Source organism: Diospyros lotus, chromosome 14 (assembly GCF_014633365.1).
Source record: "Diospyros lotus cultivar Yz01 chromosome 14, ASM1463336v1, whole genome shotgun sequence".
Classification (NCBI taxonomy): domain Eukaryota; kingdom Viridiplantae; phylum Streptophyta; class Magnoliopsida; order Ericales; family Ebenaceae; genus Diospyros; species Diospyros lotus.
This window is the reverse complement of record NC_068351.1, coordinates 18,367,341-18,438,259: the sequence shown is the minus strand read 5'-3', so window position 1 is coordinate 18,438,259 and position 70,919 is coordinate 18,367,341. Positions and strand designations below refer to the sequence as shown.

Sequence of the window (70,919 nt, the reverse complement as noted above, 5' to 3'; positions counted from 1 at the left end):
AGCCATTGGGATCAAGGGCTTTCCCACTCTGCTTCTGTTCGTCAATTGCACTTCTCAGCCTTACACTGGTGGATTTACCTCGTAAGCTCTTTCCCCCTGTCGAAGATCTGTGTTTTAGACAATTTAATTTCCATTATATATATATATTTTAAGGATGATACTTGGAAGTGGGGGAGCAATTTAGATTCGTGAGACTCAAACTCGAGACCTTGGACGATCGCCTACTACTAGGCTACAAGTCCAGTAGTACACTATTTCGATTGTAAATACTACTTGCACTATGTTTTTTTATGGGATTAATCTTCAGTTACGGAGAACATAACACACTAGTAATTATCTAAAAGGTGAACCCAATGCACAAATCTCCCGCATTGCGGGATATAGAGAAGGTCAATTATAGGGGCTGTTTCCCGACTTCCTGTGATCTCCAGGTCACAATGGAGGAGCAACCTTACTGTTGTGCCAAGTATACATAGATAATAATACACCACTTATTATCTGTCTATGCATAAGTATGCATGTGTATATTTGTTTCTGACCTAAAGTATTGAACTTGAATTCTTTATTCATTTTTTTTGGCTTTGACTGTCAATTAGGGAAGAAATTGTGATCTGGGCTAAGAAGAAGACGGGTGAACCTGTAATTAGAATTGGTTCGTTAGAGGATGCAGAAAAGTTTTTTAAGAAGCATTCTATGTTTGTTGTTGGGCTATTTCACAAATTTGAGGTACGTGAATTTGTTGCAGGAAAGTTGTGCTTAAAGTGAAGATGTTGTCAGCTTTAATGGTTGAATCTAAAAAAATTATGACTTGGCGGATGCCTGTAATGTTATGGAGCAAAATTTGATCATGTGCTGTTGGAAGCATCTGCAAATACTTTTGAGCTGTACTTCGTAGGTTTTTTTTTTTTTTTTTCTTGGTAATTTTATTTAATTGTCTTACTTAATAATAATTGGTTCTATGGTTTATAAACATCCCAAAATGAAAAGAGAACAGGGAGGAATATCTGTATGATTGCACAATTAAATGATAACTTCTAATCAACAAAACGAACACCAACCTGATAGCAGCCTTCTCAATATCCTGTATCACTGTCTGCTTCTTTGAGCAATTTGGCTAGGGGAGGTGGTATACATTAAGGTTGCACTTTTTCTATTCATTGTCCACTTTGTTGACTAGTTTGTATACTTGCTAGCCTGTAAGTGTTTGATGTTAGGAATCTTCTTTCTAACAAACGTGTAGATTTATGACATCACTTAAATTCAAACATAAGAACTTTTACTATCAGTTTATCTTGTGAGGGATCCTACAATCTTCCAAAGTATGAAGTCATTTAACTGTGAGCAACGGCATCTTAGGTGTAGGTGTGTCAATGTCAACTAGTGCAGTTAATATTTTTCCTTCTGTCACAAACTGCTGGCTTTTATACTTGGCTTTTTATATCTTTCTTTCTGGGTTGAGCAATTTGATAAAATTTACCAGATGTAAAATTTGATGCTTAGCTGCATCATTGTATCTATTTCATGTGTTGAACATGCGTTGTAAGTAGTCTTAATAAAGTTTGGAGGAGATGAAAATATTTTTTTTTCAATATTTTCTGTTTTTACATAAAAATGAAAGTTCATGTTTGACCAACCTAGACAAGTCCCTCCAAGAGAGTCCTTACTCTTGGACCGAGTGTTTTTAACTTCTTATGGTGCATCACCTAGGCAGTTATGATGTCTGTCTGAGAGTGAATTTTCCTATTATGAGTTGATTTTCGGTTCAGAACATCATCTTGTTCAGAGATAGTGCTCTCAAACAAAGACAATACTCAGGGAAATCCAACTCAAATTAACTGTAGGCTTTATTACTTTAGTTTCTGACAAGTCAAGATTAGCTTCAGATTTTCCTTTTTCCATTTATCTCTACTAAGGTCATATATGTTTTGAATCATAGGCCATCTTGTGTTGCTTCATCAAGTCCATTTTCCTGGCCTTTGTTTTATGTAGGTAATGTGAGAAGTAGATAGAAGATATTTGTAATGTCATAGGAAATTTTGTCTCTGCAGTGTACTGAAGTAACCAGTAAAAGGCTGTGTGGAAGTAAAATAAGCAACTTTTTGCCTTGTGAATTGAAAAAAAAAAACTGTATTTGTGAGGCAAATAGTTTGTTGCTTTGCCTCGGCGCATGCAGTTTTTGCAGTTAACTTTTAATCTAACTCACCACCAAATTTGATGTACAAGCACCATACAAGTTAGGCACATGTTGCTTGGGTTCACACTTGAAACTTCTCCCAAGATGGAGATCTGAGGTTCTTTTCATTTAGTGATAAGTAGGTTAATTCTAATATTTCAACCACAGCCAAAAGTTAATCATCCACGTCATTTTTTTTTCTCTTTCAGAAAAAGTTTTTATACATATTGTTAAATTGGGAGAAGAGATAAAGGCTAAATTTTGGGATGATTTAGAGATCTTGTTGCAAGTAATACATGAGGAGAGAAGATCATTAGGAGGGGACTTGAATGGTCATGTTGGCAGAGAAGTGAATGGATATTAACATGTGCATGAAGCTCATGGATTTTGAGAAAAAAAAAATATGGGAAAAGCTATTTTGGATTTTGCCATGGAATATGACCTCATCATAGCTAATACTATTTTTGAGAAACTAGATGAATATTTAATTGCATATGCCTTCTTACCAAGAGAATGCCTAACCACTAAATATAGACTCACCTCCCTCAACTCCTATATCAAACAATGGAAAAAGAAGGATGATAGGAAGAAAATTCCAGGAATCAAATAGGGATCCAAGAGGCAAAAATTAAGTTCTACTTAAGAAAAAGTGTTTGGCGAATGAGATTGCATTGTGAAAGGTGAGGTAAATCTAGAATAAGATGTTTAACAAAAGTCTACAATTCAAAACACAAGAAATACTATTCTAGAAGAGTCAAAAACAAAAGCGCTTAACCAAAGGAGTCATAGTGGTGGAGTGCAAAGGTATAAGAAAAAATAAGACAAAAGGAACTTGCTACAAGACTTTACATACATGTCCTAATGGGAATTTTAAAGGTGTATATTTTGGAAAAAATTCCATCAGGAGAACAAGGTCAAAAGTTCATAAAAAAAAAACTATATAAATGACTTCACAAGGAAGCCAAAAAAGATATATATATATATATATAAGTTGTCTAGAGTAAGAGGAAAAAATAATAATAAGGGATTTGAGTCAAGTTAATTGTATAAAAAATGAAGCTAAAAGATATTGATAAATAAGGGAGCAATCTAGGAAGATGGAAGAAGAATTTCTTGAAACTATTCAATGAATGTGGAGAAACACATATTACTTCAGGTTTAGGAAACCATAGTAATTCCAAAAAAGATAGGAATTTATATTTTATCAATTTATTTGTTTGAAAATAGTTAAGCAACCCATGAAAATTGTTGAATTGTTAACAACCAGATCCAAAAAGCTTAACCTATTAGATAGAGAGTTAATTTTATCTTTTATATTATTATTTTGCTCTCAGCATGCCCCCTTCATGTGTGGCCAAGCTTTACTGCATAACTGGTCCAATCACATGATCGGGATATTTTTCTATTTTGATTTTAAAAATAAGATTTAGATAGATTAGATTTTATCTTGTTCTATTTTGATTTATCATAGTTTAGATAATAGAATTTTTTTTATTTATGGATTAGATAGAGTTATATTTGATTTTAGAGATTGTAATCATATTTTGATTAGTTGTTATGTTGTTCTCTTCTTCTTCTTAATCTCTCTCTCTCTCCTTTTCCATCTTCTTTCTTCTTATTCTCCGCTTCTTCTTAATCTCTTATCTTCCAATTGTCCTGCAGCATCACCACATGTAATAATTTAAATATTGGATTGGCAGTGAGGTTTAAACTTAGAACCTTTATTTGCTCTTATACCATGTTGAATTGTTAGCTACCATTCAATCTAAAAGCTTAAACTATTAGATAGAGGATTAATTTTATATTTTATATATTATTTTACTCTCAACAAAAAGTTGAGAAACATAGTAAAGCAATTGGATTGGATAATATCCCAATAGAAACATGAAAATAGATGGGACAAGTCGTCATTTTATAGTTAACAAAACTCTTTAATGCAATCCTTAAGTTGAATGGGTGAACAGAGAAAGAACACTCTAGTGACTATTTACAATAACAAAGAAGATTCTCAAAATTGTGAAAATTGTATAGGGATTAGGCTAATGAGTCACACTATGAAACTTTAGTAATTGAGCAAAGGTTTAAGAAATGAAGCCAAGGTGTCTAAAAATTAATTTGGTTTCATGTCTAGTAGATCAGCATTGGAAGCTATATATTTGCTTAGGTGCTTGATGGAAAGCTCCAAAAATAAACAAAAGATTTAACTATGATGTTTATAGATTTGAAAAGCCTACAACAAAGTCCTTAAAAAAATTCTTATAGAGAGTTTAGAGAAGAAGGGAGTTCATGTTGCTTATATACAAGTTTTTGAAGATACATACTATGAAGTAAAACATGTGTTAAGACTTGTGAAGGAGATATCGAAGTTGTTTCAATTATATTGGCCTACATCAAGAATTTACACTGAGCCCTTATTGTTGGATCCCGAAAGTTAATCAAAGAAGAAAAGCTATGCTGGTCAAAGTGTGTCTGTTTTAGAAGTTTCCAAATCTAATACTTGCCTAATTCAAACTTAGGAAACTTTCCTAAAGGTGTACATATGAATCTTTCCTTTCTTGTGTGATATAGGTTTCCTATGTTGTATTCTTTCTCCTCTATAAGAGGACTTATCGTATACATATGAAAACATGAATGAATTATTCAGTTTCCTACATGGTAACAGAGCCTATGATACCTTCCTCTTATCCCTAAACCCTAGTGTGCCTTCATTGCACATCCTGGTTCTTTCTTCTCCTATTCTTTTTGACCAAGCCTTCATTGCTACCTTGTTGTTCACCCGATTGCAAAGGTGAGCATGTCTGAGATTTTAGAAGTTACCCCATACATGACAATTGGAGAATCAACACCAGTTGATCAGCCAATCGGAGCTGGAGCCAGAGAGCTGCCTAGTAAGGACCTTCTACTTGCAATAGGCCCAACTAGTAAGGACCTTCCTCAAAAGCCATGGAAAGATCAGTCATTTGACTGCCCTGCCTCCAATCCTACCTTCCCAGCATGGGACATTGAAGACTCCCTAATTATGTCATGACTATGGAATGCCATGGAACCTGAGGTGTGTAAAAATTATATGTTTTTGGTTTCAGTAAAAGAGATTTGGGAAATTGTGAAACAAACCTACTCTAAGGTCCAAGATGTCTCAGTCATCTTTGAAGTTAAAACAAAGATTAGTAGCACTAAACAAGGGGGCCTGACTGTAACTGAATATTATAACAAGATTCATGGTTTGTGACTAGAGCTAGACCATTACCAAATCATCAAAATGGTGTGCAATGAGGATGCTGCCACCCTCAGCCGAATACTTGAAAGAGATAGGATTGTGGAGTTCTTAGCTGTTCTCAACATAGAATTTAACCAAGTTAGAGTGCAAATTCTTGGTAGAAAGAAACTACCTTCCCTTAATGAGGTTTTTGCTATTGTTAGAAGTGAAGAGAATCGAAGGGTAGCCATGCTTAGTGAACCTAACTTAGAAGGTTCAGCCACAGTCTCAAATAAAGGAGAAGGATCGAGGCTCAAAATAGGGAAAACAGAAGTACAAGCTAAAACCTCCAATAGAGAAGGGTTATGGTGCACTTACTGTAAGAAGCCTAAGCACACTCGAGATACGTGCTTTAAGCTTCATGGGAAGGAGGCTGTTTTAAGTAGAATGGGAGGCTTCAAAAGCCCGACATCAAAGAACTAGGCTTATCTATCCAACAAGGGACAAGAAGAGGGAGGAGTTGTTGATAAGACAGGATCCATCTCGGGTTCTGATCTTAATCAGTTGAATTCTGAAGAAATCAACAAACTCAAGTCCTTCCTAAAGACAATTCAAGATGGGGCCGGCCTGCTCTTTTGCTCATCAAGGTACTTGTTTACATTCTGCTTCCTTTTCTACCTCAAAAATTGATAAGAATGGCATTTGGATCCTAGATTTAGGAGCCACTGACCATATGACCCCTAATCTACATGTTTTTGATACTTATAAACTTCTTGAAACCTCTAAACAGATCACAATAGCTAATGGGACCTCAATTCCCATCACAGGATAGGGCAAGGTCACCCTTAGCCCAAATCTTCATATCAAACAGGTACTTCATGTACCAAATTTGTCAACCAATCTTGTGTTTGTTCACCAACTAACCAAAGATTTGAATTGTCGTGATATTTTATTCTCTCATATGTGTGAATTTCAGGTCATGAAGACAAGGAAGATGATTGGTGTTGCTAGAGAACAGAATGGGTTGTACTACTTGATGAGGGAGGGTGATTATCCTAAAGGGGATAAGCTAGGAGTTGCTTGCTCATCTTAGGCTACCTCAAATCATAAGGATGTTTATCTACATCACTACCTACTTGGTCATCCTTAAAGAATATGTTTCCTTCATTATTTAGGACTTTAGATCCAAGTATGTTTCAATGTGATGTGTGTGTAATATCCAAACATCATCGTGTGTCCTAGCCAATCAATAATAAAAAGTCTTCTAAACCTTTTGCCTTAGTTAACTCTGATGTATGGGGACCCTCTAAAATCCCTAAATGTTCTAGGGCTCGATGGTTCATCTCTTTTATTGACGATTGTACTTGAATGACTTGAATTTTCTTGTTAAAAGATAAAGCTACTATTGGAACTATCCTACCATTTTTTTGTAAAATGATTTCAACCCAATTTGGTTCCCCTATACAGAAATTGAGAACTAATAATGCAAGAGATTATTTCAACCATCACTTGCATCAGTTTTTCCAACAAGGGAGGATTGTCTATGAATCTTCATGTATAGACACTCCACAACAAAATGGAGTAATTGAACGGAAGATGAGACATCTCCTAAACGTTGCTAGATCCCTTCTCCATCATCATCATGTTCCTAAGAATTTCTGGGGGGAAGTTGTCCTTACAGCAACTTACTTAATTAACCGAATACCATCCAAACTATTACAACATCAGAGTCCATTTCAGTGTTTATCTATTTACTTTCCTGACCTTAGTTTGCATACTCGTCTTCCTCTAAAGTATTTGGCTATCTCCTTTGTTCACATTCCCAAGCATCACCGAGACAAGCTTGATCCTAGAGTTATTAGGTGTGTCTTCCTAGGTTACTCTCCCACTTAAAAAGGGTACAAATGTTATCACCCCTCTACTAGGAAATTTTATGTGTCAAAAGATGTCACATTTGTTAAATCTACTCCTTTCTTTGGTTCATCTCAGGTTGGTCACCAGGGGAAGACTTTGGTTTATGGTGACCAAAGTAGTAGTGATGTCTTTCCTAACCTAGGGTTGGCACCAACATACTCTAGTATTGATCTACAACCCTCGTCTAACCCATTTCCTCAACCTTCTATCTACTCTTCTAGCAGCCATGATCAAGATATTGAGCAAGCTACTCCTCAAAAACTGTCATCTCTGGTAAGGTATAAAGGATCTCCTTATGTATTCAAACGAAGGTAGCCTATTCTGGAGCCTCAACATGCTCCAACATTAGACCCTAGTCAAGGTATAGACTTCATACAGCCTTCAAATTCAATTCAATCTAACCCTATTCTTGATGATTTAGACCTATCTATTGCTATTAGAAAGGGGGTTAGAAGCTGTGCTCAACACCCCTTGGCCAATTTCCTGTCCTACCATTGTCTTTCCCAAAACCATAAGAGCTTCCTAGCATCTATGGATTCCATTGTGATTCCTAAATCAATTGATGAGGCTCTAAAGGATCAAAACTAGAGACAAGCTATGTCGGAGGAGATGAGAGCACTAAAGAAGAATCAAACATGGGAGTTGGTATCCAGGCCAAAAAGAGTCACACTAGTATGCTGCAGGTGGATTTTTAATGTAAAATACAAGGTTGATGGAACCTTGGAAACATATAAAGCCAGGTTCGTGGCCAAGGGCTACCCTCAATCCTATAGCATAGATTATCTTGAGACGTTTGCCCCCGAGGCAAAGATGACAACTGTGAGAATTCTCCTTTCACTAGCAATTTATTTTGGATGGAAGCTACAACAGTTAGATGTAAAGAATGCTTTCCTACATGGAGATTTGGAGGAGGAAGTCTTCATGGAATTGCCTCCCAAATTTAAAGAAAGGGATGCAAGGAAAGTTTGCAGGTTCAAGAAGGCCCTCTATAGACTTAAGCAGTTCCCAGGAGACTGGTTTGGCCGATTCTCTAAGGCCATGAAATCTATGGGATACAGTCAAAGAAAGGGTGATCACACCCTCTTCATAAAGCACTCAAGGGAAGAGAAGGTCGCTGCACTATTGGTGCATGTGGATGATATAATTGTCACCGAGAATGATGAAGAAGAGTAGAATATTCTCAAGGAAAATTTAGCCAGAGAATTTGAGATTAAAAACCTTGGTATCCTCATGTATTTTTTGGTAATTGAAGTTGCTTCTTACTCTAAGACTAGAATTTTTTTCTCTCAATGGAAATATGTATTGGATTTATTGGCTGAAACAAGTGGCAAAGGATCTAATATTCCAGTTGAACCTAACAACAAATTATGGGAAAATCTTGGTAGTCAACTAGTAGATAAGGGGAGATACCAGCGGTTGGTTGGGTGGTTGATATACCTCTCCCATACTAGGCCAGACATTGCCTCTGCTATCAGCCTAGTAAGTCAGTTCATGCATAGCCCAATCGAGGAACATATGCAAGCAATAAGGAAGATTTTAAGCTATATAAAAGCTACTCCAGCCAAGGGGATCTTGTTCAAAATAGGGGCTAAGTTGGACATTAAAGGATTTATAAATGCTGACTATGCAGGGTCCCTCACTAATAGAAGATCAATAAGCGGGTATTGTGTGTTCCTAGGTGAAAATCTTGTCCTAGAGGAATAAGAAACAAAGCATTGTGGTAAGATCAAGTGTAGAGGCAAAGTTTAAAGCAATGGCTCTTGGCCTATACGAGTTATTATGGCTAAGGATCATCCTAAAAGATTTGAGGATCAAGATTCAAGGTCCAATTGGTCTGTTTTGTGACAACCAATTAATTATTAGTATTGCTCACAATCTTATCCAGTATGACAGGACAAGACATATAGAAATAGACCTGCATTTCAGAAAGGAGAAGTTGGATGCAGGTCTAATTCATATCCCTTATGTTTCATCTAAAGAACAAGTGGCTGATGTGTTAACTAAAGGGCTGACAGTCTAGAGGTTTGAAGATCTAATATGCAAGTTGAAAATAATAGACATTCATTCTCCAACTTGAGGGGGAGTGTTGGATCCTAAAAGTTTATCAAAGAAGAAAAGTTGTGTTGGTCAAAGTGTGTCTATTTTAGAAGTTTCCAAATCTGATACTTGCCTAATTCAGACTTAGGAAACTTTCCTAAAGGTGTACATATGAATCTCTCCTTTCTTGTGTGATATAGGTTTTCTATGTTGTATTCTTTCTCCTCTATAAGAGGACTTACCGTGTACATATGAAAACATGAATGAATTATTCAGTTTCCTACACTTATGATGCGGTGAAACAAATAGAAAAAAATTGGTTTAGAATTGAAACAATTCAAAGCAGTTAGGAAAACAAACCAAAGTTGAAGTTGATACAATCTCTAACTCTTTAGAAAGTACTAGATTTTAATAACACACAAGTAGTGATCTTGATTGATTAAAAAAGTAGTTGAAACTACAACAATACAACCTTATATAGGCTGCTGGAGATAGGAAAAATACAGTTTGTCATAGGGGTGTAACACAAGAAAATAAAGCTATTATAGCCGGGCAGCCATCTTTGACAAAAGGGTAGGCAGCTGTAAATTGATACAGCTGGGCAGCCTTTTTAGACAAAATGTTTAGGCAGCTGTAAATGTAAAAAAAATCTACAAAACACGCCTAGAAACACAATTGAAATACAACTAGTTATATAGCTGTAGTAGCAACTTGTAGGAAAGCTGGAAATGTGACTAAGAGGGATGAAAATGTGAGCTAGATTACTGCTGTCCTACATCAGTCCCCTCCACTTGGAAAGAACTTGTCCCTGAGTTAAATTATTCCTTTGACTCCTCATGGTAGAAAATGTAGATGTCAGCCACATTAAAAGTCTTTGATATGCCCATAGAATTGGGGATGTCAATTGCATAAGCATTATCGTTAATCTTCTAAAGAACTTTGTATGGGCCGATTTTCTTTGGTGTCAACTTGCCATGACTTCCAATCGGTAATCGTCCCTTGCACAAATAGACAATCACATCATCACCTACTTTAAAAATCTTCTCCTGTCGGTGAGCATCAACATGTTCCTTATACTTAGCATTAGAAATCTCAATTTGCTCACGTACTCTCTTTTGCACTATATGAATGTGATTTGCTAAGTGTTCAGCTGCAATTGAGTCTCCTGGTGAGTCTCTTGGAATTTTAGGCAGGGGAAGCAGGTCTAAGGTATGGCGTGGAGCCCAACCACAAATGACCTCGAATGGGGATTTGCCTGTAGTACGGCTCTGCATGTTGTCGTATGCAAACTCTGCCTGTGATAAGAAGAAATCCCATTGTTTGGGATGATCACTGCATAGGCATATGATTATATTGCTTGAGGATCGATTCACCACTTCAATTTGTCCATCAATCTGTGGATGACAGGTAGCACTGTATTGCACATCCGTATTGAATCAATGCCATAAAGTCTTCCAAAAGTGATTGAGAAACTTCTTGTCCCGATCTGAGGTAATGGACTTTGGTATTTCATGCAAACGAACAACTTCTCTAAAGAAGAGGTTGGCTACATTGGTGGCATCAGTAGTCTTGCAACATGGAATGAAATGAGCCATTTTGCTAAATCAATCAACTACTATAAATACCAAATCTAGTTATCTGTGTACGGGGTAACCCCAATACAAAATCCATAGATATGTCTTCCCATGGGCCGTTTGGTACTGGTAAAGGTGTATACAACCCACTGTTTTGTTGTTGTCCATTCGATACCTGACAAACATAGCATCGTTGTACAATTCTCCTGACATCTTTTTTTAGTTGTGGCGAATAGTGACGAGATTCAACCAGAGTAATGATCTTATCTTGTCCAAAGTGTCCAATTAGTCCACCACTGTGCAGTTCTCTGATTACCTTTTCCCTCAAGGAACAACACGGTATGCAGAGGCGTGTCCCAAGGAATAGATATCCATCATGCATAAGAAATTCACTAGGCTGGCCATTTTGGCATTGATTCCACTATTCTACAAAATTAGGGTCATTGGCATACAGATCTTTGAAAGTATCAAATCCTACAACTTCTGTATGCAACGTACAAACAAGAGATACTCATCGATTGAGTGCATCTGCTACTTTATTTTGCTCCCCGGACTTGTGCTTCATGGTGAGTGTAAACTGTTGGAGAAAAGTAACCCACCTTGAATGCATCCGATTATGGCTTTGTGGGTTGTTGATGAACTTAAGAGCTTGATGATCAGAATACAACACAAACTCTCGCTGTACCAAATAATGCTTCCAATACTTGAGTGCTTGCACAATAGCATAGAATTCAAGCTCGTAGGTAGACCAGTTTCTCCTAGCTTCACTTAGTTTCTCACTATAGAATGCTATTGGACGACCTTCCTATGAAATAACAACACCGATGCCCACAACAGAAGCGTTTGTGTGCACTTCAAAATGGCTCTTATTGGGAATAAGATGTATGAGACGTGATTAAAATGGTTTGATCATGTAAGAAAAATGATTGATAGTTGCTCTTTTAAGGGGATTAGATGGAATGGAAGAAGTTGGGAGCAAAATAGTTAGAGGAAGACCAGGGGAGAACTTGGTAGGAAAATCTTGTGCATGTGTTGGGTTATAATGGGTTTACCAATGATAAGAATTATAGATAGAAATGATTGGCTAGCTAGAATCCATGTAACTGACTCTGCCTTGTAGGAATAGAGCTTAGCGTGTTGTTTCCAAATTTCTATAACTATTATGATGTATTTCTTTTGTAACTTGATCCTATTTGTAGTAGAGACAAGCTAGCCTCTATATGCCTTCTAATTCTTTTTTTTCATAAACTTTTGGAATTATTACATATCTGCCATCATTTTGAAGAAAAGAGCATCCCTTTGATGGGCACAGGTGTCTCCTTCAAGCTTCATACTATCTTCCCTTATGTTTTAGTCGGTTACGTCTTCTCAATGGTTTAGACCATGGACTTTATCATCATATTTTTAAATACCAATTGCAAGCAAGATATCTGTTTTCCTTATAGGGTGGTCTTTGGTATACAATTTTTTATTTTTTTGTGCGTAAATCTATGGTATACATATTTCAGGGGTCTGAGCATGAAGAATTTGTAAAAGCTGCGACTTCTGATAATGAAATTCAATTTGTTGAAACTAGCAGCAAGGACATTGCCAATGTTCTCTTCCCAAATATCAAACCTTCTAATCTTTTCCTTGGTCTTGTTAAAAGTGAGCCAGAAAGATACACAGCTTTTGGTAAGTTCTTGTTTTCTAGCATGACCTCCTCATAAACATGACTATTACTATTTTCATATTTTCTCAATTCCTTCAAATGATCTGATATTTCCTCCAGTATCATGAAAGACTCATTCAATAAATTATTTTTTATTTTTCTTGTTAAGAGTGATGATAAACAAATGTTGCGCCTACAATTAAGAAGTTTATAATTTATGTTGTGCTTTGGGGTGATTATTGCTCCTGGAGAAATGTTTTAGAGTTGATTGACATATTGGCTCACTTGCTTTTGCAGAAGGCACCTTGAAAATGGAAAAAATTTTGCAGTTTTTGGACTATAACAAGTTTCCATTGGTGACTACAGTAACTGAACTGAATTCAGCCAGAGTCTATTCCAGTCCAATCAACCTCCAGGTTACTGTTATGTTTTCCTTTATTCTTTAATTTATTGGAGGTATTTTCTTTCTGATAATCAACGATCTGAGGTACACCTGATATTTCTTATGATTTCTTTGAACTCTTTACCAATTATAGTTCAAATTTTTTAGTCAAGAAAACTACAAAATATAGGGTATCAACTAAGATGGGACTTTAACGTGTATATTTATGTGCAATATGCCTTCATCCTTTTGAGGGGCCACATCGTAAGGTCACAAAATTATTGACTGTTGCATGGTGCTGATGAGATGTTTTGCACATCCTATGGCCCAAGGCACTGAAAATTTTTCTTATCTTTCACCTTCATATTTATAGAAACAATTACTGGTTATAAATTAGTTCACTGATGATAGAGAGAAGTGGAAAAAGTAGAAGTGAGGATTGTGAATTTTACCTTCAAGTCGTGGAGAATTTTCTATGGCACAAATCTCAACTATCAGACTTATAGAGAATCCCTTGTCTGGATTCTGTTTGATGTGGGACCATTCCTCTGTTTATCATTAGAACTTAAATAGAAGTGCTGAGCATAAGCTTTACCCTCAAATTGCAAAGAAACTTTCTTTGGCATAAATTCCAACTATCGGTCCTTTTCTAGAGAATCTTTTCTCTGCATTATGTTTGATGGAGGACCATTCTTCTGTTTGTCATTAGTACTTATATCAAAGTGCTGACTATGAGCTTCACCCTCAAATTGTGAAGGAATTTTTGGCATATATCCCAACTATCAGTTCTTGTCTAGAGAATCCTTTCTCTGTCTTCTGTTTGATGTAGGACTATTCCTCTTTTATCATTAGCATTTGTGTAGAAGTGTCGAGCATTGGGCTTCCCCTCAAATTGTGAAGAAATGTTCTTTGGCATAAAATTCCAACTATCAGTCCTTGTCTAGAGAATCCTTTCTCTGCATTCTGTTTGATGTAGGGCCATTCATATGTAGAAATGCCAAGCATGAGGTTTACCCTCATTCTGTGAAGGGATTTTCTTTGGCATAAATCAAACTATTCGGTTCTTGTTTGAGAGCGTTTCTCTGTATTCTCTGTGATGTAGTTCCGTTCTCTGTTTATCATTAGCACTTGCATGAATGCTTTACCATTGTTCATCTTGGTGATTCCTTCAAAACTAAAACAGTTATAATCTGGGAAATAAGTGGTTTTTTTTTTTTTATTGCAAGAAAATCAATGAAGTGTTAGTTTAATGCTGATTGTGTGTTATTTACAGTTGGAAATCAGTTTGAGACATATCCTTATTGACCAACCTTCAACATTTACCAGGTTTATGTCTTTGCAGAGGCTGATGACTTCAAGAATCTTCTTGAACCCCTTCAAAATATTGCAAGAAATTTCAAATCAGAGGTTGAGTTACTAAATATTGGTGCTAATGGAATATCTGCTACAGCCATCAGTATATTGATTTGCAAAGTTGTGTTGCTTGCAGATATTGTTTCTGTATGTAGACATCAGAGAGGACAACATTGCAAAACCGTTCCTGACTTTACTTGGGCTAGAAGAATCACAAGATACGGTTGTAAGTTACTGATTTTGTTTTGGAAAAAAAAAAAAAAAAACAACTGTTTTGAAGCTATGAATTTTAGCTGAATTCATTTATTTCAGATATGATGCAATTATGTTTCCTCTGCATTCCTGCCAGGTTGCTGCTTTTGATAACAAAATCAGCCTAAAGTATCTGTTAGAGTCAGACCCAATGCCAAGAAAAATAGAAGTAACAATTTGTTTCAATAATGTGCTTTTAAGATATTATCTATTGATGCAACTGAACCTTTGTCTTTTGCTCCAATCACTTGTGCTTGAAGGAATTCTGCTTGGGGCTTCGGCATGGTACTGTGGCACCATACTACAAATCACAACCCATACCGGATAATGTGAGTATGTTACTGATTAGGGATTATATCACTCTTATTCAAATAGATGAAGTCCTAGTTAGTTACTTTGTAATTTCTATTTTCTGTCTGAAAGCTTGTCACGTATAAATTCTTGGATGTGGATCTCCATAGCATGGTCAACCAATACAATTTCATACATGATCTAATCTCAAAACATTTGTTTTTCATTTTTTTTTCAGTTAAATAAAATGAGGAAGGTGGGGCAATCAGCATAGCGACCCCCTTTGAGCATAACTGTGAGGGCCCTTCCTTGCTTGGATGGGCATGAATGTTAGGGTCTTCATTATTACTATTTTTGGGGGCGTAAAATAGCTTCATTGTAATTTCACTTGTGTTTAGTCAATTTTCAATGGTGAACGTCTCAAGTTTAATCATGAGCTCCTTTATTTCTAATTTTGGCGATTGCTCATTGCTTGCTGGCTGGATGATATATATATATATATATTTATTTATTTCATCTTGTAATTGCTTCAAGTCGTAATTCAAGGGTCGGTTAAGAATTGAAAGCATAGACCTTTAGATGATTTAGAATCATTCTTCCTATATCCTAGGTGGACTTGATTCTGCTCATCTTGGCAATCTTTTATTCTTATACAGTAACTGTTCTCTGCAATTCCATGATTTGGCAGTATTTGTGGTCTTTATTGCAGCTTTGACCCTATATTCTATATTCTAACAAAATTAATTATGCTCGGAAGTTGTTTTCTATCCATATGTAAGCTCTAAGACACTTTTTGGGTTGTGAATATTGCAGAAAGACGCCAGTGTTCAGACCATTGTGGGAAAGACATTTGATGACTCGGTCCTGAACAGCCCAAAGAACATTCTTCTGGAGGTTTATATTACTTTGTAATTAACATTGTTGCTCCTAACTTCTGAGTTGATCTTTTTTGAAAAAACAATAAGATAATAGGAAAGGAATTCTCAGTGAGTCATGCAGCATTACCATCAAATTGTTGCTGTGTTATCGTGTAACATGTCTTCTGTGAGATGAATGAGACAAGTGAATGTCATCTACTTCAAATAGCTTTTGAATTCATTTTTGATGATTCAATCCAAGTTGAGGCCTTATAGCAACAACTTGTTATAAGATGTGCATCAAAAAATTCCCCGAATCTTTTGAGTAATATTAGCTTCACTGCCCCCCCCCCCCCCCGCTGTGGCAATTCATTGTTTCTTATAATCATTGTCATGTTTAAGGTACACACACCTTGGTGCATCAACTGCGAATCCACAAGCAAGCAGGTAGAGAAGTTGGCAAAGCATTTCAAAGGATTGGATAATTTGATATTCGCGAAATTTGACGCTTCAGCAAATGAACACCCAAAGCTGCAGGTTAGTGTTTTCTAGTACCTTCCAGAAAATTATGTTATGCATAATTGGATACTGATGAGGATCAATAAATTGTCACACATATGCTGATAGAAATTTGCGACAAATTAATTTCAGAACATTCAAGGTTGTATCACCATTCATAACTAAGTCATTCCTAGTTTAATATAGGAAACCAGAATGGCTATAGGTTGAGGTGGCGTACATAGTTTGGAAAACTTTGATATGGCATTAGCCAAGGAAAGAAAAATGTGGCTGCATGCGATGTCATCAATATCAATTCCATGAAGAACACATCTCTGCAAAATTTCCTATTTTTAATAAATTTAGCTTTCATCATCACTTATTCCAATTTAGCTCCTCCACAAATTCTCCTGTTCTGATTCACCACAAGCCCATCTTGCCTTACAAAAGGAACTTGGGACCATAGCTTTTTTGACAGACATCTAACAGAAGCCGGGCCTCCCATCTTTCGTAATTTTCCGAATCAACTGATACATCAAGATGGAAATTAGGCAGCTAAATATTGTTTCTTTTCTAGCGGAGCAGCCAAGTTTTTTCTTTAATAAAAGAAATTAAAAAAAATACACTAATTGTAATATTCTTGAGAATCATATCAAGAGGATAGGTTTCTTTCTGTGCCTCTTTAATGAATACTTTCCTTCTTAAGAATATATGACTGTATTCATGTGCAACATCATTCTATATAAAAATTTTGTTCTGTTTGAAAATTCGTTATGTGAGATGGCATTGGATTGTCTGTTGAATTAAAATATATAGATATAAATGTGTGTGTATATATATATGTATATATATATACGTAGAGAGAGAGAGAGAGAGAGAGAGAGAGAGAGAGAGAGCCAGAGCTGATGATGATGATGCTTTGACTTACGGACGGTGGGGATTGGTATGTTGTTGCTTTCAGGTAGCTGACTACCCAACACTATTGTTCTACCCAGCTGCTGACAAATCCAATCCGGTAAGCACTGTCATTTTGTTGGGATGGTTTTTGGAATTTGTCTTACCTGCTTGCTCATCACATTGGCTATGCAGATCAACCTTCCTACAAAATCTGGCTTAAAGGATTTGGCTGCTCTCATCAACCAAAATCTGAAAAATCAGGACCATTTAAGCAAAGATGAGCTGTAGCAGTAAGCCAAGCTGCCTGAAGATATATTACAACAGTGGACACTGGAAATAGAAAGGAAAAGTTTAGCTAGCTGGAAGAGGAAATTCTAATTAACATGTCTATGAATTATATGATATCCTCGACATTGTTTTTGGTTGAGTTATAGTATCATAAACACCATGGTCACGTGTTAGCTGGCTGTTGTGCTATAACGTTCGGTTATTAAAGAGTATTAGTATTGAGTTGATTGCAAAATTTTGATTTTGCAATAGCTTTAGTCATGATATTTGAAACCTGATTCTCAGAATTGCAATGCAAAAGAGTCACTTCCCCAAGCTTCTCTACTTCTCTAATTTTACGCCAGGCCTGAACCAACAACGATTCTCAATATGACTTTTTTTTTTTACAGGGAGGACATGGTGAATACTTTTCTTTTCTGCTTCCACCTTTATGATTATCTCCATCTTTCGTTTCTCTCTCTCTCTCTCTCTCTTCTTTCACCAGATTGCTTCTTTCCTCCACTGCTACTTGTATGTTTTTCCTTCAACTTTGCTTGAAAAGCTCCTTCAGTTGATTCTTCAGTCTAGTAGTCCTCCTCTGCTCCGAGGCTTGTAGGACATTCACCAACTCTATCAAGGTCATCTGAGAGAGATCTTGTAAGTTTTTTAAAGAGGAGATCTTTGACAAACCTCTCAAAAGCACTTATAAACACTTTGTCAACTATTCTTTTCTCTGTTTACTCTTCACCAAGCAACGAATTTAATTAACAACTTTCATGAGTTTGCTAGCATATTCTGTAACAGTATCTTTCTCTTTCATCACGAGAATTTCAAACTCCCTCCTCAAATTGAGCACTTGCATTTGCCTAGTCCTGTCACTCCCTTCAAACTCCATAAGTCTTATCTTATGCTTCTTTTGTTTTCTTGTGAGTATCACTTTGAAACTACTGAATGGATGTAAGACAAAGTTTTGTATCTTTTGGCACATTCCTCACTATGTTGCTTCAGTTGAGTAGTTATTGGATTTGCTCTCAATGGTCTCAAGGGGGATGACTCTCTTCCCGTTTCCATCACTTCCCACAAATAATATGCTCTCAAATAAACCTTCATTCGTAAACTTTATTAAGACAAATTTTCTTGAAACAAGGATCACGACAACTTTTACGCCTAAACTTTGAAATACCAAAAACTACATTAGCAAAAATAAAGTATCTTCTTGCTCAAAGTGTCTTATCATTGTCTTAAAAGTTTCAAACACAAAAACCCAGTATTTTTCATATGTAAGCTTCAACCAGAATGGCCCATTCCTCCTCTTCCTGCTTCGAGGGTGTTTGGCTAAGTAGTTTGACCGCCTATAAATTGTTAATGAAACTTAAACGTTGTATAACTTATTTAATTATACATTTGCTAAAAATTAAAGATTTTAAATATTTGCAAACTTAAACACTATCGGACAGCGTTTTAGCTTAAACACTATTTTCTTAAAACGTTGTCCATATTTTATTTAATTGACCAAATATTTTACAATTTTGTCCTCCAACGACTATCATATTTTTAACCCTATCCATTTGCTTCTCCTTCCATCTTCTTCTCCCTCCATATTTCTCAAAACTCTCTCTGCCATTCTTCCATTTCTTTCTCATTGTTGCCTTCATCTCTGTTATGGCGGTCGTGTTAAGATGACTGTGTTTATGTGTGTGAGTTAACTTTGAATATTGGGGAAAATTAGTTCAATAAATTTAGCAAAATAGATTGGCTTATATAGCCTTTACAAAGCAATGGAAAATAAAAGAAGATAAAAAAATATATCTCAACAACTCCTAGAATTGTGATAGAGGCCTAAAGAATAGATCAAACTAAATAGTGTTCCTTAAACAATAGGAATTATTCTAAAATGCAGCTACAAACTCCTTAATCCTAGCTGAAAACATTAAAATACTTCAACATCCTCCCTTAAATTGAATGCTGCTAGCATTCTGTTTATATCTAACTCTGAACAAATACCTTACAGTCTTTGAAGCTTCACAAATGCATCCAACTTCAGTGGCTTTGTCATCTAGTCCACAGTTTGCTCTTGTGTGTGACAGTGTTTCATCTTCACAGTTCCATTCTTTGCGAGTTCACGTAGAAAATGAAAACGAACATCAATATGTTTGTTGCATCCATACAGTACTGGATTCACAAAAAGCTTGATGGCTAAATTATTGTCACAAAAAAAAGTTGTGGATTCACTCTGAATATGACCAAGCCTTTCGAGAATTCTTCTTAACCATACTGTCTAACATGCACATGATGCTGCAGTTATGAATTATGCCTTTGTGGTGGAAAATATAACATCCCGGTATTTTGAAAAAAAAAATAATTTTTGTAATTGAGATGAATTATTTATAATTTATTAATAATTTTTGGATTTGAGAAATTTAATGAAAGAAATTAAAGTTTTTATATTTTGGAATAGGGAGATGATTAAAAGTTTTTGAAAATTTTTGGGGGTTTAAGTGAAATTTTGAAAACTAGAAACCGGGATTAGTATAAATTTAATGATTGCATATAAAGAAGTGAGAATGCTAGCAGCTCAGGTGGTCGTGTGCGTGCTGATATGGGGCTTTAGAAAGAGGTTACAGGTTCTTGAGTCAAGGCTGGCGCAAATGATATTTAATTTTGCTTGATCCAGCCCAGGTCCAAAATGATCGACATCGTTTTAGGCGTTAAGGAGAGTGGATGTGAGATGTCCCTACCTTGCCACATGTGGGATGGGCCATGTGTTAAATTGATGGAGCATTAATTGAGAAAAGTGAGAGTGGTAGCATTAATGAAAGATGTGAAAGGGCATTAAATTGAGATGAGATTGAAGAATTAAAGGAACATGCATGGTATTTTAAATTGGATTTGGCTAGCCAAATAGCTTGTGAATTAGAGACATGTAGCACTACAAATAGAATGTGAATTGAATATGGGATTAATTTGATTAGATGGTTTTGCAGGCTAAATGATGATAGTACATGAAAGGGAGGTGAAAGAGAGTTAATAATTTAATAAAATTTTGAAATAAAAAAAAGGAAGAAGAGCTCTATAAATACGACACTTTCATGAAAGGAAAGTGTATACAGGATATAAAGAAAAGATTAAGAGACAGTAGTAGATTGTGCAAATAATTGAGCAAGTCAAAAAGTTGTGTTCATAATTTAAGGTATGAAATCCAATATCATATTTAAAAGTGATTTAGTGATACTTAGTTAAAAAAAATTCTTTTAACCTATTATGTTGAATTTTTGTTAAAAGAATTTTAACATGTGGCAATGGTGTTTTCAACACTTGAAGAAATCTATTCAAAGAGGTTTATTAAGACATCAAAAGCAAACTGCAAAGGTTAATGTATATTTTATGTACAAATTTTGTGATCATAACTTGCATGTGATGATAGGAAAATGTCTAGGCATGAGACTAAATTTTGGGGACTAAACAGAGCTTGTGTTGGGGTCCATGAAAAATCATATGGGAGCCACCAAGAGTCCATGATGGATGAGGTGGACGAGCCTACATGTATGAATCACTTTATGTTTTCTTTTCCATGTTTGTTATGAACTGTGATTTGTTATTTTATAGATATTGTCTTTGCTAAGTCTTAAGACTCATCTCCCCTAACTAACCATACCGATAACTCGGGTTCTAGTAAAGGGAAGGCGATATTGGAAGAAAGGTCACTGATGGACGTAATCGTTAAGCCATAAAGAGACTTTTATTTATTGATGATTATTTTAATTACTAGCTTTCTAGTTTGTATTAAGTGTGTGAGACAAACGAGATTTTAAGTATTTATGTGAGAATTAAGTTTATATCTGGTAAAAGATATTGAGTACATGGTTGGGATTTCTTATAGTTATTTTCTTTGAAAAACAAAGGGGTTTCATAAAAGTTGTTTTATAACCTCATCCTATCTTTGTAACAATTTTAAAATTTTTAAGTGTGTAGCCCAACAGAGATTCGAGCGCCATCCGCTGCCTATTTTTCTTTTGGGACTCGAATTTCGATGAAACCTGGATCCCACCAGGGAGCCCGCATCTTTGGGGCATAGCCATCTTTCAAATTCAGCAGATGACCATGGTTGTAATCGTGGGTTACAGTGCACCCCAAAGATGGGACTAGGGGTGCCACAAAAAGAGTGACTATGGGTTGTTTCTATGATGACTAAGACACAGCTCCTACACTTAATAGAAACACATAACTTGAAATACTTTTTCTGTCCTTTGGATCCCCAGCATAGTCACTGTCCGTATATGTAATTAACTCTTCATTTCCTACCTTCTTATAGAACATCTCGAGTTGTTCCTTTTAGATACCTTAAGATCTTCTTTGCCGCTGCCAAATGGAGTTCAGTAGGTCTTTCCATATACTTGCTAATGAGGCTTATCGAAAAAATCAAATCTAGTCGAGTGGATGTTATATACATGAGACTTCCAACGATCTGCTTGTAATAAGTGACGTCCACCCTGACTCCATTCTCATTCTTCTTGAGCTTGAATCCAGGAACAATTGGCTTTTGGACTGGATTGGAATTAATCATACCAAAACTTTCAATGCATACTTCCTTTGGTTAATAAAAATACCATCGATTTTCTGTATCACTTCAATGCTAAGAAAATATCTCATTTTTTCAAGATTAGTCATATCAAACTCTAATTTCATTGATTTTTTGTACTCATCAATCATGGACTTATTTTTTCCAGTAAGAATGAGATCATCAACATAAAGACATACAATCATAATTTTATCTCCATCTTTACTCTTGACGGACAAAGTGTGTTCATAGTGGCACTTCTCAAAACCTTATTTTATGAAATAATACTCTATATGACTATACTAAGCTCGTGAAGCTTGCTTAAATTTATATAGAGCCTTTTTAAGTTTGTACACTTTCTTCTCATCACCTTTTTGTTTATAGCCTCGAGGCTGCTCCACGAAAACTTCTTCATTTAATTCCCCATGCAAGAAGGCTAACTTCACGTCTAGTTGATAAATTATCCATGTTTTTTGAGCTGCAATGGCAAGTATCACACGGATTGTATCTAGTTGAGCCACATGTGCAAATACCTCAGTATAATCCACCCTATGTTGTTGAGTGTACCCATTCACCACAAGCCAAGCCTTATATTTATCAAATTCTCCATTCTCATTGAATTTAGTTTTGTAGACCCATTTTAATCCTATCTTCTTTCCTCCAGTAGGCAAATTAGTTAAATCCCAAGTATCAGTCCTCTCTATTGCTTTAATCTCCAAATCCATGGCTTTTCTCCACTTGTCACTCTTCACGGCATGATCATATGAAATGGGATCACTAGTAGCAAATATGACCAAGTGAGCCATATCGACTTCCTCAAAAGAAACTTCTCCACTGACAAAGTCTTTCATCCAAATCGGTGGCCTTCTTTCTCTTGTTTTAGGAGATTTTGTTGAGTCTTCAAGCAATAATTCATCTGTAGAAGAATTCTCTTCTTCTGTTTATGTATAAGTGCTAGAATTTCCCTCGAATTCATCTTCACTGTCACTTTCTCCCCACTCCAAATCAACAATAATGGATGTTTCATGCTTCTTTTCCCAATTCCAATTTTCATTCTCCTCAAACACCACATCTCTGCTTATCAAGATGTTCTATGAAATTGGATCATATAGCCTATATGCCTTCAACTCCTCACTGACTCCAAGCAAAATACACTTCAAACTCTTATCATCGAGTTTTGTTCGTTTAGCATCAAGAACATGAACATGATGTTGGAGATTGATTCAAATTTGTTATCCTTAATGCTTGGTCTCAGTCCACGTCTGGCAAACTGACTTTGATCAAGTCTTGCAGCAGATTTTTAGTTCCTTGATTTTCTATTTTCAGTTATTAAATGATATCCTAGTTAGTCTGCTATTATTAAGTCTTTCTGTTACTTTGTAGGCCTATTTAAAAGGCTCTTTCATGCTTTAATAAATAAGTTGTTCTGCCTACAAAAATTATTATTCTTTGTCCACTGCTCATTTAATTTCTACATTCTTCCAATTCTCAACATGGTATCAGAGCCTTAGATCCTTGAGGGTTTGTGAGGTTGAGTGAACAAAACCCATGGCTGCTAGCAATTCATCAACATTTTCACCTCCAATTTTCAATGGTGAAAATTACCAAGTTTGGGATGTCAAGATGAAAGCTCATTTAAGAGGTCTTGGCTTGTGGCATTGGGTTGAAGCTGAAAGGGTATTACCAGCTCTGGGAAATAATCCAACGCTCAACCAAATAAGGGCTCATGCAGAAGAAGAAGCAAAAGCTCCAAGAGCTTTATCTATAATTTTTGCTGCTGTCTCAGAAACAACTTTCACAAAGATTATGACTTGTGAAACAGCTAAGGAAGCTTGGGATCTGCTGAAGCAATCATACGAAGGTAATGAAAGAACGAGGAAGATGCAAGTGTTAAATCTCAAAAGAGATTTTGAGACACTAAGTATGAAAGAAAAGGAGACTATACAAGGTTATGCTGATAGGCTGATGGAAGTGGTGAACAAAATTCGACTGTTGGGAGAAGAACTATCTGATAGCAGGATTGTTGAGAAGATGTTTATAAGTTTGCCTAAAAGATTTGAGGAAAAACTTTCATCTCTTGAAGATTCAAAAGATATCAATGAAATATCGTTATCAGAATTAATTAATGCTTTGCAGGCTCAGGAAAAAAGAAGGGCTATGAGACAAGAAGAAACTGAAAAGATGGTTGAAGGAGCCTATTTAGCCAAAACTTCAAAGGGAAAAGGAAAAATTCCTCAGTGTAGCAATTGCAAGAAATCTGGCCATGAAGAAGAAGATTGTTGGCATAAGGGAAAGCCTCAATGTTACAAATGCAAAAAAATTTGGGCATTTACAAAAGGATTGCAGAATTAAAAAGGAACAAACAAATATGGTGGAGATAATTAAAGAAGAAACCTTGTTTTGAAGGATGATGGGAAGTACGTTATCAAGTAAAGAAAAGTGAAGAGAAGTGCTTCACAAATTTAAAAAAAATTATTATATTGATTATGATGAGAAGTGCATCATATGGTAAAGAAAAGTGCTTTACAAATCTGAGATTTATGGAGAGATGTGCTCTCATATGGTAAAGAGAAGTGCTTTACAAATATGAGATCTATGGAGAGATGTGCTCCATAAAATTTTTTACAATTTTGAATCAAGGGGGAGTGTTGGAGATTGATTCAAATTTGTTATCCTTAATGCTTGGTCTCAGTCCACGTCTGGCAAACTGACTTTGATCAAGTCTTGCAGCAGATTTTTAGTTCCTTGATTTTCTATTTTCAGTTATTAAATGATATCCTAGTTAGTCTGCTATTATTAAGTCTTTCTGTTACTTTGTAGGCCTATTTAAAAGGCTCTTTCATGCTTTAATAAATAAGTTGTTCTGCCTACAAAAATTATTATTCTTTGTCCACTGCTCATTTAATTTCTGCATTCTTCCAATTCTCAACACATGAGAGATGTATTCAAAAAATTTAAAATACTCCAATGATGGCTTGATTCCACTCCAGGCTTCGATTCAAAACATGGACAGTCCAATTAACTGCTTCAGGCCAGAAAGTTTTTGGAATCTTTTTCTCCAAATGCATTCTTCAAACCACATTCATAATGGTTTGATTCTTATGTTCTGTTACCCCATTTTGTTGTGGGGTATATGCAGTCATTAATTGTCTTCGAATACCATTTACATTACAAAATTCAATGAACTCCTGTGATGTAAACTCTCCTCCACAATTTGTATGAAGACCTTGTATATGTGAACCTATTTCCTTCTCAACTTGACTTTTGTAATTTTTGAATGTAATAAAGGCTTTAGATTTTTCCACTAAAAAATACGCCCAAGACTTGTAGCTAAAATCATCAATAAAAGTGATTAGGTACCTTTTTTTGCTGTTTGAGATAGGTGTGATGGATCCACATACATCAGCATGCACTAGTTAAAGGATCTGATAGGCTCTCCAAGTGCTCTTCTTTGGAAATGAATCTCTTTTCTACTTCCCCACCAAGCAATCTCAACATACCTTAGATGAGACTTTGTATTGTGGCAACCCGTGTACCATTTTCTTATTCTAGAGAGTTTTTAGACCATTTAGACTTAAATGACCATATCTACGATGCTAAAGATGAGAGAGATCTTATGTGGTTGACTTGAAACAAATTTGTTCACTTAGTTAAGGGTAAGCAACAAAAATGAACATCCTGTTTGATGTCATGGTTGTCTCCATGATTAGGCCTCTCTCAAGGTGATAAATTTTGCATTTTCCAAATTGAATAAGAATTGCAAGCCCCTTTTCCTATAATTAACCCACACTTATCAAGTTGTTTTTCAGTTCTAGTACATAAAAGACCCCAATGATCACCTGCATGATTCCATTGACTTACAACCGTACATTGCCTTTTCTCATTATTGCCATGCTGGAATTATTTCTTAGCTTCACATATTCTCTGAAATTTGCATCAAAATTAGAGAAATACTCATTTTAACTGCTCATGTGATTGCTACACCCTGAGTTAAGAAACCATAATGCCTTCTTGTTGGTTTCCTTGGCATTCACGTAAGCCATCAATAACATTTCTTCAGTAGCCTCGACATAGTTTGCATCATTCTCCACCTTGCTTGGACATTCATAGTGGAAATGCCCAAGCTTATGACAATTGTAACATTCAAGGTAGACTTGTTAAAGCTTTGTCTACCTCTTCCTCTTCTTCTAAAGCCACCACGTCCTCATCCTCTTTCTCCTGACTAATCATTATAAGTGATTTTGAGTTCTTGTTCTTCTACCACGTGAACATTCATGCGTTGCTCATGCACCGAAATACTACTTTGCAATTCATCAATGGACAAAGTATCCACATCGTTAAACTCTTCGATAGACCACACCACATAGTCGAATTTTGACGTCATTGATCTCAGAATTTTTTCAATAACAACATCTTTCAATTTTTCTTCTTGGATCCTCATTTTGTTGGCTATGGTGAGGGTTTGAGCAAAGTAGTCACTCACAAATTCACTAAACTTCATTTAAAGCATCTCAAATTCCATTCAAAGAGCTTGCAGTTGCAGTTGTGCACACTTGACCATAGTTGTTAAATCGAGATTCGAATCGAGAATCGAAATCCTTATTTTATGAATCGAGAATCGAATCGAATCGTAAGATTCGGTACACATTCTCAATTTCAACTATAAATAATATATATCCATAGAAAATAAATAATATGCCCATCATAATCAATTCTTTTAAATATAAATAGATAAATAAACTTCTAAATATATTTGGTAAGTTTAAAATTATACCAAAAGGCAAAAGTATATTCATGTTGGCTTTAAATTCAAATTACATCAAACCAAACCATTTTCAAAATAACAAGTTAGAAAAAAAAAAAAAAATCCTACAATTATAAGGTTACTAATAAACTCCATTGTCCATAATCTTCACTAGTTATCAATCATCTTCATCTTCAAGTTCAAAAGCATCACCATCTTCATCATTTTCATCATCTTCTTTGTTTTTAAAAATAGTCAAATCGAACGAATATTTGATTAAAGTGCACATGCAGACGAAGTTGCACAAATTGGATGAATTGTGCTATTCATGCAATTCATGATTGATTCGTCCAATTCATAGTTGATTTTAAGGGATTTTCGATTCACACTAAAAATTCGACTCGATTTTTATATGAATCGAGATGAATCGTACAATTCGAATCGTGAATCGTACAATTCGAATCGTGAATCGTACGATTCTAAGGGATTTTAGATTCATCCTATAGATTCGACTCGATTTCTATATGAATCGAGTCGAATTGTAAGATTCAAATCGTGAATCATAAGATTCTAACAACAGTGCACTTGACTTGTGTCATCCATTGATATTTTTATTTTAGGGAGTTCAAAATATCTTTTGTAATATCCTTGTTTAGAATAATCTCCAGTATTGAACAATCAATGGCTTGAAAAAGGTAGTTTTTCGCCTTTAGGTCTTTTAGTTTGAGATCTTCAATCACCTTTCTTTTTGCTTCAGTAATGTTAGCTCCTTCTATTGTTGCAAGGATTCATTTCTCCACTAAAGCCCAATATTCCTTTGAACGTAAAAAAAATTCCATAAGCAAATTTTCCTTTCTCTAGTGGTCATAGTGCCCATCAAACTTTGGGATTGCAAGTTGCATGAAACTATTTTCTATTGCAATATCTACTACTTCACACACCGTCGAAGGCTATTGCTCCTCAAGTGACTTTGATCAGGTGCTCTAATACTAGATGTTAAGATCACTGTGCTTATGTGTGTGAGTTAACTTTGTATATTGGTGAAAATCAGTTTAATAAATTCAAGGAAACAGATTAGCTTATATAGCCTTTACAAAGCAACAAAAAATAAAAGAAGATAAAAGAAAAAACATATCTCAACACCTCCTAAAATTGTGGTAGAGGCCTAGAAAATAGATCAAACTAAATAATGTTCCTAAATAATAGGGATTATTATAAAATGCAACAACAAACTCCTTAATCTTAGCTAAAAACAATAAAATACTTCAACACGTCGCCTCCAATCCCATCCCCATCGTTGTCGCCTTCATATTCGATCGTCGTCGCCTCCATCTCCGTTCTTCTCCCTCTTTATTTTTCAAAACTCTCTTTGCCCCTCCATCTCTGTCCTTCTCCCTCTATATTTTTCAAAATTCTCTTTGCCCTCCTTCCATCTCCTTTTTATTGCCACCTCCAGCTCATTCATGGCAATCGTCGCCTCCAACCCCATCCTCATTGTCGTCGCTTCCACCTCCGTCTATCGTCTCTATCATCGCCTCCTCCATCTCCATCTGTCACCATTGCCGCCTCATCACCACCACTGACTCCATCTCCATCGCTGATGTCGCTTTCATTGTCGCATCTTCCATCCCATGCCCTTCTATCTATCTATCTATCTATATATATATACATATTAATGTCTCAATATATATTTAATATTTTTATAAATTAAACTTAAATTTAAACATAAAGTATTTTATTAATATATTTTTTAATAATTATTTATAATTTATTTTATTAAAATTAATATTTTTATTAATTTTATTTATATTATTTAATAATATATTTATTTTAATTTTTTTATTAAATCTTGATAATTTATCAAATTTTTTAAATCAAATACATAACTATAAAAATATGATTTAAAATACATTTTTTTAAACACATTATTAATTTAAACGTTAATTAATTTTAAAATTTTACACAAATAAAAAAAAAAAACTTAAAAACCATCTTAAAAAAGGGTAAGTCAAACACCCTCTTCGCTTATTTATGTGCTTCTTTCGTGACATCTCCCACCATTCCATCTTCAACGCACCCCTCATCTCCCCTTTCCAGCACTTCGCCTCCGCCCACCACCTTATCCACCATGACCTCCTTCTCTACATCAGTGACTCCGACTGCCACCTCGTCGCCCATCACAAGGGTCAACTTAAGGCATGGGCTAGTAAGGCCTGTGCCTAGGGCCCCCAAAATTGCAGCAACAACCAGCCTTGAAGCTTTACTGTTTTAGGGGGTTGCTGCACTACCATTGAGATGGAAGCCCCAAAACTGTAGCAGCAGCCAGCCTTGCCCAAAAACTTAACTGTTTCAAGAGGTTGCAGCACTACCACTGAGAGGGGGGCCCCAAAATTGCAGCGGCAACAAGCCTTGCCCAAAAGCTTCACTGCTTAAGGAGGTTATTGCACTGTTTCAAACTCTCGCCCACTTCTCTCTCTCTCTCTCTCTCTCTCTCTCTCTCTATGTATATATATATATATATATATGCGTGGTTTCTTTGTAAATTATATTTTTCTACCAGATGAAAATAAAATTATTTATTAATAAATTTTTTAAAATTAATTATTTTATTTATTTAGTTCATCATCTTATTTCATCTCTTCAAAATAGATTTAAATAATTTAAAATTTATAAATATAATTTTAGTTTTTTTTGTAACTTAGAAAAGTTAAAATTGGTTGACGGTGATAATTTGAAAAAAATTATTTAAATTTTAAAATTTTTCTAAAATATAATATGTTATGATTTATCACTTTCAAAATTAAAAATTTTAAAAAAAAATTTAATCATAAAAATAAAAACACCACTTGCGATATTAAATTTTATAAAAAAGATAAATTCTTTCCCTAATGGATAACTTATAAAATGTTATTAACTATTTTTATTATTGTATTAGAAAGAAATTTTTTAAAATTAAAATTAACAAAATCTTATTTATGTTCAATTATGCCAAAGATTAAATAATTTGATTATATTGTAAATTGAAAAAAATTACTTTCTAAATTAGAATACAAAATTTTAATTAATGATTTTTATCTTAAAAAAAATAAATTTTTACTAAATTTAATTATTTTTTAAAATGCCCCTAAATTAGTGATCGCCTAGGCCCCAAAACCCTTGAGCCGGCCCTCCCCATCACCTCCGACACGCCGCCTCCACGGCCCAGGAGGAGGGCCTACGCCCTCACTTATCCCCACCAGAGCGTCAGACCTTGATTGGCCCTCCTTGACCGTTGGATCACTCACGCAGTCGTTCGGCCGGGAGAGAATTGAGGTGGCTCGTGATCCGACGGCGTGATTGCCCTGAAGAATGAAGCCTTGATGGATTCAGGTTCAGGGAGTCCATCGGCGTCCTCCGCCGGCGGGTGTGGAATTGGGTTCAGCAAACTGTCCACCTCCTTAGTTGCTTCCATATCGATGGCACCGGCAGAGTGGGTACTATTTCGGGTAGCTTCCATATCTTATGCTATATCTATAATATAAATAGATGGATACGTTATTTTCTTGTTCCGCTTCAGGCTTAGTAGGCCTTAGTATTACGACCCGTGGATTGGTCTGCCCACGTGTCCAGCGAACAAGCATGGATGTGGCATAGGGGTATTTGAATCACCACAACACACGAAGCAAAGAAACCACCAAATGGGAAGAAAAAATAAAAGAAAGACGACACGCCAAGTGCATACACATACACGCATGAAGAAGACTGAAATGATCACTCAAGAGACATCATCCAGATCCAGTAGCTTTCAATGGCGACTAGCTAGCTGTGGCACCGAACACTTACTGAAATTTCATTATTATCAAGTTAACTTCAACCAAGTCATCTGCAAGGGAAGGCAGGGACACGGGGGCACCAAAATTAATACGAAATGCAAGCTGCAAATCAATAGCATTTCCATTTGGATTTCAGTTTCCTTTTTTCAAGAATGTTCCAGGCTTGAGCTGGTCCCGGTCTCTTGAGTGGTTCGTACAACTTCGCTGCTGGAGCCAGATGGCTGAAGGCCATACTCGCCGGTTGGCGCACTGTATTCGCTAGCACTCTGTAGCGCCAACTTCCTGAATTTCTTCAAGTCCTCCTTGTACTGAGAAGTGTTATAATCTGAGCTTTCGTGTGGTGGTCCGTAAACTGTGCTGTTTCCTGGTCTAACACCCTCATTCAGATCATCCATGGACATGTTTCCTTCCAAAGCTCTGGCAATCTGCAAAAGGTTATATTTACATGGAATGCCACCAAGAAGATTGTTTACAATTCACTTGGAAAAAAATCTATGCTTGCCGTGCAGCTCCAATGAAGCAAAATGAGTTTTTATCATATGGTATCAATATTCCGTAAAATGTCTATGACTGCATAAAATTGGAAATAGCTAGAATTTGAAATGCAACTCAAAATATTTCAGATGACACTCACATCAGAACGAAGCAATTTTTTGGATATCTAAGGGAATTACATGATACCTAGCCCTGTTTGGAAGTAGGATTTGTGGAAAGAATGAAGAAGAAAAGGAAAACAAATGATTTTCTGTGCATAAGTTAATTTTCATTTTATTTTTCTTTCAAATATCCTAGTTCCAAGCAAAAGAGGTCTCAGGTCTGGTAATTTTGACTGCTGATTTTAAAGCACCAATCAACAAGAGTAGGACTTAGAAAATGGCAGCCATCCTCGAAGACGGTGGACAAGAATGAAATTGAGAGACTTCCAAGGATCCCTAGAGCTCATCTGTTCCAAGGATCTTAGTTAATAGAATTGTAGCTTTTAGGCCATGTAAAACATAATGAAGCCGTTCAATTCCTAGTAGGCATCCAAATGGGTGTCTTGCGTATGAACAACAATAACAAACAACATATCATACTTTAACCCCATTAGGTGAGTTTGGCAAATGAGCAGCTTAGAATAGAAAAGGAAAATTGGATAGCACATATGACAGCTCTATCAGAGATACCTGGCTCATTCGTGGACGGCGCTGTGCCAAATGGCGGACACAAACAGCAGCACAAGCAACTACGCGCATCATCTCAGCAGGGTCATACTTGTCCTGCAACCTTGGATCAGCAAGTTCAGAAAAGTTGCCATCCTCCAAAGCCTGTCTGAGCAGGGGCCTTGCCTGCAATTTTTCATCACAGACAAGATCAGTCAATTTGTGGTAGGAAAAGAATCTAAGAATTAAAGTTGTAAACACATTAAACATGCAAGAGCAGACCTTTAACAAGAAAAGTGAGACATGAATCTTCTTTTCTTTGTATATGCGTGAGCATTTGGACAAACAACTTCTTACACTAGTTTTTCCCTTTTCGTTCCCTATTTCTTCTAGGGACACAATGAATCACGGGCTCACAACTTGGAGGACAACGGAAAAAAGCTTTTACTATAAAGAATAAAACAAAGCTCCAAGAATACAGATAGCCAGTTCAAGTTAATGAAGCTTGGCATTGCTGTATCCAAGTTCAAACCACCTATTTAGCCCCAAAAATTGGTGGTTAACCTTGGATATTACCTTGCATGTATGGGGAAATATAGAACCAACATCTTTGAGGCATGCAGCATATACAGAATGAAGAACTGGACAAGCTCAATAAAACTTAACCCCAGCACTTGGCAACCACCAACAATACCATTCTCTATAAATCGAGCACACAACAAAACCATATAAAAAAACTCCAGAATTCTATCAATAAGATAAGAAAATTGCCGGTTATCTCAATGTATAAGCCAGCATATACACAAGGAAACAAATAATAATATATTTCAAAGAAAAAATATCAGCCATTTGGAATCAACCATGAACTCTTGGCTACAAAATAACAAACTACCAAAGTATGTTGTAATATCTAAATCAAAAAATGAAAATGGGCTGATGAACAGAATGAAACTCCACCAAGAACCAATTCTTATTTATGAAAGCACAAGGGTTCTCATTCCAATCTTTTGTTGAAGGGCACATATCAAGGATCCCTTACAAAACTCACCCAGTCAACTATATTGTCATCATCAACAAACTGAACTTTATCAATAGGTCGCCGTCCAGTGATCAGCTCCAAAAGCATGACGCCAAAGGAGAAGATATCTGACTTTTCAGTAAGTTTTCCAGTAAGAGCATATTCTGGAGCTAAATAACTGCAACCAGTGAGTATGCATGTATATAAGAAGAAATAGGATTAGTTGGAGATATCATGATACTAATAAGAAAAAACAAAGTGAAAAAAACACATTACAAGTATATATATATATATATATAGATCACGAGCATATGCTTTTATTGAACCATCTGCGACCCCAGAACTACATAAGCATAGCTGATGGGCATTTCAAATGAACACACAAGTCAAAACTCACCCAAAGGTTCCCATAACACGAGTTGAAATATGAGTATCAGTATCAAGACTTAACCTAGCAAGTCCAAAATCAGCAACCTGAAAAAGGGTTCAGGTACACATTAATTAAGGAAAAAAAAAACGAGAAAAAGGTAATTGTATTTGACCACCATATTAAAAGAACTACAGCATCATACCAGACCAGAATTATTCATTTAGAGACAAATAGTAGCTTTTTCTTCATCTCTAAAAGAATTTAACAGCATTGTCGTGGCTCTACTGGAATCCAAAGACAATGCTGCGCCACCTCAGGCAGGAATTTGGGAGTTCAACTCAACCAATGGAAAGCAACAAAATGAGTATTGACCAGACACAATGTTTTTGTTATCTATTGATCTGAAGTTGGAGTTTTCCCTTTGGTTTACTTTCAAAGGAATGGAAAGGATGTCTAATTTGTTGGAGTTCCTATAGGATCTTGGTGTCCAATAGAAGAAATACAGGAAAAAGAATGTGGGGATTCACTTTTCCTCATATGGGACTGCCTTCATCCAATGGTTGTAACAAAACAGTGATATTGTGAAAAAAATTAATGGATGCAACACATTCTAGAAGCATTCTACATGCAAAATGATACACACCAATGATGTGACTTTGAACGTGAATAAACTCACTATCTTTGAGGTGTTATTTGCTCCCACTTGATTTGCAGCAGGATTTATGGCAAACCACCTCCATGATTAACAAAGTCACAAGATCTGCAGTGAACACTACTAAAGAGTTCCTTACAGAGCAACTCAATATAGAAGGAAAAGAGACATAACATCAGTGGAGGTGTTTACCATGCTTGGCCTCAGCATCTACTTATAATATATAAATGGTCATTCTCTAAAAGACACGCCCTTTTGTTGGCATCCCATTGCAGAGGTTTGAATAAAAGGGCATGTCTCTCCAAAGAATTACACCTATTCACTGGTGACCAATCAAAGAAATATGAACTAAAAGTTGTGTTTTTTCCAAAAAGGTACTTGAAATAATTTAATCATTTCAAGTCTTTTAATCCTTTATTGTTTAATAATACAAATTTTAGAACACAAGGGCTATGCGGAGTTGGCCCATTGACTTCACAAGTTGTTTCTCAGATATTAAATTTTTAAACCACTAGGGAGATCCAAGGAACTTTCTATCGTGACCTTAGGAGCAATAGAGGGGCAATATTGTGATATGGTTACAATAGTTTGTTAGGAGATATTTTGTAATCTGTTAGGAGCACATGGGTGTTGTTATGAATTCAGTTAGCAACCAACTATGCCTATAAAAGGGCTACCTGTAAAAGGATGGAATAATATGTGAAATGAGGTTGAAATCTTTTCCTTCTAATTCTCTCTATCCCTCTCTCGGTTCTCTCTGATTTCTCCCTCCCTTTCTGCTAATTTCTCTCCTTTTCAATTCTCCTGTTCTGATTTCTCTCCTAATTCCAGTCTCAACCCTAGGTAACCCTAGGAACGTGACACTTTCTTCAGTGTTTTTGGAACAACCAGTGTCAAGGCACTTCGAGGATACAGGCCATATCATATTTGCTTAAAAAAAAATTTAACTGTTCTTATTTCTTTAGAAAAATTTCTAGAACGAGAAAACAAGAGTTGTTAAAAATACCAAAATACACCAAAACCACTGCTTCTAATTTCGGGCTTGATCCTCTAATCTCTATTCAATTTTTGGACTTGGCTGTTCTTATTTTTCTCGTACAACAAGGAAACTATTTGAGGAAAATACTTCACTTTCAATTTAAAACAGTCCACAGAAATCTATAATAACATCACTTAAAGGACATTGGTTGGAGGGATTGGGAGAACCAAGGTTTTGTTTTCAATGTCTATAGACACTAAACTTATATCCACCCCCGAAGCCCCACCCAGCTTGGCATGGCGATGATGGAAGAACAGGAGTCTCCTGGAAACTGGCTCAAACAGATAATACATTCTAACTAACCCAAATCATAATGTGTCTATTTATAGACATATACAGAAGATATTATTTCAACTTACCTTTGCCTCAAAATTGTAATCAAGAAGAATATTGGCAGCCTTGATGTCCCGATGTATGATCTTGGGCAGACCTGAAGAAATAACTATGTAAAAATGATTGAATCTCTGATGATAATACTTGAACCTGAAAGAGAGAAAGAGGAGCTGCTTGTGAAATCAATGAAGATTGAAAACTCACAATCTTCGTGCAAATACACCAATCCTTTTGCAGCGCCTAGAGCAACCTTCATTCTAGTTGCCCAGCTTAAGGGTGGGCTGCCCTTTCCTGCAAGATTTTCATTGATAAGATCACTCATAGAAGGAGACAAGAATCAAGATCTTCTTTTGTTGGGTTGTACAGTTAGTTTGGAAATGGAGATCATTGAGAAACATTTCAAAAAGACAAAGGAAATCAATAAAATAATTCTGGAAATTTGTGATAATATTTGGAAACAGAAACTATCTCATATGAATGGTTATACAAACTCAATAATTAAATAGTTGAACACTTTTCATGTCCACAACTCTCTTTATAAGTAGATAATAAATCAAACTTAATCAAATGAATGCTAGCAGCCACAAGGATATAAAACCAAATAAGTTTAACAAATAATTGGTCAATAATACCAACATTAGTAGTAGATATAGGTGAAAGGGCGCTTCAGCTTAACAGGAGCTTCTAAATAAACAAACTTAAATTTATATTCTTTGACAATGTTAAAAATAAGGTTCACACTCTCCCTTCTCCTTTCTCATATTCTCTAATAATTTCAGATATCTCTTTGTTCTCAATTTGCTTTCCTTAGCCAAAAAGAGGCAAAGAGAAGTCACTTATCAGATAATCCCATGGGTATTAAAACAACTCATTATTTGGAATTGCTCTTCTCCGCTATTATTTCCTTTCAGTTGCCAAGGAAACAGAAGTGTTTAACCATTTTGATGGAAAGAAACAATGAGAAACATATAATAGAACTTTGGCTACAACTACAAGAAACACTAGAAATTTCATTTCACAATGACAAAAGGGGGGAAGTGTGGGACATCAAAGTTGAAATGAGCATAGTTTCTTTTCTAATAGTCTAACAAAAACCAAAAAACAAAAAGGATAATATCTAACCATCTTCATTATTTTTTTGCTATTAGGGGGGCGGGGGGTGAAACCATGACCAGACAAAAGCCAACAAAACTGTGATAGGCCATGGCACACAAAAAAGGTCCTTCAGTAAAAGGCCAGAACCTGCCACACTTAACGATCAATTATGGGCAACCACTAGTTTATATGGTTTATGGATAAATTGAGAACTTCCTCCTATATATGGCATCCAATACGTAATCTTCCAGTTTCCTCCAATTTACATTAAAAGTCTATTTAAGATACCAGCTAGATCAGATAGTAAGGCATCCTAGTGGCAATATGTCTTGCTTCAGTTAGAGCAATAATGGAACAGGACTAGGACACTATTGTCCTTCCATGTTGCCTCACATGTCTGTTCCTCTCCCTTCCTTCCTATTTTGAGAAAGATTTTCAAGTGTAGGAGTACATTAATCTGTACCGACCATAAAAGCTGATGCAGCTAGCCCAATCAACTTCTCATGAAGGATGAGAGCTTATTTCAAGCTTGTTATAGTGTTAGCATCCAGCATCCAGCATGGTTTTAAAGACTAGCAAGGAATGACCAAAGAACTCACCATGTAAATGGAACTCCAAAGATTTGTTTGGAACAAACTCATAAACCAGCATCCTCTGGTCCCCAGAAATGCAATATCCAACAACTGCAACAAGATGCCTGTGATGAATACGGCCAATAATTTCAATCTCAGCCTGAAATTCACGCTCCCCCTGCCTGCTCCCAACCTTTAGCTGTTTAATTGCAACCTCTTTCCCATTTGCAAGTACTCCTTTGTGGACATAACCAAAACCACCTTCACCAAGGAAGTTGGCATTGGAGAAACCATCCGTGGCCTGGAATAATTCTTCATATGTGAATGTGTTCTTTGGCAGACCTAGAAACATGACAAGTGATGGTTATGGGCTTGATTTTTCATATCCCAAGCTGCTAGTTACTGAAGATGCTAGTTAAGGGGTGAGCGATATACCTGGCAGAGGACTGAGGTTTGGCAGAATTGAAACCCTATGATCTATTGGTGAAAGAGCAGAAGGTTGCCCTTGCTGATGCAAACCAACAAAAGGTTCACCTGGAGATTACAATAAACAGTAAAACATTGCATTAATAAACATAAGTCAATAGCTAACAAGACAGAAGGTCCTGGATGGAATTATTGTCAAATTAGATATCATCATTCAATAATCATCTAGTTCTATTCACGTGCATCAATCATTCCCTAGAACTTAATTAAACTTCATAACTCCTTTAATTTCTTCCTACCACCAGTTAGGTTGTAATTTGTAATCCCATCAGTTCTTGTTTGAACTTATTCAAGGTTTTGGTTTACACATTCAAGCCTAGAAGATTTCTTCTACTACCCATGAGAATGCTACACAAGCTTAAAGTGCTTCCCCATAACAAAACTCCAATGAGGTTCAACAAGTCAAGACGCATTGCTTGACCTGCAGGAGGTAGAACAGTATTGATAAAAAATTTACCCTGCCTTCTTAGTTGAGTACCAGCAGAAACAGTCCAACCAACACCATAGATACCTAGGTCTACATGGCAGTGAAAATCTCTTGTAAATCAAGAAGTTTTTGATGTCTTTATGATATCTGCAATTTACCTTCCTTCTTGGATGATAAAAATTATTAACTTATAGTCTTCTTTGGCAACAGACTCATCAGCCTGCAGAGAGAAACTTTTTACATTTTCACATTGTTGTCAGCTTCCCCTAACAACCAATATACTTGATTGACAAGAAAACAACTCCATCAATTGGTTAAAGAAAACAGAAAAGAAAAGAAAACCAATTCATTAATTCTTCAAAAACAAAAGGTAATTCTAAATATTTCAGTAGTATTAGACTGTAATATACACTTCCAAGCAACTCAAAGAGCCTCTATTTCAGTAGTATTAGACTGCAATATACACTTCCAAGCAACTCAAAGAGCCTCTTCAACACACATCAGCTTATCCTCCAAATTTTCAATGTGTTCATTTTCTTCAAAGCTGTTACCTCTTCAATAATAATTATCTAATTCTATAATCAAGTGTGATGTGACCAAGACAGCATAAGAAGTAAAAGCCGTTGCTCTTGTGTAGCTTCTGGCTACTATCACTCTCCAAGATTCACATGCTCGTAGAGATGAGTGAATATGGCACTTCATAGGCCTCAAAACAACCAGCGCAACTCTTAACAATTTATTATAAACATGCATGTAATCATGTTTTCTTTATCCCCTTGGCTACGGAAAATCAGAATCATATTCTATGAAATTATAAGGGAAAAAACATGATTTTTTTTTTTGGGGGGGGGGAGGGGGATCCTGTTCGCTCACTAATGAATATACAGAAGGAAATCCTTAATTTGAGTTCCAGCTTACTTTAGGTCCTTGTTCATTTTCCAAAAGCCACAGCACCACGTGACTTATGTCAATGAAGGCTTTCTAGAGAAAAGAGAGAGATGCTGGCCGTAGAGGCTAAAGCTTATGAAATTTATTGCAACAAGCAAACTACCACAAAAAAGAAAAAGAAAAAAGAAAAGGGTCTGCATCTAAATCTTGAAGACTTGAACTGCAACAAAGAGAAAACAAACAAAAGCATAATATATTGGGTTTTCCAAGATTCCTCTGAATCTGAAATATTTAAAAACGAAGTTGACTGATTCAACTGTAATAAGAAATTCCAATGGCACTGGAGAAGTAAACCGAATAGAGTATTCATGAGCCCTAGAAAAATAGATCTGACCTTTAGTGCTCGGCGGAGGTGAACCAGAAGAGAGGGCCAAAGCCTGCCTCCTCTTCCTGCTCTTATACCAAAGCACGAATACACCCACTGCTACAAGCACCGCTAATCCTCCCAATCCAACGCCAACTCCTAAAGCAATCAATTCAGTGTTCCTCCTCGGCGGTGGAATAACCGCCGGCGAAGTTCCACTCGACGCGGCCGACGGTACCAGAGCAACCGTCGGCGGCGGAAGGACAATTGAGGTGGCCGGAGGCGGCGGAACACTGGCGTTCGCTGACGAGGACATTGCCGTCAGAGAACGCGGCGATCAGTTGTCTTTGATTTGCACCGTGGGAGAGACGACGAATCAACCAGGCCGTCCGCTCATTGGACGGGAAAAGGTGTGGAGCAAGTGTGGGTTCAGCGGGGACAAGGCTAGGTAAACCAACGACATCGTTTGGGCTCTATACACGGTGAAGTGGCGTCGTTTTGTCCTCCTCGCACTGTACTTGGTCGGTCTTCCGTCAAAATCAAAATACTATTTTAGTTGGTGTCGGTCGGAATGGCCATTTTGGCCGGAAAGAGAATTTCGGCCGAGATAATGCGAATTTCTTAAGATTCGGGATGGGAGAACGGCGCAGATGAGGATAACTAACTGGTAAGGATTTCATGGATTCATTTACTTGGGACATTCCATGAGAACTTGTCTGATAAGATGGATAACGTCGCACAAGTTAATATGCTCAAAGTCAACTCTAAGTTAAAGGAATTGGTTCAAACCGATCATTTGAATAATGCGCGCCAGGTGTTTGATAAATTACCTCATAGAGATGTAGTCTCGTGGACCATAATGATTTCTGGCTATGTCAATGCGAGTAACTCGTCAGAGGCGTTGTCCTGGTTCTCTAAAATGTGGGTTGAGCCTAATATCGCAATGGACCCCTTCGTGCTCAGTATTGCACTCAAGGCTTGTGGATTCAACTTGAATGTGAAACATGGAGAATTGCTACATGCGTATTCTGTAAAAACTAGTTTTCTGAACTCTGTTTTTGTGGGTAGCGCCCTTCTTGACATGTATACCAAGACTGGTAAAATTTGGGATGGTTGCAGAGTCTTTGATGAAATGCCTCTTAGAAATGTTGTTTCATGGACTGCCATTATTACAGGGCTTGTTCGTGCTGGTTACAATAATGAGGGGCTGAGAATGTTACTTGAATTTCATCTTGGCTTTGCCTATCATGTTACTAGGAATTTGATCCACAGGAAATAGCAAAAATAATTGTGAGGATCAGAGATTATCCTTTTCTGTTTTTTTGGTTTTTGTTAGACTATTAGAAAATAAACTATGCTCATTTCAACTTTGATATCGTACACTTCCCCCTTTTAGTCTCAATGTCATTGTGAAATGAAATGTCTAGAGTTTCTTGTAGTTGTAGCCAAAGTTCTATTATTAGTTTCTCTTTGCAAGGAACAAAATATTGTGTCTTTCCCCTAAAATGGTTAAAACACTTCTGTTTCCTTGGAAACTGGAAGGAAATAATAGTGAAGAGCAATTCTGGTGTTTTAACTAGAACCTTCTGAAATGCACCAAAGTACTATGAACCATTCCACAATGAGTTGTTTTAACACCCACGGGATTATCTGGTAAGCTACTTCTCTTTGCCTCTTTTTGGCTAAGGAAAACTAATTGAGAACGAAGAGATACCTGAAATTATTAGAGAATATGAGAAAGTTCCAGGGAGAGTATGAACCTTATTTTTAACATTGTCAAAGAATATAAATTTAAGTTTGTTTATCTAGAAGTTCCCGTTAAGTAGAAGCGCCCTTTCACCTCTATCTACTACTAATGTTGGTATTATTGACCAATTGTTTATAAAGCTTATTTAGTTTTGTATCCTTGTGGCTGCTAGCATTCTTTTATTGAGATTGATTTATTATGTACTTACTAACCTTGATGTGAAGAAATTTGTGGACATGAAAGTGTTTAACTACTTAATTATTGAGTTTGCAGTGTTCAAAAACGCGCTAGGCGCTAGTCGGGCGCCAGGCTAGGGCCTAGCGCCTAGGCGGTGACTAGGAAAAATGATATTTTTTTTTTCTAAAAACCTTTTGATGTAATTTGATATTATTTTCATGTAAATCAAAGTTGAAAAGACAAGTGAAATAATGAAATTAAGACTCAGAAAATAAACTATTATATTAGTTATAAGTTCAAGAAGGTAGAAGTAGCAATAATACAACATAAACCATATCCGAAAAATCTAAGTCTAATTATCTAATTGATCTTCTTCCTCTCCATATTCTTCCAATACACGATCTTCATCGGACTCAAAATCAAATTCATTGATTTCTTTCTCATCTTCTTCTTCTGATTGAAAATCATCTTCATGAAGCTCTCTCATCCTAGAACTTCTTTGAGCTTGAAGCATCTCGTCTGCTCCCGATGTTTCACCAACCACTTCCCAAGTGAGCCCCGCACCAGGCTCAACTTCTTCATCATCTTCTCCATCAACGATCCATCCTTGTGCATTACTAGCATCACTAGCAAGTAGCACATCAACATTCCTTTCCTTCTCCCTTTTGTGCTTGTTCATCAATTTCACATTAAATTGAACATAGACTAGATTGTTCAATCGATTCATGTCTAGTCTATTTCTTTTCTTCGTATGTATCTACATAAATAAAATAAAAACAATATCAATATAAATGATAACTGAATAAGGATAACTAATTGATAGTAAATAAATATAATTCATATATACACTAACCCCTTCAAAAGTGCTCCAATTTCTTTCACAACCGGATGAACTAGTGGTTAACGAGAGAATCTTTCTCGCCATTCGTTGCAAGTTTGGAGTTTGATTTTCATAAGTCATCCACCATGTAACTACATAGGTCAAACAAGTATAAAGTAAACAAATTTAATTTATACACTAATACACAATAGAAATGATTAAATGAATTTTATACCTGGATTATAATTGTCATCATTTTTCGCACACCCTTGAGTTGCCCACGATTTTTCAAAAGCTCCATCTTTACGAATATACTTTGGCAACTCAACATTTATAACATGGTCTTGCAATTCACCATCATAATGATAAAACATCTCCACACAGTTAAAAGGCCCATCCATCACTTCATTATCAAGTTGTATATCCATATCCTTGAAAAAATAGTAGGGATTCAAAAGGTAAGCTGCAAAATATAGTGAACTATCTAGCCTATCTTTTACCCTTGCTTCAATAATCTCCATAATAGGCTTATAGTTCTTTTCAAGATTATTCAAGGCCTCCTTAATATCTTCCTTTGCTTGCTTAATCTCTCCACATAAAAAGCCCATAGAAGGCTTTCTATCCGCATCAACAATTCGAAGCACCTTCACCAAAGGTGCAAAAACCTTAAGGCATATAGTCACACCATTCCAAAAGGCAATGCTCATCACAGTAGCATATGCTGCTTTCCCTTTAACAATCTTCGACCATCTGCACTCCTCCCATTCAGAGCTGGTAAACATTGCCCTCAGTTGGGCCTTTTTCTCCATCAAACTCTATAAAGTCAAGAAAGCAGAAGCGAATCTAGTGACTCCTGGTCTCACTATATCCCTCTTCTTCGTAAATGACCTCATTAAGGACAAGGTTTTATGGTGTGCATAAATGAAGATTGTGAAACTCTTGGCTTGATCAATGACTTTTTTGTACTTCGGCAGTTTTCCAATACTTTCAAGCATCAAATTGATGGTGTGAGTAGCACATGAGGTCCAAAAGATATTTGGCCTCTTCACCCTCAATAATTTTGTCGCTCCCATATTATTGGCAGCATTGTCAGTTACTACTTGGATGAAGTTTTGTGGCCCAACTTGCTCAATGCACTTATCCACATACTCAAAGATAAGTTCACTTATATGTGCTTCATCTGAAGACTCTCTAGAAGAAAGGAAAGTAGTACCTGCATTAGAATTAACACATAGGTTCATGATGCTCCTCATTTTTCTATCTATCCAAGCATCTGTCATAATAGAGCACACAGTTCATGCCCACTCTTCTTCATGCTTCTTCAATAACTCTTTTATTCTGTCACTTCCCCCTTTAATAGCAGTTCCTTCAATTGGTATTGACTGAGAGGTTTGAAGCCCGGCCCAAATTGACCAACCACCTCAACAAACAATTTGAAACTATCATTATTAATAGCATTGAAAGGTATACTAGCTTCATACACCCATTTAGCATAATATTCACGAACAAACTATCTTCTCTCTTTAAATAGTGCTTCACTAATAGTTTGTTGCCTTTGGGTCATTCTCGCACTCAAACAAGTTTCAGGGCTGATGGAGCTAGCAAACTTATCCATAGGGCCAAGAGTACAGGACGTTTTTCTGCTACCTAACTCTTGCAATTCATCTTCATCATCCCCTTCCACTCTTTCAGAGATATTAATAGTTGATCTCATCAAATCTTCCTCCTTCTTCTTATTTTTCCTCTTATTCTTTGCCTCGGCAATAGCATTCTTACATTTGGCTTGATCAATAGGAGAAGATTTGGGACATACAGAAACATTTCCAAAAATGTGGCCAATGTGTTCTTTTACTCTGTAAACACCTCCATACATAATTTTATCACACAACTTACATTTAATTTTATCAATATTCTTCGGATCAATTAACATTCCATACTCCCATCCGACATCATTTGACTTCCTTTTAAGAATTGAGGAGGCCTTGGACGATGCTCCCGTACTTCCAGTTCTATCCCAATCATTCATTTCACTTCCTGTTTTCTTTTTTTTCCCTGAGTATTGAATAATTGACATTGAAATTTAATTAAAAGTCATCTAATGAAATCAACAGCTGGTGCAGCAACGAAGCAGCAAGCTACAAGCTTGCCGCTTGCGTACTGCTTGCTTCAACAAGCAGCAACGCAGCAGCAACTTGTTGCTTGCTTGCTGCTTGTTGAAGCAAGCAAGCTTGCGTTGGCGGAGGAAGATGGATAGTTGGATACATACCGCAGCAAGACGCGATCGGCGATGAGAGAGAACGACCAACAAGTGAGGTCGGCGGCAACGAGAGAGCAGGACCAAGAGAAGAGATCGATGGCAGCGGCGAACGACCAAGAGGAGATCGAAGGTGAGAGAGAGAGAGAGAGAGGAGCTGCAATGAACACAACTAGAGAGAGAAAGGGAAAGGGGAAATAGAGAAAGGAATGGGGAAATAAGGTCGGCCTAAGATGCGCACGACCTAGGTGGCCCAAGTCATGCGCGACCCAGGCGGCCGCCCAAGCGGCTAGGCGCCGCCTGGTCTGCCTAGGCGGCGACGCGGCCCGATTAGTCAGGCATTGCGCATAGGGCTGCTGAGTAGCCCTAAATCGTCGCGACCGGTGGCCGCTCAGCGCCTAGGCCGAATTTTCGAACACTGTGAGTTTGTATAACCATTCATATGAGATAGTTTTTGTTTCTGAATATTATCAAAGATTTCTAGAATTGTTTTATTGATTTCCCTTGTCTTTTTGAAATGCTCCTGAATTATCATCATTTCGAAACTAACTGTAAAACCCAACAATAGAAGATTTTGATTCTTGTCTCCTTCTATGAGTGATCTTATCAATGAAAATATTGCAAGAAAGAGCAGACCACCCTTAAGCTGGGCAACTACAAAGGGTCTGCAAAAGGATTGGTGTATTTGCAGGCAGATTGTGAGTTTTTAATATTCATTGATTTCACAAGCAGCTCTCCTTTTCTCTTTCAGGTTCAAGGTATTATCATCAGAGGTTCAATCAATTTTACATAGTTATTTCTTCAAGTAAGCCCAAGATCATACGTAGTGACATCAAGGATGCCAATATTTTTCTTTATTACAATTTTGAGGCAAAGGTAAATTCAAATTATATCTTCTGTATATGTGTATATATAGACACACATTATGATTTGGGGTAGTTAGAATGTATTATTTGTTTGAGCCAGTTTCCAGTAAACTCCTCCTGTTCTTCCACCATCACCATGCCAAGCTAGGGTGGGCCTTCACGGGTGGATATAAGTTTAATGTGGTAAACATAGAAAACAAAACCTTGGTTCTCCCAATCCCTACTACCAATGTCCTTTAAGCGATTTTATTATAGATTTCTGTGGACTGTTTCAAATTGAAAAAGAAGTATTTTCCTTGAATAGTTTCCTTTTTGAGTTGTACAAGAAAAATAAGAACAGCCAAGTCCAAGAGTTGAATAGAGGTTAGAGGATGAAGCCCAAAATCAGAAGCACTGGTTTTGGTGCATTTCAGTATTTTTAACAACTCTTTTTTTTTTTCTTCTAGAAAATTTTCTTAAAAAAAAAGAAAAGAAATAAGAACAATTAAAAAAAAATTCAGCAAATAATGATATGGCCTGTATCCTCAAAGTGCCTTGACTCTGGTGGTTCCAAATACACTGAAGAAAGCTCCTTGGATCTGCCTAGTGGTTTACAAATTTAATATCTAAGAAACAATGTAAAAGTCAATGGGCCAACTCCGTATAGCCCTTGTGTTCTAAAATTTGTATTATTAAACAATAAAAGATTGAAAGAGTTGAAATGATTAAATCGTTTCAAGTTCCTTTTTGGAAAAACACAACTTTTAGTTCATATTTCTTTGATTAGTCACCAGTAAATAGGTGTAATTCTTTGGAGAGACATGCCCTTTTATTCAAACCTCTTCAATGGGATGCCAACGAAAGGGCGTGTCTTTTAGAGATGACCATTTACATATTATAAGTGGATGCTGAGGCCAAGCATGGTAAACACCCCCACTGATGTTATGTCTCTTTCCTTCTATATTGAGTTGCTCTGTAAGGAACTCTTTTAATATTGTTCACCTGCATCTTGTGACTTTGTTAATCATGGTGGTGGTTTGCAGCAATTCAAGCGGGAGCAAATAACACCTTAAAGATAGTGAGTTTATGTTGGTTCAAAGTCACAGCAAGGGTGTGTATCATTTTGCATGCATAATGCTTCTAGAATGTTCTGCATCCATCAATTTTTTTGAGGATCTCACTGTTTTGTTAAAACCATTGGATGAAGGCAGTCCCATACGAGGAAAAGTGAATCCCCACATTCTTTTTCTTGTATTTCTTCTATTAGACACCAAGATCCTATATGAACTCCAACAAGTTAGACATCATTTCCGTTCCTTTGAAAGTAAACCAAATGAATCTTTTGGAGAAACCAAAGGCAAACTCCAACTTCAGATCAATAGATAATGAAAAAATTGTCTGGTCAATATTCATTTTGTTGCTTTCCCTTGGTTGAGTTGAACTCCCAAATTCCTGCCTGAGATGGCACAACATGGTCGTTGGATTACAGTAGAGCCACGACAATGCTGTTAAATTCTTTTAGAGATGAAGAAAAAGCTACAATTTGTCGTTGTAGTTCTGTTCAATATGGTGGTCAAATACAAATTACCTTTTTATTGTTTTTTTTTCATTAATTAATATGTGTACATGAACCCTTATTTCAGGTTGCTGATTTTGGACTTGCAAGGTTAAGTCTTCATACAGATACTCATATCTTAACTCGTGTCATGGGAACCTTTGGGTGAGTTTTGACTTGTGTGTTCATTTGAAATGCCCGTCAGCTATGCTTATGTAGTTTTGGGGTTGCAGATGGTTCAATAAGAGCATATGCCCTTGATCTATACATGCATAGTGTGTTTTCCGAATTTGTTTTTCTTATCTGTATCATGATATCTCCTACTAATCCTATTTCCTCTTATATGCATGCATACTCCCTGCTTACAGTTATTTAGCTCCAGAGAATGATTTTATTGGAAAACTGACTGAAAAGTCGGATATCTTCTCCTTCGGCATCATGCTTCTGGAGCTGATCATTGGACACTACCTATTGATAAAGCTCAGTTTTTCAATGATGACAATATAGTTGAGCGGTTGAGTTTTGAGTTTTGTAAGAGATCCTTGATATGTCCCCTTCAACAAAAGGTTGGAATGAGGAACCTTGTGCTTTCATAAATAAGAATTATTGGTTACAATTGGAGTTTCATTCTGGGCATCAATGCATTTTCATTTTTTTTTATATTGATATTACAACATAATTTGGTATTTGTTATTTTGTAGCTGAGAGTTGATGGCTGATTCCAAATGGCTAATAATTTTTCTTTGAAATATACAATTATTTATTTCCTTGTGTATATGCTGGCATATACATTGTGATAACTGGAAACTTTTCTTATCTTATTGTAAGAGTTCCTGGAGTTTTTGGTATAGTTTTGTTGTGTCCTCCATTTATAGAGAATGGTATTGTTGGTGGTTGCCAAGTGCTGGGCTTAAGTTTTATTGAGCTTGTCCAGTTCTTCATTCTGTATATGTTGCATGCCTCAAAGATGCTGGTTCTATATTTCCTCATACATGCAAGCTAATATCCAAGGTTGACCGCCAACTTTAGGGTTAAATAAGTGGTCTGAACTTGGATACACCAATGCCAAGCTTCAATACCTTGAACTAGCTATCTGTATTCTTGGAGCTTTGTTTTGTTCTTGTAGTAAAAGCTTTTTCTATTGTCCTTCAAGTTGTGAGCCCTTGATCCAGTGTGTCCCTAGCAGAAATTGGGAACAAAAAAGGAAAAATTAGTGTAAGAAGTTTTTTTGTCCAAATGCTTGCACATACATGAAGAAAAGAAGATTCATGTCTTAGTTTTCTTGTTAAAGGTCTTCTCTTGCATGTTTGATGTATTTACAGCTTTAGTTCTTAAATTCTTTTCCTACCACAAATTGACCGATCTTGTCTGCAAAGTGGCATGCAAAATATGAAAGAATTGGGTAATGAAAATTGCAGGTAATGCTTCTGCTCAGTCGGTTTGGTTCGGTTATAAATTTTGGCAACTTCAGTTATTTAAGTTTGATTCGGTTTTCATGTTAAAAAAATTAAAGTAACTAAATCGACCGAACTGAAGAAACGACGTCATTTTTAACCAAACTGAAGAAAAAAAAAAGTGAAGAAAAAGTAAAACCATCAAACGGGAACTAATCCCTTTGCCTTTAGTCCTTCCTCTCCTTAGATTGCTCCCGTCGACCATTATCATCTCAACTAAGACCCACATGTCCTATTTGCTCGACGGAGGTGAACCAGAAGAGAGGGCCAAAGCCTGCCTCCTCTTCCTGCTCTTATACCAAAGCACGAATACATCCACTGCTACAAGCACCGTTAATCCTCCCAATCCAACACCAACTCCTAAAGCAATCAATTCAGTGTTCCTCCTCGGCGATGGAATAACCGCCGGCGAAGTTCCACTCGACGCGGCCAACGGTACCAGAGCAACTGTCGGCGGCGGAAGGACAATTGAGGCGGCCGGAGGCAGCGGAACACTGGCATTTGCTGACGAGGACATTGTCGTAAGAGAACACGGAGATCAGTTGTCTTTGGTTTGCACCGTGGGAGAGACGACGAATCAACCAGGCCGTCCGCTCATTGGACAGGAAAATGAGTGGAGCAAGTGTGGGTTCAGCAGGGACAAGGCTAGGTAAACCAACGACATCGTTTGGGCTCTATACACGGTGAAGTGGCGTCGTTTTGTCCTCCTCGCACTGTACTTGGTCGGTCTTCCGTCAAAATCAAAATACTATTTTAGTTGGTGTTGGTCGGAATGGGCATTTTGGCCGGAACGAGAATTTCGACCGAGATAATGGGAATTTCGTAAGATTCGGGATGGGAGAACGACGCAGATGAGGATAACTAACTGGTAAGGATTTCATGGATTCATTTACTTGGGACATTCAATTTTAGACTTCTTTGCTTCCTTCCTTTCTTTTCTCCTTCATTTCTCCTTTTAGCTTCCAATTCCAAGTTTCGGCGATGCGCCACAGCCTTCTCTAGCTTCCAATCCTTTCTCCTTTTAGCTTCCGATTCTGAGTTCTGATGGCGAGCTCCCACCTTCTCTAGCTCTCGTTCGGTTTTCCTTCTTTAGATAGATGAACCTCCCACTTCTATATTATCACAATGTATAAATGCCCAAGCAACAATAACACAAATCAGACTTTGAAATTACATATTTAATATTAGATAAAAATTTTAAGGTAATATTTCATATTTATATTTAAGGTCAGGCAGGCCTAAGGGGGGTCACTCGCAAATTGTCGCTTAGAGCAAAGAGAAAAAGAAAGGCTAGGTGATCACAGGTTACCAATCAAAGAAGGGGAAAGGTTTAAGGGTGGGTTAGTTTTGTCGGTTGCAACTCACCAAAGGTGAAAGGGGAAGGCTAAGGCAAACGCAAAAGAAATGGCTGAAGGAGAAAGGGAAGGCAACGATTGCCAATGAGAGGAAACAGGACATGTGGGTCTTAGTTGAGACGATGATAGCCGATAAGAGCAATCTAAGGAGAGGAAGGACCAAAGCCAAATGGAGTAGTTCCCGTTTGGTGGTTTTACTTTTTCTTCACTTCTTTTTCTTTTTTTCTTCAGTTCGGTTAAAAAATGACGTCGTTTCTTTAGTTCGATTGATTTAGTTACTTTGATTTTTTTAACGTGAAAACCGAACCAAACTTAAATAACCAAAGTTGCCAAAATTTATAACCGAACCAAACCAACCTTAGCAAAAACCGAACCGTCTAAGCAGGAGCATTGCCAGCAATTTTCATTACCAAACTCTTTCATATTTTGCATGCCACTTTGCAGAGAAGATCGGTCAATTTGTGGTAGGAAAATAATTTAAGAACTAAAGCTGTAAATACATCAAACATGCAAGAGAAGACCTTTAACGAGAAAACTGAGACATGAATCTTCTTTTCTTCACATATGCACAAGCATTTGGACAAAAAGACTTCTTACACTAATTTTTCCCTTGTTGTTCCCAATTTCTACTAGGGACACACTGGATCAAGGGCTCACAACTTGAAGGACAATAGAAAAAGCTTTTACTACAAGAATAAAACAAAGCTCCAAGAATACAGACAGCCAGTTCAAGGTATTGAAGCTTGGCATTGGTGTATCCAAGTTCAGACCACCTATTTAGCCCTAAAGTTGGTGGTCAACCTTGGATACTAGCTTGCATATATGGGGAAATATAGAACCAACATCTTTGAGGCATGCAGCGTATACAGAATGAAGAACTGGACAAGCTCAATAAAACTTAACCCCAACACTTGGCAACCACCAACAATACCATTCTCTATAAATGGAGCACACAACAAAACCATTCCAAAAACTCCAAGAACTCTTATCAATAAGATAAGAAAAGTTTCCAGTTATCACAATGTATATGCCAGCATATACACAAGGAAATAAATAATTATATATTTCAAAGAAAAATTATCAGCCATTTGGAATCAGCAATGAACTCTCAGCTACAAAATAACAAATACCAAATTAGGTTGTAATGTCAATATCAAAAAATTGAAAATGCACTGATGCCCAGAATGAAACTCCACTTGTAACCAATTCTTATTTATGAAAGCACAAGGTTCCTCATTCCAGCCTTTTGTTGAAGGGGACATATCAAGGATCTCTTACAAAACTCAACCGCTCAACTATATTGTCATCATTGAAAAATTGAGCTTTATCAATAGGTACTGTCCGGTGATCAGCTCTAGAAGCATGATGCCGAAGGAGAAGATATCCGACTTTTTAGTCAGTTTTCCAGTAAGATCATTCTCTGGAGCTAAATAACTGTAAGCAGGGAGTATGCATGCATATAAGAGAAAATAAGATTAGTAGGAGATATCACGATACAGATAAGAAAAACAAATTCGAAAAACACACTGTGCATATATAGATCAAGGGCATATGCTCTTATTGAACCATCTGCAACCCCAGAACTACATAAGCATAGCTGATGGGCATATCAAATGAACACACAGGTCAAAACTCACCCACAGGTTCCCATGACACGAGTTAAGATATGAGTATCAGTATCAAGACTTAACCTTGCAAGTCCAAAATCAGCAACTTGAAATAAGAGTTCATGTACACATATGAATTAATGAAAAAAAAACAATAAAAGGTAATTTGTATTTGACCACCATATTGAAAAGAACTACAGCAACAAATTGTAGCTTTTTCTTGATCTCTAAAAGAATTTAACAGCATTGTCGTGGCTCTACTGCAATCCAACGACCATGTTGCGCCATCTCAGGCAGGAATTTGGGAGTTCAACTCAACCAAGGGAAAGCAACAAAATGAATATTGACCAGACAATTTTTTCATTATCTATTGATCTGAAGTTGGAGTTTGCCATTGGTTTCTCCAAAAGATTCATTTGGTTTACTTTCAAACGAGCGGAAAGGATGTCTAACTTGTATAGGATCTTGGTGTCTAATAGAAGAAATACAAGAAAAAGAATGTGGGATTCACTTTTCCTCATATGGGACTGCCTTCATCCAATGGTTTTAACAAAACAGTGAGATCGTCAAAAAAATTGATGGATGCAGAACATTCTAGAAGCATTCTGCATGCAAAATGATACACACCCTTGATGTGACTTTGAACCAACATAAACTCACTATCTTTAAGGTGTTATTTGCTCCCGCTTGAATTGCTGCAAACCACCTCCATGATTAACAAAGTCACAAGATCTGCAGTGAACAATATTAAAAGAGTTCCTTACAGAGCAACTCAATATAGAAGGAAAGAGACATAACATCAGTGGGGGTGTTTACCATGCTTGGCCTCAGCATCTACTTATAATATGTAAATGGTCATCTCTAAAAGACACGCCCTTTCGTTGGCATCCCATTGAAGAGGTTTGAATAAAAGGGCATGTCTCTCCAAAGAATTACACCTATTCACTGGTGACCAATCAAAGAAATATGAACTAAAAGTTGTGTTTTTCCAAAAAGGTACTCGAAACGATTTAATCATTTCAACTCTTTCAATCCTTTATTGTTTAATAATACAAATTTTAGAACACAAGGGCTATACAAAGTTGGCCCATTGACTTTTACATTGTTTCTCAGATATTAAATTTGTAAACCACTAGGCAGATCCAAGGAGCTTTCTTCAGTGTATTTGGAACCACCAGAGTCAAGGCACTTTGAGGATACAGGCCATATCATTATTTTCTGATTTTTTTTTTAATTGTTCTTATTTCTTTTTTTTTTTTAAGAAAATTTTCTAGAAGAAAAAAAAAAGAGTTGTTAAAAATACTGAAATGCACCAAAATCAGTGCTTCTGATTTTGGGCTTCATCCTCTAACCTCTATTCAACTCTTGGACTTGGCTGTTCTTATTTTTCTTGTACAACTCAAAAAGGAAACTATTCAAGGAAAATACTTCTCTTTCAATTTGAAACAGTCCACAGAAATCTATAATAAAATCGCTTAAAGGACATTGGTAGTAGGGATTGGGAGAACCAAGGTTTTGTTTTCTATGTTTACCACATTAAACTTATATCCACCCCTGAAGGCCCACCCCAGCTTGGCATGGGGATGGTGGAAGAACAGGAGGAGTTTACTGGAAACTGGCTCAAACAAATAATACATTCTAACTACCCCAAATCATAATGTGTGTCTATATATACACATATACAGAAGATATAATTTGAATTTACCTTTGCCTCAAAATTGTAATAAAGAAAAATATTGGCATCCTTGATGTCACTACGTATGATCTTGGGCTTACTTGAAGAAATAACTATGTAAAATTGACTGAACCTCTGATTATAATACCTTGAACCTGAAAGAGAAAAGGGGAGCTGCTTGTGAAATCAATGAATATTGAAAACTCACAATCTGCCTGCAAATACACCAATCCTTTTGCAGACCCTATGTAGTTTCCCAGCTTAAGGGTGGTCTGCCCTTTCCTGCAATATTTTCATTGATAAGATCACTCATAGAAGGAGACAAGAATCAAAATCTTCTTTTGTTGGGTTTTACAGTTAGTTTGGAAATGGTGATAATTCGGGAGCATTTCAAAAAGACAAGGGAAATCAATAAAACAATTCTGGAAATCTGTGATAATATTCAGAAACAAAAACTATCTCATATGAATGGTTATACAAACTCAATAATTAAATTGTTAAACACTTTCATGTCCACAAATTTCTTCACATGAAGGTTAGTGAGTACATAATAAATCAATCTCCATAAAAGAATGCTAGCAGCCACAAGGATATAAAACTAAATAAGCTTTATAAACAATTGGTCAATAATACCAACATTAGTAGTAGATAGAGGTGAAAGGGCGATTCTACTTAACGGGAGCTTCTAGATAAACAAACTTAAATTTATATTCTTTGACAATGTTAAAAACAAGGTTCATACTCTCCCTTGAACTTTCTCATATTCTCTAATAATTTCAGATATCTCTTCATTCTCAATTAGTTTTCCTTAGCCAAAAAGAGGCAAAGAGAAGTAGCTTACCAGATAATCCCGTGAGTGTTAAAACAACTTATTATTGTGGAATGGTTCATAGTACTCTGGTGCATTTCAGAAGGTTCTAGTTAAAACACCAGAATTGCTCTTCACTATTATTTCCTTCCAGTTTCCAAGGAAACAGAAGTGTTTTAACCATTTTGGGGGAAAGACACAATATTTTGTTCCTTGCAAAGAGAAACTGATAATAGAACTTTGGCTACAACTACAAGAAACACTAGACATTTCATTTCACAATGACATTGAGACTAAAAGGGGGAAGTGTACAATATCAAAGTTGAAATGACCATAGTTTATTTTCTAATAGTCTAACAAAAACCAAAAAAACAGAAAGGATAAACTCTGACCCTCACAATTATTTTTGCTATTTCCTGTGGATCAAATTCCTAGTAACATGATAGGCAAAGCCAAGATGAAAATTCAAGAAATTTTCATTTGGGGGGGGGGGATGAAACGATGACCAGACAAAAACCAAAAAAATTGTGACAGGCCATGGCACACAAAAAGGTCATCCAATAAAAGGCCAGAACCTGCCACACTTAAAGACCAAGCATGGGTAACCACTAGTTTATATGGTTTATGGATAAACTGAGAACTTCCTCCTATATATGGCATCCATCATGTAAGCTTCTAGTTTATTCCTAATTTCATTCCAAGTCTATTTAAGATACCAGCCAGATCAGATAGTAAGGCATGCTGTGGCAATTTTTCTTGCTTCAGTTAAAGCAATAATGGGGCAGGACTAAAACCTTATCGTCCTTCCATATTGGCTCACATGTCTGTTCCTCTCCCTTCCTATTTTGAGGAAGATTTTCAAGTGTAGGAGTATAATATTCTGTACCAACCATAAAAGTTGATGGGGCTACCCCAATCAACTTCTCATGAAGCATCAGACAGCTTATTTCAAGCATGTTATAGTCTGAGCATCCAGCATGGTTCTAAAGACTAGCAAGGAATGACCAAAGAACTCACCATGTAAATGGAACTCCAAAGATTTGTTTGGAACAAACTCATAAACCAGAATCCTCAGGTCCCCAGAAATGCAATATCCAACAAGGGCAACCAGATGCCTGTGATGAATGCGGCCAATAATTTCAATCTCAGCCTGAAATTCACGCTCCCCCTGCCTGCTCCCAACCTTTAGCAGTTTAATTGCAACCTCTTTCCCATTTGTAAGTATTCCTATGCAGATATAACCAAAACCACCTTCTCCAATGAAGTTGGCATTCTGTTGACTGGAATAATTCTTCATCTATGAATGTAATCTTTGGAAGACCTAGAAACATGGCAAGCAATGGTTATCGGTTTGACTTTTCATAGCCCAAACTGCTAGTTATTGAAGATGCTAGTTAAGGGGCGAGCATTATACCTGGCAGAGGACTGAGGTTTGGCAGAAGTGAAACCCTATGATCTATTGGTGAAGGAGCAGGAGGTTGCCCTTGCTGATGCAAACCAACAAAAGGTTCACCTGCAGATTACAATAAACAGTAAAATATTGCATTAATAAACATAAGTCAATAGCTAACAAGACAGAAGGTCCTGAATGGAATTATTGCCAAATTAGATATCATCATTCAATGATCATCTATTTCTGTCCTGTGCATCAATCATTCCCTATTACACAATTAAACTTCATAACTCCTTTACCTTCTTCCTACCACCAGTTAGGTTGTAATTTGTAATCCCGTCAGTTCTTGTTTGAACTTATTCAAGGTTTTGGTTTACACATTCAAGCCTAGAAGATTTCTTCTTCCACGGACGAGAATGCTACATAAGCTTAAAGTGCTTCCTCGTAACAAAACTTCAATGAGGTTCAACAAGTCAAGACACATTGTCTGACCTGCAGGAGGTGGAACAGTATTGATAAAAAATTTACCCTACCTTCTTAGTTGAGTACCAGCAGAGACAGTCCAACCAACAGCATAGATACCTATGTCTAAATGGCAGTGAAAATCTGTTGCAAATCAAGAAGTTTCTGATGTCTTTATGATATCTGCAATTTATCTTGCTTCTTGGACGATAAAAATTATTAACTTATAGTAATCTTTGGCAACAGGCTCATCAGCCTGCAGAGAGAAACTTTTTACTATTTTCACATTGTTGTCAGCTTCCCCTAACAACCAATATACTTGATTGACAAGAAAACAGCTTCATTAGTTGGTTAAAGAAAACATAAAAGAAAAGAAAAACCAATTCATTAATTCATCAAAAACAAAAGGTAATTGTAAATAATGCTTCTCTTCTGAGCTTCAACCTCGAAGATCTATGTTTACTAGATAAAATTTATCTTTTAATCTGAAACAGATTTATAGATGTTTATTATGAGATCTCGTAAAGGAATATTATAAATATGTATATAATTTTTTCCTTTTTGCCATCATTTTTGTAGAAAAAAAAATTATGTGCATGCATAGATAAACACACACAAAGGCACCCCCACCCCTGAACCCCAAAATGTGCATGCACACGCACACGAAGTATATGGATGTGATGTAAACATGCATTTAGAAATTAATTGGGACGGGAGTTAATCACCTTTTTTTGAAGCCACTCTAAATCTATGAGGAAAGTGTGGAGAGAGCTCATACGACCAGTCCCAGTCGCCTTCCTTATGGTCTTCACACTCCAGATATTTGAAAATTGCAATTACTGTAGAGCATAACAGAAGCCAACTCAAACCTTCATTAATAATCCATACAAGACAATGATAAAGAAAATTAAATTACCTTAACAGGCAGCAGGTAAAAGAAGGTGGGATGTCAGCTATTCTGGAGGGCCGCACCTAGCAAAAATATTCAATATTTGTGATCTACCAGAAGCACCAATTTAACAAATCCCAAAATCCTACATGAATCATGCACAAATGTGAATTGCACAAAGTGAACATCATCTATTAGAAAGTCTGATAATGACAACAATCCTGGAAAAAAATTCATAAATGGCAGCATAGGCCAAGCCTTGCAAGCGGGAGGAGATGAACTCGCAAAATTAACAACTAGAATACTTGAATAGCTAAGCAAATGTCAACCAGACATACGGGTGCTCACAGGGTTATATTGCCAATATCTTGAGCCAATGAAGTGAAAGCCTAAAACGCTTGGTTTTGAAGGAGAGAGCTTCCTTGGAGACAAAACCAGACCCACTATGATCAACATACGATCATTTTACATAAGCTTCACTTGATTTGCAATTCAAAAAAAGTGCTCATCAAAGACTGAAACCAATGAAAACTAGACCTACAATCACCACACAACAAAAACATTTATTAACTGCAATGGAACTAATAAATCAACAGTTCAAAATGTATACCATATTCAAGTCACACCATAAATCATTTTCATGCTCAACCCACGGTGTCAAGTTCTTTCTGAGGAAACTCTAAAATAAGTAATCACTCCCCACAGATGAAACCTACGGTACACCAAATGATAGCTCAACATTCTGCATATTGTCAGCATCAAACAGAACGTAACCCAATTCCATAACAGTAATGTCTTCCCTTGAAGCAAATAAATTCAAGATATCATATATATCTTCAGCCTCTGGATGCGATTGATCACCAGCAACGAATTCAGACACATGGTCTTTGACCTTAATCCAAGACCACCCAGGCTCCTTTATTACGCCTTTTGATTTCATCAACTTTCTTACATCTGCTGCTTCTCGCCACTTGCCTTTTGCAGCATAGATGTTAGCCATGGTAATATGGGTTCCAGCACAGTTTGGATCCAATTCCAAAATCTGCTGTGCAGCACGTCTACCACACTCAATATCGCCATGTACCCTACATGCTCTTAGCAGAGTTGACCAGACAATGTCATCTTGGTTGTATGGCATACTTCTGATCATGCCCTCAGCATCGCTTAATCGTCCAGCCCGACAAAGTAGATCAATCATGCAACCATAGTGTTCTTTTGAAGGAATAATCCTGTATTTCTCTCTCATTGAATTGAAATAGTGAAAGCCCAAGTCAACAAGTCCAGCATGGCTGCAAGCAGTCAAAACACCAATGAAGGTCACTCTGTCTGGTCTTATACCAACCCTGGGTATCTTCTCAAACAAATTAATAGCTTCTTTACAGTGACCATGTTCAGCATATCCATTAATCATAGCAGTCCATGACACAATATCAGCATTTGCTGCCCCATCAAAGATTCTCCAAGCTTCTTCTATGTTCCCACATTTCGAATACATGTTGATCAAAGCACTTCGTATCATACACGTGTGCTCTAATCCAATAGACAAGACATGAGCATGGAACTGCTTCCCTTCATCAAGAATAGCCATATTTCCGCAGACACTCAACACACTAGCAAGAGCAAACTCAGTCGGTTTTGGTCCCTCCTTTCTCATCATCGAGATATACTTGAATGCCTGCTCGCCACAACCTCCTTGAGCATATCCTGCAATTATAGTGCTCCATGAAACAATGTCTTTTATGGTCATCTCATGAAAAACCCTTGCAGCTGAATTTAACTGCCCGCATCTTGAATACATAGTAACAATAGAATTTGCCACTGACGAACAGTCCAGAACACCTACAAGTAATACATGGCCATGCAGTTGTTCGCCCCATTCCGTTCTCACAAGATTGACACAAGCAGAGATTACTGCTGCAAAAGTGTACTCATTAGGGCATACTTCTGATTCACGCATTCTCAAGAATGCTTGAATTGCCTGATCTGCTTGACCCATCTGAACATATGTTGTTATTATTGTTGTCCATGAAACCACATCTCTAGTACTCATCCTTTCAAACAAGCACAAGCCATATTCTAATTTCCCGCACTTGTTATACATAGTAGCAAGAGTATTAGCCACAAATGAACTTACATCAAACCCTTTCTTCATTGCCTGGGTGTGGATTTCCCTCCCATAATTCAAAGCACCATCGTCAGCACATGCCTTCAACGCAATAGCAATAGTGTAAGCGTCGTATTCCTCACCCGCTTGCCACATTTCAGAAAAGTATCTCAGCCCCTCATTATTGTAACCAGCACGAACAAGCCCTGTAATAATGGCAGTCCATGAAACAACATTTCTAAGAGGCATTTCGTCGAAGACTCTGCAACCATCCCAAATTTTACCAGTCTTGGTATACATGTCAAGAAGGGCGCTACCCACAAAAACAGAGTTCAGTAAACTAGTTTTTACAGAGTACGCATGTAGCAATTCTCCATGTTTCACATTCAAGCTGAATCCACAAGCCTTGAGTGCAATACTGAGCACGAAGGGGTCCATTGCGATATTACGCTCAACCCACATTTTAGAGAACAAGGACAACGCCTCTGACGAGTTACTCCCATTGACATAGCCAGAAATCATTATGGTCCACGAGACTACATCTCTATGAGGTAATTTATCAAACACCTGGCGCGCATTATTCAAATGACCGGTTTGGACCAATTCCTTTAACTTAGAGTTGACTTTGAGAATATTAACTTGAGCGACGTTATCCATTTTATCAGACAAGTTCTCATGAATGGGCTCCAATGCCAGAAGCGCTCCGGCTTCGTCATAAGCAACGTTTGAAGTTGCATATAATCGCCTTAGATGTCTGAGGCGTAATTGACACAGCCATGTGTGTGTTAACCTAGCAGCAGCCATACAGAGTTAGGTACTTGAATCGAGCAAGCAGGGTGACATTCCAATCAGTAATCTCTTCATCTTGTGGAAGATTGATCACTGCCCACTAACACTCCCTACTCTCCAATCCAGTACCAATCGAAAGTTCAGTCGTGCAAGACTGCCAAATTCAGGATGAATCGCGCCCACTTGTTGGCGAAACCAACTTGATTTGGTGTTCTAATCGCGCCCACTTAAGAACGGCTTGGCAGCAATGAAGTTTTCACCTTTCTAAGGAATTTGATGTTCCCAAAACCCGTTTACAATTAATACAGAATAGCGTATATACCCTCTCACAGTCTCCGGTAACAGATTGTATTTAAGGGTATAAATTCGAGTCATGACAGCCATAATATAGGAGTTTCACCCTCCCGTGGAGTGGCTCCTTGTAGGTACTATGCACTGTACCTTCTATTTGGTATACTGTTATGTACCGCCGTAATTAACCCCTCTCACATACGTGGAACAGTGTGAGGGGGGGTTTTTAAGGTAAAGGATTTCACATTTTTCATCCAAAATCTTTTTGGGTCGACGATTACTTTAATTCTATGAATTAAAATAGAGATTTAAGTATCGGAATAAGCCTAAACATCATCCTCCATTATATATAAGTACGGGAGATTAAAGTTGGAATTTATTTTTTTTATTGATTTAATTTTGTTAATTTTTTTTAAAATTTAATTTTTTGATTAAAAAATTTAAATTAATTAAATTGATCAAATTTTAAAATAATATTATTTTGATATTTAAAATAACATTATTTTTTTTAGTTTTATGTATTTTTTATCCATTGTTTTGATTTTTTTTAATTTTTTTTGTTATCTATATATATAAATATGTAATTTGACTAAGTGATGCTGACGGGTGAAACGTTTATTTAATTCAACAAATATTAAAAACACAAAAAAATATTTTTTAATTATTTTTATAATTTTAAAAATATTTTAAGACTATTTTACAATATTAAAAATATATTTTTGATTTAAAAATACATTTCTTCTATCATGCGTTCTATTTTACGATCATATTAGAGATAAAAAGTAACTTGTATTTATATTTATTTGAATGGATAGTGAAATTAATATTTATGTTTAATTTAATAATTATTTTTATATTAAAAATTATTTACAAAAAACTTTTATATTTTTTTTATTTACGACTTTTTATTTTTTATCTTTTCAAAAAATACTATTTGTTTCGTATTCATTTTTTATTTCAATTTCCACGTAACTTATATAGATTTTCAGACTTTATGAAATCAAATAACAATGAGACTAGGGGGTTTTAATAAACTAAGTTTGGACTTTCAAGCTTCTTTATTAAATTTAACTCTTATGGGTTAAATAATTTATAAATCAAGTTGGACTTATAAGTATTAATAAATTAAATTGGGCCTAGCTCATTAACTAGAATTTAATTAATATATGATTATTTTAATTAATTAAATATGAGTTATTGTTGAGTTGATTTTGATGATATTTTGATAATAAATATTTAATATTATGTAAGTGAATATTTGAGGTTGCTTTGATGTTGAAAAGCAGAATGTAAAACTTTAACGAAGATCAATAGGATTATGTTTAATACATTATTCTAGGGTTTCAAGGGTCAACTAAGTGCTTATAGTATACAAAGTGAAATCAAATGACTTGTGGTACTTACAAAAGAGTATACTTTAATGACTTAAAAGACGTTATTTTTAAGTATTCAAATATTATGTTAATCAAGTAACACATAAATTGAACTTAATAGAGTAATATTCATCTTAATCTAGTAAAGAAATATTTTAGTTGAGTAACAATTGTTGCACTCAACTAATTATCCTTCTAATCGAGAAAGACCTGAATACTCAATAGATTAATTGATTATAATTTGTTTTATTTGAGTATATGATAAAATAGCATTAATTAAGTAAACAAATAGTTAATCAACTAATTGACATATTAATCGAGTAATTATATTCTTTAATCGAATAATAAATTTGAGATAAAATGACAAGTCTATGTACTTGTATCATTAATCGACTAAGTCAAACTAATAATCGAGTAAAGTTATAACTTAGTCGAATGACTAGAAAGTTTAATCGAGTAATAATTCAAGAGAAAAATATCAACTATTTGTACTTGAACCCTTTAATCGACTAAGAAGTTATTGTTAATCTAATAACTTCATATTTAGTCAAGTAAAAATTATTTGACAGAGTGTTCGGATTTGTAATTGAATTATTAATCGATGTGGTCAAAGTTGTACTCAAGTAATGCCATATATTAATCGAGTATCAATAATAGTCAATCGAGTAACAATTTCAAACTTACAAGTGATTGAAATGTTAATCGACTAAGATATGTTTTTAATCAAGTATTATCATTCTTTAGTCGAATAATGACTACTATAGTTGATAAGGTTAATTGAATAACATTATTCAGTCGTTGAGTAGTGTCTAAGATTAATCGATGCACCTAATGGTCGACCTAGATGATTGAAGATAAAAAATGTTGCATGATCTGGCAGTCATTCAACACCATCATCATTTCGTGGAACCCGTTTGAGCCTTGATTATACATTAGCTCCAAAATAATGCGAGTAAAAAGTGAAGGTTTCTTCCATGATGTATGCCTCACAAATGGGGCCCCTTACCTGTACCTTATTTTTATTTTATACTTCAATATGTCTAAAAACCTAATTAGTAAAAAAGAATATATTAACTAATTCTAGTTAACATAGTAAAGGAGATTGTGTAATGTTGTTATTATAATTATCTCTTAAATGGATACATCCAACGGTATTGCATTGGGCTGTCAACACGTGTCTCATAAGCTAGATGTATGGATAAGTGCTCCATTAAGTTAAATAACTTCAATGAAAATTTTGTTCTAACTTGCAAATGGTTATGTTAATATTTTCCTTTATTATTCCCAACTTATCAACCCTTAGAGTTGAAGAATATAGTTCCCTAAAGAATTAACTCAATTCTACTAAAGACTTTCATATAGGGTCTAGCAATGCTTTCAGTGCAATTGGGATGAGGTGTTTCATGAAAATATGACAATCATAATTTTGCATGCCATGCAACTTTGCTTCCCGCATGTCTACGCAATGAGCCAAACCAGATACATACCCATCAAGAAGTTTTAATTGACATACCTATTTGCATTCTACTCTCTTTTGTTCCATGTCAAGAGCATATCGGGCCTTTGGCATTAAGTGTTTGTCATTACCTTGTTTCACTAACTCAAGCTCCCTACGTCGACAATATTCTTTTAGGTCTTTCATAGCCTTGATGTTATCCTTTATCTTGCCTATGACATCTACCATGGTGTTAAAAACATTATCAAACATGTTATTCTCAATATGCATTACATCCAAATTGTGGTGAAAAAGATTTGTTTCTAATATGGAAACTCCTAAAAAATGTTTTTCCTTATCCAATTGTGGTATGCCTCGTAGCCTTGTGTGCAAATTGGGCATGTTTCAATTTTTTATAGCAACGCTCAAACTCGACCCCATATTTCATCACTACTCAATAATGATGGAGTCCTTACTTTTTCAACCTCAAGTTTATACCTTTTGGGTTGAAGTCAGGCTCTATCAGGTACTCGATGTAAGGTCGGCTTTGGGAGGAACGAAGGGTCTAGGAGGAAGGCTTACTCCAAAAAGAAAGACACTCTAGAAGAGAGGCTTGCTCTGGGTGGAAAGTGTCATGGTGGCTCCATGAAAAAGGCTTGCTTCAGAAGAAAGAGAGGCTCTGGGGGAAAAACACTCTCTAGGAAGAAGAAAGGCTTTGAGAGAAAATGATGCTCCGGGAGGAGAGCTCGTTCCGAAAGAAATGAGGGCTTTAAGAGAAAAGCTTGCTCCAAGAGGAAAAAAGGCTCTAGGAGGAAATGATGCTTTGAAATGAATAGCAACTCTAGGAGGAAGGCTCGCTTTGGGAAGAAATGAGGCTTTAGGAGGAAAGCTCGCTCTAGGAAGAAGGGAGGCTCCGAGATGAAGTGATGCTCTGAAATGAAAGCTGACAATGAGTTGGGGACCTCATGGAGGAACTTATGTGCTTTAGGGAGACAATAAACCACAACCACAAGTTAGAAGACACATGAGAATTCCTCACCCATGTATTCCCTCTAATGCTTAAGTTAGTATTGAAAGAGAAATATTGTTGCGGGTAGACAACAATGTCCTTCCAAGTACACAATATGCAGGGTATGCAAAATATGAAGCCAAAGTAGATGATGTCAATTTGCCAAATGTGGAATCCTCCTTCTTGTTGAGAAGATGGGTATTTATATGCTTTCGACCCGAGGATATTAAGTAAGACATGTGTCAAGGAGAAATCAAACGGGCTTAAAAGGAATCCCCCAAAGGACTTGGTGACTTAGAGAGTCATCTAGGAGAAGATAGGCCACACGGTAAGCTACTTGATGGAGCAAGATCTTTACTTCTACATGAATCGCCTATGAGATCTCTTCGAGAGGAATTTCGATATTCCTGGAGAAGCAACTTCTAGGTGGATTTGACTTGGTGGCTTCAAGGCTTTAAGTGGATTCCACCCGGTGGCTTTGGGGGCCTCTGGATGCATTTCACCTGGTGATCTTGGTGCTTCCAAGTATATTCCACCTGGTGTTGCCTTTGAACTTTGCCTACTCTTCCAAAGAAGCTATCACACAACAGTCACAAATCCTTATATGCAAGTTCAATTTGCAGAGAAAAATGAGCAAAATAAGGAGAAAAAGAATGATGGTGAAGAGATTTTGTTGTTGAAAAGAAGGGGTTATTACTGTGTACATGAAGTATCGCTACAAAAAATATATTTTTGTTGTCACTAGCAAATCAAGAGAGAGGGGTAGAAATAAAGAAGAAAGAGAAAAAAAAAAAACGAGAAAAGTGAAAAAACTTGTTAACATAAATATATTTTAATAATTTTAAAATACATAATGGTACAAGAGAAAAATACAAAATAATCTTGAACATCAGGATACTCACTGTGTTTTCTCAGTAATTAGAGGTAGGTTTTGCAATAATTCGAAACTTTAGGTGTGCTGGTGAAAATATAATTATAGAAAAATATTTTTGTCTAAATTATGTAAATAATATTTTTCATCTTTGTTTCACATAAGAATTTCTTATAGGAAAAAAACAAATACTAAAGATTTGACATGGTCTTGTATGTTCAAGTCTTATTATTGGTCAAAGTAATAAAACTTTAGTTGTAGTCTTAAAATAAAAAAGAAATTAATTTAAAAATCTTTTACAGTGAGCCATCAGTTAGAGAGTCAAATTAATGGTAATGGGGTCTAATATATTTTGATCAATGTTTTAAAAATCGAATCGGATAGTGAATGGACCTATTAATTGGGTCACGAATTAGTTAGTCCGACTGAAGTGGTCTGACTAAATGATGTCATATATATATATTTTATAATTAAATAATATATATTAAAATACTAATATTCTATATATTATTATGAGTAATGTTATTATTACTTAAAATATAACTAATATTTTATATATAATTGTTATATATATTATTAAAGAATTAATTAATAATTAAAAATTTAAAAGTGAGTGAGGAGATAAAAAAATTGGGATAAATCCGGTTCTTGATTCACCGATCCGATCGTATTTTGACATAATTAAAAGATATTTAATTTTTTAAGCTAAATCAAATTAAATAGATCATCAATTTCTGATTAAACCGGTCTGGTTCAATTTTACAACAGTAGTTTTGAGCCACCACCCGCCGGGGGGGGGGGGGGGGGGGGGGGGGGGGGAATAGATAGCTAGAGCAAACATCCAGAGCTTTCTAGATTTGTGGCTGCCACTATGTAGTCAATTTATTGAATTCTCAACCAAACAGGCCTTACAATTTTGATTCCTTTTGGAGTATTAAATTATTATTATTAATTAATAATTAATTGGATTCAAATTCATCGTCAATATTTCCATTCCATTCCATTCCATTCAATTCAATTCAACCGACTGGCGAGTGGCGAGTGTCCAGGAAGCTTCTCGAATTCACCTACTGCCCATTTATATTACCAACAACACCACACGGACTCGTTGAATCCAACCCCAAATCGAATTTCGCAATCACCTGGAGATGGCAGACGACGGTGCCGTCACGCTCTACACCGGCAGCGCCATTGCCGACACCAAGAAGAGCTCCTACTCTGTCAAGGTCGCCCTGGCCCAGATACTCCGAGGCGGAGCGATTATCGAAGTCAACAATGCGGAGCAGGCCAAGACCGCCGAGGCCGCTGGGGCCTGCTGCGTCGTCGTGTCGGACCTGTCCCGAGGCGGCATTTCCCGCATGCCCGATCCATCCCTCATCAAGGAGATCAAGCGGGCGGTCTCAATTCCGATAATGGCGAAAGTCCGAGTCGGGCATTTCGTCGAAGCCCAAATCCTCGAGGCCGTTGGCGTGGATTACATCGACGAGAGCGAGGCTCTTGCCGTGGCCGACGAAGACAATTTCATCAACAAGCACAATTTCGGGGTGCTGTTTGCCTGTGGGTGTCGGGATCTCGGCGAGGCCTTGAGGCGAGTGCGAGAAGGCGCGGCGATGGTAAGGATTCAAGGCGACCTAGCTGGAACCGGCAACATTGCTGACACAGTTCACAGCGTGAGGAAAGTGATGGGCGAAATCAGAGTTCTCACAAACATGGACGAGGACGAGGTTTTCACCTTCTCCAAGAAGATCGCTGCGACTTACGACATCGTGGCCCAGACCAAGCAGATGGGTCGTCTCCCCGTCGTGCATTTCGCTGCCGGAGGCGTTTCCACGGCCGCCGACGCCGCGCTTATGATGCAATTGGGTTGCGACGGAGTATTCGTAGGCCCAGAAATCTTTCAGGGTCCGGACCCGTACAAGCGGGTTCGTGCAATTGTGCAGGCTGTGAGAAACTACAACGATCCGCGTGTGTTGGCGGAGATGAGCTCCGGGCTGGACGAAGCCATCGGCCGACTGAATCTCACTGAGAACATGGTTGAACACTTTGGTTCTGGAAGTACCTTTTGAATGTTTCCATCCATTCTGTGCTCTTGTATGCAGATTAGGCATAGTGGTGGTAACGTTTCTTTTCCTTGAACTAATATCATTCTAATAGTGTGTGCTTTTGTGTCAATGGGCGTGAAGATACAAAACATAGAACAATAAAAATTCTCATTGCTGCATATCTTTGAAGCGTTCAGTTCAATGATTTTTTGTGCTCTGAAACAATCATATATCATAAATTTCATGCTTTAGTATGATTGTTGTTGTTGGTGGCATTGGTGTTAAAGAATCTTAGAGCGGTTTCATACGCAGTGAAAATGGCCCCGTTCACTACAAAAGCTCTTGCAACTGCAGTCCCCAATCCTCTCCACATTACACCGAAGCCCTCTTCCTCTACGCTCCTCCGGAAGCAATCTACGATTCCCCTGTATCTTGGCTGCGGATCGGCCTGAATCCTAGTCTTGATCACATCCAAAGGGTAGCAACAAATCCAGCTCGCCACTCCGGCTAGGCCTCCGGCGACCAGCATGGTATGGAAGCTCTCCTGGCCGCTCTTCCGGCACCCCGGGTGCAGCTTCTCCCGCGCGTACTCGTATGTCCAGAAGTAGACGCCGTGGGCGGGGGCGTCCCGGAGGACTGTGACCGTGAGGCCTCTGTAAAGTCCCCGGAAGCCTTCGGTTCGGAATATGGTTCTGGCGAGGCTAGCCGGACCTGTCATTGTTCTTTGAGAGTAAAAATAATAATAATAATAGTAATAAAAGGCAATTCTGTATGTACAAATTAATTAAATTTTTAGAGGAGACAGGGAACCTCTGTGGTGGGTGGCGCTGAGTTGGAGGCGGATCTTGAGGAGTTCGATGGGTGTGAGCATTAGGCTTTGGATGGCGCCTGTGCCGATGCCTCCGAGGGCGACTCCTTTGAAGGAAGGGGGGTCTGAGGCAGCCACCTTAGAGTCGAACACCCGGGACAAGACTGCGTAGATCTGGAAAGCCACGGCATTCTGCATTGCCAAAAAAACAAGTACAACTTAGAGCGATAGGAATATTGCTGCTGCTAATTAGTCCCACCAAATCCAATGACTCATTCGCTCTAAAAGTTAGGGACTCTGAAAGACACATTGAAGGAAATAATATCATTATTTATCATAGGGAAGTAAAGGGTAGGCTCTGGCTCTGCTTGGGAGAGAGAGCTAGATAGGCATGGAAGGAAGCAAAAAAATAAGAGCTCAAAAGTAGTAGTTGTCATAACCAAAGTCATGAAGAAAAAACCCAGAAACTGAAAATAACAAAAATCTTAATGAAAGGAACCAAGAAGAGAGTTTTTATCTTTGGGACAGATGAGGAGGAGGAGGAGGAGGAGGGTTAGTGAAGGAACCTGAAAAGTGACGGAGGCAAGAGGAGCGGACATGCCGCGGTAGAGGGCGAGGGGTCCGTCGGTTGCGGCCACCCGCCGGAGGATGGCCAATGCCGAAGTCGAGGTGGAACCAGTCTTAGGTATGGTTGAAGTTGAAGTGGAAAGGCGCTGGTCCTGCTGGCGGATTCGGAGCGTATCGAGCGGATAACCGGTGAATATTCCGGCCATGCCGCCCAGCCCCCCGGCCACAAACTCCTTGCCCCAAGTGGTGGCCAGAAACTCCGGCCAGAAATCCATTCTCCCCGTCCTCCTCGTCCTCGTCACTACATCCCCTGCACCTTCGACTGACATGATTCCCCACCCAAACTAATAATCAATCAATTTGACCACACCAACAATGAAGTGGAAACTGCGGCTCTGAAGCAGCAGCTCCCCTCTCTTTCTGCTGTATTCCTCCACGCTTCACTCGAAAGAAGAAGAAGAAGAAGACACTGCTCGTATGCCCACAACACCCACCCACCCACGCATCCGCTTATCAAATATATATATATAAATCTGTAATATATAATCATTGTCCCAGGAGGGCCAGGACCAGGAGGAGGGGTAGGATTCCCCAGCAGTGAAAAGAGATTCCAAGATTCAACATAAAATAAAATAAAATAAAATAAAATATTTGTAATCAAAACAACTCTTGAATAATATATCACATGACATGACATGAATGATCAAGTGGTCTGAAATATATTTTGTCTTTTTACATAAAATAATATTTAAAAAAAAAAAATTCACATCATATACCTGCATGTAACTGTAAGCCGCCGCCTCCTCCTCCTCCTCCTAGTACTTATCAAATCAATATAGATTTAATTTTTGTCACAAATAAGAAATCATTTATCGATTTTTCTAAATTATAAAAGAAATTATATCTGACAAATGAAATGGAGCCAAGCAGCATAAGATAAAAGACAAAAAGGGCGGGCAGGGGGGTGGGTGGTGGGTTTGTATGGAATCTCAGCAGCCTGTTATGTTGGAACCAAATTAAGAGAGTTGCCAACTTGTCAGATATATAATAAAATAAAATCTTCTTGTTACGTGTAGTATTTATATTTATTTTTTTACATGGATGGATGGATTCATTTAATATTGTGAGATTTTTTTGGTTTGGTTTTGGTAATTATATGTATGTAATGTAATGTAATGTAAAAGGTTAATAATGTAGGAGGAGGAGTAGATTAATAACACAGCACATGCCTTGTTTAAAGAATTATTCCAATAAACCGCTGCTGCATCTTTGTCTTTTCTTTCTTCCTTTCTTGGTCTGCTCATGCCTACTACCTTTGAGTTTATGCCATGCTTTATCACGGGTGTAACATAACAGTAAAGTACAAAAAAAAAATAATAATAAAAATACTAGAGGTTCAAATTTCAGTAGACATTTAATATTAAAAGACAAGTTATTTTGTGAAAGCAAGATTATGATGCGTCATATTTTTTTTAAAAATTTTGTCCACATAACCAAGGGCGGAGTCGGAAAAAATTTCCAATGAAGGCCAAACTTATTAAAGAAAAAAAATAAGAAAAACAGAGGGCCGAAGCCCAGAGCAACTAGCCCGAGTGGGCAAGGCAGAGGCAGCAGGCGAGGGCGAGGCAGAGGCGACGAGTCGACGACGCCAATGAGCGACGGAGCCAGAGGCCCAGAGAAAGCTCAGAGAGACAGCAACACTGCAAACAACAAGCAAGAGGCAAGAGCAACAACGACTGGCGGACTGAGCGAGGCGAGCGAGTGAGAGACCGAGGAGGGTGAGCGAGGCGAACGAACGAGCCAGCGGCGACCTCACCTCAGCGATGGTCCGAGTCGTTTGATCCGACGGAGGCACGGAAGGAGGCCGGAGCAAGTAAGGGCGAGAGACGGAAAGTGGAAGCCGGCGACAGTGAGTGAGAGCTAGTGTGAGAGAGGGAGAAGAACAAAGGGGGTGGGCGGCGGGCGAGCGAGAGAAGGATTGATTGAGTGAGGATTTTTAAATACCCAATTTTCTAACGAGCCTGAGTGCAAGCCAAAATTGGCTCCGCCCCTGCGCACAACGTGAAGATGGAGTTCATGGGGGAGAAAAATCATTTCTTAAAAATTTATTTAGAGTGTATATAAATTATGATTGTATTTAAATTAATCTGAAAGATAAATTAATTGAGAAAGACTACTCTCTCTTAAAATTAGTCGACGGATCTCAAAAGTTAAGTTATTAATAAAAGGAAAGGGAAATCACAAAAGAATAGGTCAAGTTTTGTCTTATAATAATGATATATAAGCGCGGAGGCTCGATGAATTGGCACGTTGCGCACGCCACAGAGAATAGATAGTGGGTGGGTGGGTGGACGGACGAAATCGGCACAGCCTTTGTTTGGGAAAAGCGGGCGAAGTGTGATAGGCGGAGGATCAAAAACACGGGTCAGTCTGGACTCTTTTGGATTCATGCCTTTCGCCATGTGCCTTGCACTTGACATCTGACGCCTGCCGTCCCCACGCTTTTCCGATGCTGGCGTTTTGTTCAGCCGCCGGGGACCACCCCCCAAAGATTCAGTAAGTTTTTATATTTGTTCAATTTTATAATAATTGATTTAATCAATAAAATACTAATATTAAGTCATGTACAATCCCATTTTCATTATAAGTAAAATTGCAATAATTAGTTTTTATATTTAATTCTTTTCTTTCTTAATTTTATTTTTTCTTAAAAAACACACAACTAGTAGTTGTTGATAGCCACCGAATTATTTGAGATGGAAAAAATGATGAGACTAAATCTTAATTCATCACACACAAAAAGAGAGATGAACCAACGTTACTATTTGCCAAAGAAAAGAAAGAAAAATAAAGAGGAAGGTATATTCTAATATTTTAAATTTTAAAAATAAATAATAATTATTAACATCGGTGTTGAGGTTATTATTGGGTATTTGGAGATTTAAGTAAAAATAATTATTTATGTTATTTTGAGAAAATAAAAAATTAAGGTAATTAATTATTTTATTTGAAAATATTTATGAAAATAAGAAAAGATTAAAATAAATTAATTTTGGATGAATTTTTGAAAATTCGGGATGTAGGTGGAATAAGGGGAAAATTAGATCTGGGGTGAACGTGTAGAATTTTGGAAGTTTTAGAGTACTGGTGCAAATTCGAAAAGAGGGTCAAGCGTCTTCTTAAAATTAAGTTGGTGCACCATATGGTTGAAGGTGATGGCTAGCGTGGGCGATCGCGCATGTGAGGGGGCATACGGCAAGTCACGGGATCGAGGCTCGGCTTGCGAGAGCGCTGAAGGAAAAAAATGCATACTTTTATTAGCAAGGCTAGCTCGAAACGACGTCATTTTGGGCTGGGGCGGTGGCAGCCATGCATGGCTGCAGACGCGCCACGTGGTGGCCCCTGAGCTGCCCATTCCACTGTGCGCTCCAAGCAGCGTTTTGCTACATTTTTAAAAGGCCAATTTTGAGCCAAAATCGAGAGGAATTAGAGGATAATTGAAGGGAAGAAATGGGGGAAGAAAATGGAGCTCGGCCAGTAGGGAAATGGAGGAAAAAGTGGGAAGAAAATCAGCGAATTTTGGAGAGATTAAGTGTTAAAAATATTTCGGTAAGTGGATAAAATTGTTAGAAGTCTTATGCATTTAAATCATGAATTTCTCACGGTTAGATTATACAGTTTACGCGATTAGATTTAATTAATTTAAGCCACCATTTTATTAATTGTTAAGAAACGTTTTACTTCATA

General features: G+C 36.9%; 6 protein-coding genes across 13 annotated transcripts in view; 2 read left to right on the top strand and 4 right to left on the bottom strand.

The window, feature by feature from the left end:
* LOC127790853 (protein disulfide isomerase-like 1-6) overlaps positions 1-17,678 on the top strand; it is an 18,215-nt gene extending 537 nt beyond the window's left edge. The window contains exons 1-12 of the mRNA XM_052320575.1: positions 1-81; positions 597-726; positions 12,403-12,568; positions 12,843-12,961; positions 14,254-14,334; positions 14,417-14,506; positions 14,630-14,701; positions 14,793-14,861; positions 15,637-15,717; positions 16,083-16,217; positions 17,140-17,193; positions 17,268-17,678. The exon at positions 1-81 is cut by the window's left edge and continues 537 nt beyond it. Coding sequence (XP_052176535.1) covers positions 1-81; positions 597-726; positions 12,403-12,568; positions 12,843-12,961; positions 14,254-14,334; positions 14,417-14,506; positions 14,630-14,701; positions 14,793-14,861; positions 15,637-15,717; positions 16,083-16,217; positions 17,140-17,193; positions 17,268-17,363 — 1,174 coding nt within the window. The 3' untranslated portion in view covers positions 17,364-17,678. The remainder of the gene's footprint in view (positions 82-596; positions 727-12,402; positions 12,569-12,842; positions 12,962-14,253; positions 14,335-14,416; positions 14,507-14,629; positions 14,702-14,792; positions 14,862-15,636; positions 15,718-16,082; positions 16,218-17,139; positions 17,194-17,267) is intronic.
* Positions 17,679-30,362: 12,684 nt separating this feature from the next.
* LOC127789983 (proline-rich receptor-like protein kinase PERK1) lies at positions 30,363-55,768 on the bottom strand. 2 transcript variants are annotated; one of them, XM_052319152.1, is made up of 11 exons: positions 55,720-55,768; positions 54,554-54,652; positions 54,157-54,460; positions 37,113-37,211; positions 36,705-37,019; positions 35,215-35,301; positions 35,037-35,107; positions 33,014-33,090; positions 32,647-32,794; positions 31,623-31,784; positions 30,363-30,881 (listed from the first exon to the last, which is right to left on the bottom strand). In XM_052319152.1, the coding sequence occupies exons 3-11, from the start codon at positions 54,434-54,436 to the stop codon at positions 30,603-30,605; spliced, it is 1,518 nt and encodes a 505-aa protein (XP_052175112.1). In that variant the 5' UTR covers positions 54,437-54,460; positions 54,554-54,652; positions 55,720-55,768; the 3' UTR covers positions 30,363-30,602. The 2 variants fall into 2 exon arrangements, with proteins under 2 accessions (XP_052175112.1, XP_052175111.1); XM_052319151.1 differs by lacking the exons at positions 54,157-54,460; positions 54,554-54,652; positions 55,720-55,768 and adding an exon at positions 38,873-39,158.
* On the bottom strand, positions 40,869-43,458 carry LOC127789984 (uncharacterized). Its single transcript, XM_052319153.1, has 2 exons — positions 41,822-43,458; positions 40,869-41,738 (listed from the first exon to the last, which is right to left on the bottom strand). The coding sequence occupies exons 1-2, from the start codon at positions 42,393-42,395 to the stop codon at positions 41,524-41,526; spliced, it is 789 nt and encodes a 262-aa protein (XP_052175113.1). The 5' UTR covers positions 42,396-43,458; the 3' UTR covers positions 40,869-41,523.
* On the bottom strand, positions 55,746-59,085 carry LOC127789982 (putative pentatricopeptide repeat-containing protein At3g47840). Of its 7 annotated transcripts, XM_052319150.1 has the most exons (4): positions 56,494-59,085; positions 56,222-56,326; positions 55,911-55,966; positions 55,749-55,833 (listed from the first exon to the last, which is right to left on the bottom strand). In XM_052319150.1, exon 1 carries the CDS (start codon positions 58,789-58,791, stop codon positions 56,596-56,598), a length of 2,196 nt encoding a protein of 731 aa, XP_052175110.1. In that variant the 5' UTR covers positions 58,792-59,085; the 3' UTR covers positions 55,749-55,833; positions 55,911-55,966; positions 56,222-56,326; positions 56,494-56,595. The 7 variants fall into 7 exon arrangements, with proteins under 7 accessions (XP_052175103.1, XP_052175110.1, XP_052175109.1 ...); XM_052319143.1 differs by lacking the exon at positions 56,222-56,326 and having other exon boundaries at positions 55,746-55,833; XM_052319149.1 differs by lacking the exon at positions 55,749-55,833 and having other exon boundaries at positions 55,925-55,966; positions 56,232-56,326.
* Positions 59,086-64,781: 5,696 nt separating this feature from the next.
* On the top strand, positions 64,782-65,927 carry LOC127791216 (pyridoxal 5'-phosphate synthase-like subunit PDX1.2). The gene has a single exon (XM_052321069.1). It carries the CDS (start codon positions 64,904-64,906, stop codon positions 65,819-65,821), a length of 918 nt encoding a protein of 305 aa, XP_052177029.1. The 5' UTR covers positions 64,782-64,903; the 3' UTR covers positions 65,822-65,927.
* Positions 65,124-67,660, bottom strand: LOC127791214 (mitochondrial arginine transporter BAC2-like). Its single transcript, XM_052321068.1, has 3 exons — positions 67,172-67,660; positions 66,608-66,797; positions 65,124-66,508 (listed from the first exon to the last, which is right to left on the bottom strand). Exons 1-3 carry the CDS (start codon positions 67,499-67,501, stop codon positions 66,039-66,041), a joined length of 990 nt encoding a protein of 329 aa, XP_052177028.1. The 5' UTR covers positions 67,502-67,660; the 3' UTR covers positions 65,124-66,038.
* Positions 67,661-70,919: the final 3,259 nt, after the last annotated feature.

Coding starts and splice junctions, on each gene's coding strand:
- LOC127789983 (XM_052319151.1), bottom strand. CDS start 39,158: ATGTCCTCGTCAGCGAACGCCAGTGTTCCGCCGCCTCCGGCCACCTCA. Junction 35,302..36,704: donor TTTGGAGTTCCATTTACATG/GTGAGTTCTTTG, acceptor AAAATCTTGCAG/GAAAGGGCAGCCCACCCTTA. Junction 33,091..35,036: donor ATTACAATTTTGAGGCAAAG/GTAAGTTGAAAT, acceptor ACCCTTTTTCAG/GTTGCTGATTTTGGACTTGC.
- LOC127789984 (XM_052319153.1), bottom strand. CDS start 42,395: ATGGAGAAAAAGGCCCAACTGAGGGCAATGTTTACCAGCTCTGAATGG. Junction 41,739..41,821: donor TGATGACAATTATAATCCAG/GTATAAAATTCA, acceptor TGACCTATGTAG/TTACATGGTGGATGACTTAT.
- LOC127789982 (XM_052319143.1), bottom strand. CDS start 58,791: ATGGCTGCTGCTAGGTTAACACACACATGGCTGTGTCAATTACGCCTC.
- LOC127791216 (XM_052321069.1), top strand. CDS start 64,904: ATGGCAGACGACGGTGCCGTCACGCTCTACACCGGCAGCGCCATTGCC.
- LOC127791214 (XM_052321068.1), bottom strand. CDS start 67,501: ATGTCAGTCGAAGGTGCAGGGGATGTAGTGACGAGGACGAGGAGGACG. Junction 66,798..67,171: donor TTGCCTCCGTCACTTTTCAG/GTTCCTTCACTA, acceptor TTGGCAATGCAG/AATGCCGTGGCTTTCCAGAT. Junction 66,509..66,607: donor CAGCGCCACCCACCACAGAG/GTTCCCTGTCTC, acceptor GAACAATGACAG/GTCCGGCTAGCCTCGCCAGA.